Genomic DNA, 72,089 nt, shown 5'->3' on the forward strand with positions numbered 1-72,089 from the left:
GATTGCCTTACAGGAGGAAGGATAGCAGAACAGGTGAGAAGGAAAATGGGGAGTGGAAAGATTCAAACAAGGGGGAAGAGGGGTTGGAGAGACGAGGGTGTTGAAGGATAATTAGCCAAATAAAAGGTGTATGAAAAAGCCACAAAGAAATATACTCTTTCATAACTCAAATTTTAAAAATCCAAAAATGAAAGGAATCAGCCAGTGTGGTTAGATATTGCTGCTCCTAGAAGCAGTGGGTTACTAAGGAAATTTTCCAGTCCCAGGTGTGGGACACCTCCACAGGAGTTAGTCAGGAAGGCTCCATGGTCTGAAAGACAACTATTTTGTCAGTTTTCTTGGTTACCCACTAGAACTAGAGGAGAAGACCCTCTACTGCTGAAGACACCACATACCCTGGTTGTCAGATATAGAGAAAGCAAGCTAGAACTGAGCTGGGAAAACTTCCTGCTAGCTAGTTTTCAAATGCTAGAAGGTGTTCCATGGATTGTTAATGGACCTGTGAACCCTATGGACCAAAAAAACCAACTTGCCAATTAAAATTGGCTCACCTGTACTATAGTGGCACAGATGTTATGAAGGTAACCAACTTTCCTATGACTGAATCCAAGTCCTGCTCCTCAGGAGGGAACCCATGTCTATCTGGTACTGTAATCCTTGTTAATGACCAATATCCAGGTATGGCATAGGCCCAAGTGGGGAACTTACCATTGCTGTTTAAATAAACTGACAGAGCATCAAACTGCCTTCTAAATCTCCATGTATATACTCATATTCAAAAGCTATTCTCAGCCTTTGAGAAGTCTCTCTTTTGCAGTGAATAGCAGTGTATCCAGAGACTCATGGCTGCCCAAGATAGTGAGAATACGTGATGGTTGAGGACTTAGCTCCAAGTGAGATATTACAAAATCCCCTCTAAGACTCAGAGAACATTGCACAAGAGGGGGCAGAAAGCTTGTATCCAGAAGGTATATAAAAGTCACCAAAATGGCATCTTCTCAACTCATACAACCCTTACAATCATTAAGTTACAACAATTTCAGCTACTTACACCGTGGCTTTCCCTGTCAACAATCAGTCATGGAAAGGGAGAGTCTTACAGGCCCCTTACTGATGAATAGTTAACTATTGATAGATTCTAGGAGAAGGGGAGCCCTTGTCATCCATAAGCTAAGCCCTTGCTTAGCCCACTAGCTCCAAAACATAGCACCAAACCCATGCTCACATAGACAATCCTGGTTTTACTCAGTGGGTCAAAAACTAAATTAATAAATATGATCATGAGAAAAAGATTTGTAGGGAAGGTGGACTAAACGGGGCTAGCAGAGAGGTAGGAGAAGATGGGGTGAGGGTGTTCAGTATGCAAGAAGTATGTGTGTAAAATTGTCAAAGAACAAATTTAGCTTTTAGAAAATCCAAACCTGGACAACAGATCCAAAGCCTTCTTCTTTAACTGGTCCCTGTCCCAGCCAGTATCCACTCCGTGTCCAGAGTCTTGCCATCCTGACTCTGGACTAATTGTTCCTAGCTTGTGGTCCTCCATCCTTCATGCTTCTGTGAGCTGCCTTCTCCTCCACTGTGTCTTGCTCATGCTCAGGGCTCACTACCCTCAAGCCTCCTTTCACGGTCCCCACTACCAGGGTGATCATGTCCCTTTCCCGTGCTGTGTTGGGCTCTGCATATTCCTGATTCTGTGATTTTACTGTTCATCCAAATGTCCATCTTCTCCTCTGGATTGTGAAGACATTGAGAACAAGACTGGGGTCCTTGTCTTCATGTCTCCTTACATAACACAGTATCTGACGTACAGAGGGAAGTCAAACATTTCTGTAAAGATAGTGTCGTGGCTGGTGGCGAATTCTAGTCACTAAGATGCTAATAATGACAGGGAGAATATCTGAGAGGGGAAGTACCATGGTGACTTTGATTTGGAGAAACAGAGTTCAGAACATCTGTGGACCATAGAGAGTAGTAGTAGTGTGTGTGTGTGTGTGTGTGTGTGTGTGTGTGTGTGTGTGTGTGTGTATACATGTATATATATATATATATATATATATATATATATATATATTAGCAATTTAGCATCATCTGTCATATTAGCCAGGCATGGTGATGTATGCCTTTAATTGTGAGGCAGAGGCAGGTGGATCTCTGTGAGTTCAATGAGTTTGAGGCCAACTTGGTCTACACAGTGAGTGAGTTCCAGGACAGAGCTACATAACAGAGAAAACCTGTCTCATAAAAGGAATATGCATCATATATATAATAACATAAGAGTAGTAATAGGCCTTAGAAACCCTAGCACTCAATGGGCCACAATGAAAGAGGCAATATAGTATCTAGCAGAGGAGAAAGTATGGTGATGGTCATCTATAATCCCAGTACTTGGGAGGTGGGACAGGAGGACAGTTCTGGAGGACCAGCCTCAGTTACATAGCAAGCTTGAGGTAAGCCTGGTTTACATGAAACTCTACCTCAAAACAAAGAAAAAGGAAGAAAATTAAAAGCTCCACTACAGAAGCCAAAAAAAGGGGAGAGCCCATTGTGCATGTTAAGTTTTCATGGGCTTTGAAAAGAAAGAAAGAAAGAAAGAAAGAAAGAAAGAAAGAAAGAAAGAAAGAAAGAAAGAAAGAAAGAAAGAAAGAAAGAAAGAAAGAAAAAGAAAGGAAGGAAGGAAGGAAGGAAGGAAGGAAGGAAGGAAGAAAGGAAGGAAGGAAGGGAGGGAGGGGAAAGGGAGAGAAGGAGGGAGGGAGGGAGAGAGAGACAGAGAGAGAGAGAGAGAAAGGAAAATAAGCTTCAAGAACCTTTGGCAAAAATGCCTTTGGCCTCCCAACTACTTTGGCAGGAAAACAAGCTTTCAACAGCCTGTTGAATTAAATGGATTCTGTCCTAAGGTTCTAAGGAGAAATGTTTTGGGGTGTGCAGAGGACATAACAAATTGGTAGATCTGTTCAGTGACTTCACCCATGTCCCCAACCTAGTGCTAACTGTACTGCCCAGAGTCCATTTCCCATCATTCAAACTCCCTGTGTATTTGAACGGAAATATAATCCATGTGTTCATGATTCATTCGCTCTTTATGTAACCAAATGTTGGGCTGTAGCTGTTTGATGTCCAGGAGGCCATCTGAACACTCTTTGCAGCCAGAGTCATAGACTGCCAAGGAAATTAGGAGGAGAGAAATCTTGGCCGGCCTCATCCAAAATCAGAGGCAGTCAGTCAGCAGGGAGACAAAAAATCCACTCTCCCAGCCACGTTCTCACCCACAGATTCCAGACACTGGATGCTAAATGAGCCACATCAACAAACAGGCGATGCCTGGAACCCAATGTCATTTATCTAAGTCATCCATCACGTACATTATGTCCAATTTTGATACTATAAAGAAATCTTTCTTGGTAAATTTTGCTTATCACAGCCTAAGGATAAACCTGCTAACACAGAACAGGATCAAAGGGGAGAAACAAGATGTTATGATACATTTTAGAAAAGCATTATGCTGTTTTTCTCCCTGGAGGGCTGAGTGGACTTGTCTTTCCCACAAAGCATTCCAAAGCATGGCGCACTAGCAATAAGCCAATCCAACAGAATATTATAAGGCCATTAAAATTATCCTAGCATGATGTGTGGTGCTGGCACACGCCTTTAGTTCTAGCACTTGGGAGGCAGAGCCAGGTGTATTTCTGTGAGTTTGAGGGCAGCCTGGTCTATAGAGTGAGTTCCAGGACAGCCAAGGCTACACAGAGAAACCCTGTTTCAAAAAAAAAAACAAAACAAAACAAAATAAAAATAAAAACAAAAATAAATAAATAAATGAAATTAGCTTCTCAGATTATTTTACAGAATGCTGCAAAATATTCATAAGTATGAAACTGTATTACTTAATATAAATAATTATATATAATAAGTAGAAGCTGATTTTTTAAATATGACATAGATGTGATGTTTATTATATTAGTCAGTCCTGCCAAAGAGGTGACTTAGGAAACCAGGCTGTCTCCACCTCATGTTTCCACCTTCTCAATGTAATTCCTCAGCAGAAAGAAAGTGTGGAGAAGTATACCAAGGCATAGCTGTTGGTGAGAAGCCCATGTTACAGTAAATATCCTACCACTCGGGCTCATGCAAGCAGCTGTAGTTAAACTCAGTGGGTCAGTGAGTGGGAAGGGGATGTGGGAGAAATGGAGAATGGTATAGATAAACAAATTATAGACATGTGAGATTGCCAAAAAATAAGGAAAACATAAATGAAAGATTTCTATAAAATGTTTATCAGTTCTGTGATTGTGGCCCTATAGACCTAAATACTACTTAAACATCCCATCACCCCTCAGCACTGGGACACTGGGAATAAAATTCCAAGATGTGGGGTTGGAGAGGTGACTTCAAAGTGAAGGGCCTTGTTGCTCATGCAGAGGACTCATGTTCAGTTCCCATCACCCATGTTGGGCAGTTCATATCTGTAACTCCAGCTCTAAGATCCAACTCCCTCTTTTTGCCTCCAAGAACACTGCACTTACATGCACAAACTTGCACTCAGACACACACACACACAAACACACACACATTAATTTTTTAATTAATTGAAAAATTCAGTGTAAGTTTTTCTATCATAAACCATATTCACCCAACAATCACAAATTAACCCCACGTTCAGTGGTTTAACACAAGACACTGAATGTTCACATAAAGTCTGACATGAGTGTGGCAGTGGCTAGCTAGGGCCTGTGAACACAATGAGGCACTGAAAACTAGCAAAGCTTAGCCCATTTTCCTGTTTTCTACAGTGGCCATTTATTACTTTTTAATCAGAACACTACATGTACTGAAGCCAACAGGTTTCTCAGTAGCTTTGGGAGCATGATCCTTAAACTTGACCCTCTGCAATCTATATTCTCTGAGTGGATGGATCTCCAGGATCGTGTGTGTGTGTGTGTGTGTGTGTGTGTGTGTGTGTGTGTGTGTACATCTCTTGCTCGAGTGGTCTCCATTCTCTGGAATTATCTGTTCCACCAACACTCCAGGTTCCTCCAGACCCTGTCTTCACACTCCTTTTTGTTCTCTGTGACATTTGGACATGGTGACTTATTTTAAGACATGCTGACATGCCTCCTCCTTTGCATTTTTTTTTTCATTCTTTCCCTAGACTGCCTGAGTCTCACACCTCTGGCAGAAGACAAAGAGGCAACAGAGAGTCCAGTGAAGCAGGGAAGTGACAGAAACCACTCACCTTCTGGCGTACACAGAAGTTGGGCATCTTTGGTCCTATTGCTAGGTTACTGCGAGAAAGGGATTTCCCCGCTTATCTTCTTAGACCACTTTTCCCTGGGTTGTCAAAAGATAGGCCCAGCAAGTCAGTTTCATGATGCAATCAATAAACTAAAGAAAACACCTTTGCTTTCACAGGCAGAGAGAGCGGAGCCGAGCTCTGTTCCCACGGGGTAATGGGCAGGATGAGGAATTGGTGTAAGAAGAAAACAACCATTGTAATCCAGCGATCTTGATGTCCAAGCTGGATTCACCTCTCTGACACAGTCTCAGTGGGATCCTGCCTATGTAGGCTGGCAACAACCCAGGTAAAGCAAACCCAAGCTCCAGCAAGATTAGAAACAGCCTCCAAGAGTTCCCCAAAGTGAGCTGCTCTCCATTCCCAAGACCGGGAAGTTACAGCTTGTCTAAGAAAAAGGTTTGACTGACAGCTTCCTAGAGGAGCTCCCTGCTACAAGGACAAAGTGGCCTGTCCTTGAAGGCATCCCCAACACCACCGAAGACCAAAGTGAAGCTAGGCCAAACAGGGAACTGTAAGAAAGTATTAACAATACCTTGTGGGGATGCTCCCTGGAAGACAAGGCCCTCAGACTAAGCCTCCATGGACGGATCCTCTGGTTGAACCAGAGCTGGGAGAGGAGGGAAGGGATTCTGGGATCATGTAATTTGGTGACTGTACATGATGGCCTCCTTGGGACCACTTGGAAGGAGATGACAGAAGACAATCCTTGCTGCTGTTAATTGGGTTTACATAAATCAGCAATTAGAGGCAGGCCAGGGTTTCAGAACACCGGTGGTGGCTGACTATGCCCCTGTGCCACCCCCATGAAGAGTGAGGTACACCCCTCGGCCTCAAACCACATGAAAGGAGCTTCCTCGAAGCACAAAGCGGCAAAGCTGGCATACCCTCCCAGTTCTTGTTGCTCGTGTGAGCAGACCCAGGACTGGTGCTCACTCCCACCTGGAAAGACTAAAGAGAGAAAGAAAGAAGGGACTATTGAGTTGCCACTTTGATGGCAAAAAAGGAAAAAAAGGAAGGAAGGAAGGAAGGAAGCAAGAAAGTGGATGCATTGGGAATTTGGGGCTCAAAAAATCCTTAACTATTTCCTGTAGACCAAATATGCAAGACCTACTGTGGGCTCATTTTGAGCGTAGGTAGTGGCTGATCTTGGGAAGGTAGGAGAGCTGGGTGGGCAGAGCTCAGCAGCACAGGGCTTCAAGAAGAAGAGCAAATGGCTGGACGTGATGCTCAGTCACTTTTGACTTCGAAGTGTAACAGGCTTTCTTTTGGGACACCAATCAGCTCCCAAATAACGACATGGAGACTTAATATTAGTTATGAATGCTCAGCCTTAGCTTATGCTTGTCCCATTACCTCTTATAATTCAGTTTAACTTGTTTCTCTTCATGTATGTTCTGCCTTGGTTTTTTTTTAATCTTTCTTTCATTCTATATGACCTACCCTGTGTCTGGCTGCCTGGTGGCTACCTGGCTAGCTGGCTCTGGGCACCTCTCTCTCTCTCTGTCTCTCTCTCTCTCTCTCTTACCTACATTCCTCCTCCTACTTATTCTCTCTGCCTGCCAGCCCTGCCTATTCCTTTACTGCCTAGCTATTGGAGTCTCAGTTTTTTATTAGACCAATCAGGTGCCTTAGGCAGGCAAGGCAGCACATCTTTATATAGTTAAACAAATGCAGCATAAAGAAATGTAGCACATCTTTACCTAGTTAAAGTAAAATTCCACAACAGTAAACCCTAAGCCAAGTCTGTAAGAGAAGGAGATGATTCCAAGTAACTCACCCAAACACTCAAAATAGTCAGCTTGGCCATTTGCCAAGACCAGAGAATACAGAAGCTGGTCTTCTGTGAAATACCAAGATCAGAGAACTTAACCAGGTAGTCTGATCTCTTCTCCTTCCTTTAAGCTCCAACACTAAAGCATCAGAAACTGCAGTGGGTGAGATGCACGAGCAGATATAGCAAGGACTGAGACCAAAGCTCGAACTCAACACCCAGTTTAAAATCTGATTACTACATGGGAAAAAATTGAGACAGCATCTTATATATCCCAGATAGAATTCCATGCCATGATCCTCCTGCCCCAGCTGCCTGGGAGCTGCAATTCCAGGGCAAACATACTTTAATTGCTAGAGTGAGTCTATGTTGAAGTGTTTAGGAGCATAAAGTAGTAAAAGGTCACTTTACTGAGGGGATAACCATCTTAGGAATCCATTCCTTGCATGCTCCACCATGAGCCAAATAAGAAGAGAGACAGGAGAGTAAAAAGACATGGTAGCCAACAAAAGAGAGAATTAGAGAGGGAGGGAGGACTGTCCATGTCCTGCAGATCCCCATTGTGTCTTCCTCCTGAAAGCTCCCGAGACCCCACCTTCCCTGTGGACTGTCTCTTCATGCAGCCGTGTAGCACAGCATACAAAGCAGGAAGCTGGCATCCCGAGCAGTGACACTTGGAGAAGCAGACTCTCCGCAGCAGGCTGGCACATCCTGCCTCTCGGGTTTCATGGTAAGCTAGTCCCAGCTGCCCCCGGTCTCCTTCTTAGTAAGGTACCTTTTATTAACTCCTTTATTCCTTGCTTCAGGCCATCTACCACCTAAAGGGTCAAGGCCACTTCCTCCTTTTTTCATGTCCCAGCAGGCCTCTAATGTCCCTTATCTGTGTCCATTACTGGCAGCTACTCTCTTCTGCTGAGGTGCATAACCTATAGCATGGCCCTTCCAGAGGAAGCCAGCCAGGGTCGTATGGTAGGATGCAGAACCCAGAGGTCTCTTCTGCCACTCTCTCATTCTGCCATGAAAGAGACCGGATCTGAACTCCTTCCTCCCCATCCCGCCATCCCCCCAAGCAAGCCAGGCAAGCTATGGACCCTGGCAGCTCAGCAAGGGCGGTACCGCTTCCCGCCCGTCTGTGTAAAAGTACATTCAGGAAACATGGCAGGTGTTTAGCAGATGTTCAGCCTTATCCCTTCAGCCAACAACAATCCACCATGGAGACCATGCAAGGAGGGAGGGAGGAGGAGGTTGCCCAGCAGCGAGGATAGGCACAGGAGGTACCATCTCTGTCCCTCGAGGGTGGGAAGAAGGAAAGACATCTGTGTGTGACTCTGTGTGCTGAGAGCTTACAGTATAGTACACACAGTGTCAGGATTCTGGAGTGGAGCCCTGTGTAGGTCAGTCTGGTACATCAGTTACCCAGGCAGAATACACACCCCAGCACCCAGGAAGCCTGCCAAAGCTGCAGGCACCTGAGTGGCCTAAAACCCAGCCCAAGCTCTGCTGTCAGGTGCACAAGGCATCTTGAATGACCTCCCCACAACAGCTAACTATTTCCCCAGTGTTTATTGGGACAGATCTCTAGTCAACCTCTCTGGCTGTTCAGAATTAGTGTACAGGCTGCCTCTAAACATTATCCATCTAAGCTGGAGTAATGGGACAGAGAAACTGAGTTTCCAGATAAACTCAAACAGCATGTATATTCTCTCTTTTTTTTTTAAGGATTAGTTAAAATATTAATATATTTAATTACAAGGAGGCTATGAATGTAGTTCACCTCACAGCAGACAAGAGGCCCAAGATTCAATCCCCAAGCCACAAAACAGGGGCGGGGGGAGCTCAATTGAAGAATATTTTATATAAGATGCACAATGTGACAGTTTGGGAGACACCACTCAGGTTGAACATTAGAATGTTTCTAGAACACTCTTTTAGAAAGCTCATCTTTTAAAAATATATTTATGCTTTAACAATTTCATACATATATCCTGCTTTAGTCTCTCATTTATTAAGACATACAAGTGGCTAATAAATATTTAAAGTGATGCTCAATATCTCTGGCAATCAGAAAAATGAAAATCAAAACATTAAAATCCTATCTCACCCTGGCTAGGAACAGCTATTTAGTTATGAACAGCAGTGCTGAAGTGTAAGCCAAATAGACCCCTTTCTCCACAACTTGCTATTTGGTCATGGTGTTTCATCGTAGCAACAGGAACCCTAACTAAAACAACATTTTTATGGGACTCCTAACAATGAGAACAGAGGGGTGTCTGACTCTTTTGTCTGCACTAGGGACCATTCTCCTCCTACTGGATTGCCACGTTCAGCTTTGATATGACAGTTTGTGCCCAGTCTTGTTAGGCCATGTTCAGTGGATATCCATGGGAGGCCTACTTTTTTTTTTTTTTTTTTTTTTTTTGGTTTTTCGAGACAGGGTTTCTCTGTGTAGCTTTGTGCCCTCCCTGGATCTCGCTCTGTAGCCCAGGCTGGCCTCGAACTCACAGAGATCCACCTGACTCTGCCTCCCAAGTGCTGGGATTAAAGGCGTGCGCCACCACCAACCGGCTTGTGGCCTACTTTTTTTAATGGAAACAGAAGAGGAGTTGATCTGGGGGAGAGGAGAGGAAAGTGGGGGGAGGGACTGGGAGGAGAGGAGGGAGGGGAAATTGCAGTCCGGATGTAATATATGAGAGAAGAATAAAAGTTAAAATAAAAAAATTTTTAAAGATTTTGAAAAAAACAATAGAACTCCCATATGATCGAGACTGTACTACTTCTGAGTACGGACATGAAGGAATCACAGTCAGCCTGTAACGGGGACACCCGAACACCACTCATCACATTAGTCATCAACCCAGGTGCACTTGAACACATGAATGACAAAGGCAGAGGAGAATATTTTAAATCCAATGGTAGTCCTGATGACGTAATCATTCCAGGCCAGCCTCTGCTATACAGCAAGACTGACTCAAAGAGAAGATATAGAATAAAAGCACTGGAAGGGAGGAGGGAGGAGGAGGGGCAGGGAGAAAGGGAGGAAGGGAGGAGGGAGGAGGGAAGGGGGCTGGAGAGAAGATCCAGTGGTTAAGAGCACTGGCTGCTCTTCCAGAGGACTCGGATTTGATTCCCAGCAGCTCAAAACCACTTGACACCCTTTTCCGGCCTCTGTGGTCAAGAAACACACATGTGATACACAGACACGCATGCCAGCAAAATGCCCATACACATAAAACTAAAATTAAAAAAAAAGAAAAGAGAAAGAAAGTACCATCTATATACACAATGGAGTATTGCTAGTAAGAAACCAGCTGGGGTGTCTGCTACCTGTCAGCAGCACTCGGGAAACTGAGGCATGAGCTTGAGGCCAGCCTAAGCTACAGCAGAAGATCCTGCTGCAAAAAACCAAGAGAATGAAACTGTTCCATTTATTGGAAGATACACAGAACTGGAGATCATTATGTTAATAGAAATCTGGGAAACACAAAAGACGGTGTTTTGTTTTGTTTTGTTTTGTTTCCCTTATGTGTGTGTGTAGGGGGGGGGTGACCTCAAAGTTGAGAGACTAGAACTGAAAAGAGCTGAGGGGCAGAGAGGAGAGGAGAAGGGAACACACTGGAAGGTAGGAATGGGAATGTGGACACCCTTTAATGAGGTAAATGCCTGTATAGAAATGTCATGGTGAAACTCATTAATTTGGGCAGTTAACCAGTTAACGTATGTTAATAATTAAGAGGAAGAAAAAGAAGAAAGTCCATCCTTTCATTATAATTCAAGGAATTGCATGATTAATTAAAATTAAATATTGTCAGCATTATTTTCTAAATTTTTCCATTAATGTTTTTAACATCAGCCACACACCCAAGTGTTTTGAATTATGCAAGCAGCCATTAGCAGGCTGAGACTCACCAAGTTGCATGATGCCTCGTGGAGGCTGAAATGGGCCACTAACAAAAATCCACAAGATTATTTGGCGTTCACAGTGAGCAGGTCTGCTGAGCTGCAGAATGTACAGGAGGAATTAAATGTTTGGATTTATTCTTTAACAAGTCAAAATTCGGCTCTGTACTGTGGTTTGTTTTTTTTTCTTTTTTTTTTTCCATTTAGAAAATAACTATTGGGGCTTTATTATGAGATGTCTCAAAAAAAAAAAAAAAAAAAAAAAAAAAGCTATCACAGTGCCATTCAAAAAAATGACAAGTTACAGTTAAATGCTGAAAAGCCAAGAGCTTTCATTGCAACATTCCCAAATCAAAGACATTTTCAAATATATAAAACACAATATATATATATATATATATATCAAAAAATATACATATAAACAAATTGATGTCACCCATGCTCTGTAGCTATGCCAATCCTTTCCAAATCATTCCAGTGGTGATTATGAACCTCAGAAGTGGTCTGGGCAGGGGTGTGCATGTCTTTAATCCCAGCTCTCAGGAGGCAGAGGCAGGCGGATCTCTACAACGAGGCCAACCTAGTCTACAGAGTGAGTCCCAGGACAACCAAGGCTACACAGAGAAAACCTGTTTAATTAATTAAAATTAAAAATTAGAAAAATAAAAATGAGCCTTGGAAGCGTGCATAGAGATTGTTCCTCATCTAACTGGAAGCTTGTATCCTAGCTCAAAGCATCTCTGTCCTCACGCCCCGAGCCCCTGGGACCCACCCTTCTCTTCTCTGCTTCTTCTTTAAGACTCCACATGTGACAGTCATTGAACCTGTCCTTCTGCAGTCCTCTCATTTTACTTAGCACCGTGTTCTAGGTTCATCTATCTTGTCACAAGTACTTCAGGTCCCACCATGTAGCCCTGATATGATGGCTGCTCAGGTCGCTGCCCTTCTCTGTGGCCACTTCATCGTTACTCTCTGCTGCCCCAGAGTGGACTTTAAACTGAAATTGTCTTTCAGCCTCCCTCCCAATGCCTCCTTCTCTCTGGTTCTTCCCATCCAGCTCTGATGATGCTCCAGCTCCCTTCAAACAGCTCAGCGTGGACAGTGTCACCTCTACATGAGTGATCATGGGAGACCAACCATAGCATCCCTTTGAGCTCCCATTCCAAATGACCACCACCCTCACAGTTTCACTGTGCAGACTGGGCACAGCTATGCACATTAAGCATTCAACATCCTACTTCATCCTCTGTCAGTAGTAGGGCACACTTGCAGCAGGTCTCAGTGTGTAACTTGAATGCACATCTAGAGTCACACCCTAGAATACACCTCATCACTTCCGAGTTTCAATATTAGTAGTCATTACTGGTCATGTGACTCAGACTTCACTAACCTGTCTTGTGGACTTCCTGTCCTGCAAATTTCAGATAACGCTGCTACCTATCTCATAGGATGTGAGGATGACCTTGATTGCCCTGGGAGAAAGCAGGCTACAAAAGGCCTAGCTAGTATACAGCAAGTGATCAATAAATGTTTGATAGTGATGGTGATGGCAATGACAACAGTGCTCTACTCAGAGGACAGAGTACTCCATTCCTTGCCTTCAGGGAGATTACAGTTCAGCATAGTAGACAAAGAAACACCATTTTTGACCCACAGCGGATGTTGGTGATGGAAAAAACAAAACCCCAATTCACATGCAGCACCCAGCAAGTCTAGTCTCCTCACGTTCTGAGCTTCCATTTACTACATAATGAGAAGACAGCAATGAGCGGCAATGGTGTGAGCCAAGCAATGTGCTGAACAGGGGCAACAGATGTCCAAAGGATGTGTGCATGCATGCAGCTCCTCTAGGGAGCTCAGAGGGAAGTAGAAGAGAAACAAATGCTAAAACTTAGATTTTGGGGGGCTGGAGAGGTGGTTCAGCAGACAAGAGCACCTTCGGCTCTTGCAGAGGATGCGGGTTCCGTCTCAGTACCACCGAGGTAGTGACCATCTGTAACTCACTTCCAAAGGATTTGATGCCCTGTTCTGGCCTCTGAGAGCACTGTACACATGGGGTGTACCTACACACACACACACACACACACACACACAGCAAAACACTCTAAAATAAAAATCAATAAAATATTTAAAAATTAGCATCAGAAGGCAGCAATGCAAGATAAGCAGAGATGGGTCCAAGACCAGAGAGCCCTGAGAGCTGGTGGTGATGGATGACAGGCAGATGCAGCAGAGGCAGAATGCCTATCGTGCATAACCTTTCCCAGTGAGATGATGATGGAGATAGGCGACATTGTCAACTATGAGTGAATAAAAGTTCAAAGAGGTGGCCTGACCTGCCAGAGCTACACCTCTAGAGGGGACCAGTGCCCTCACTGGCCCACCGATCTCCTCCTTCCTCTCTAAAATATGTCCACACTTACTCTTTTGAACAGCTCTGGGATGAGCTGGCTCTCAGGGGAAAGCAGAAGCTTGGTGAGAACAGGACCCACAGGGGCAGGTTTGGCTCTGGAGCTGCACATCATGAGGAATCCTGGGCCTGGAGCTCGGGTTGGTGAGTAGGGACAGCTCTGAGAGCCAGATGAATGTCTATCAAATATCCCAAGCTGAGCTTTACCTTGCAGCTTCATTACACAGCCTCCCGAATCCGCTTAGAGCAGCTTTTACACATGTATATGTGTCACATACCACATTTTTATAATTTAAAACTTTTAAAAGAAAATTTATGTTTTCTTCTTAACAGGGTGTTTTTTATGATTCTCTCCCTCTTAAAACATTCGTTTTTGAAGCTGCCAAATCCCACATTACTGAACATTAAGACTAATTAATTGAAACCTTTCTTGGGATTGACTTGTTAATGTTACTAACGTTGACATCTTGTGGCCACCGTAGGTAACTGCATGCCAGATCAGGAGCGATGCCTATCTGCCAAACTGCAAACCACTCCTGACCACGGCCCCCCACCCCAACCTACCCACCCCCCCACATACACCCGGTTCTACTGTTCCAAGTATTAGCAATTATGAGGCTGATCAGGTCCTACCTCCTAGTAACTACATCTCAAAGGACCCGCCTCTGTCTTCCCTGAAGCTTTGTGAATCCCTTCCCTGACTGACTCTTTCCCCTTGTGGATACTGCCAAGTGAAGCCATTGGCCCCTGCAGGCTCTGACTCCCCGTGGCTCTGTCCTTTGCATGCCAGTCCAGTGGTGACACACACTGCTGTTGTCCTTAGAATGTGGTTTTGAAGAACTTCTTTGATCCTTGAGTGTTTGTTTGGATTGAGTTTTTGTTTTCCTTTTGTTTTGTTTTGTTTTATAACTTAGTTCAAACCTTCAGTTTTCAAGCAGGATGTGTGTTGTTTTCCTTTTCATTTGTAAGAGTTTATCTGTCGACCAATTGTCTGTTTTACACAGGGCCTCCCCTTAGGACTAGGATCTAGTGACTCAGTCAGGCTCTCCATGGGGCAATAACTGAATTTATATTGCATCATCATCAAATATGTAAGTAGAGCTAAATGGTTATTTCTTTGAAAAAAATCTCTAGATGATTAATTTACTAGTAAAAAAATATTTCTAATTTTGCCTTTGATGGAAGAATAAAATTAAAAGACAGTCTGCAGAAACTCGCCCATTGGATCTGCAGTCCCCACTTAGGCCTTCAGTATCGTTCACACAGTTGTGATCCAGAGTCACAAATGACCTCCACCAGTTGACCTTCCCTTCCTCTCCCTCCTCCTCTTCCTACGCCAGTCCTCCCTCCATCTGAGGGGAGACATGGAGATGAGCTTGCAGAGTGGTCCTTACCCAAACTTCACCCGATGGCCTAGCACTGCATCTGACCTGTGCAATCATTTCTTCCTGCAGCCCTCAGGGGAAGGTCTTAGAGCTGGAAAACGACCAAGCCTCATCTCTGGGCTTGTCTCTCGTCCCTACTGCAGGAAGCTAAGGTTCCACTCAATCCTGAACTTGGATTTGCTACCAGTGAACAAGGACTAGAGGACTACCAGCCTAGCAGATGATGACACTGTATCTTCAGGGAAGCAGCCTCTACCTTGGGTCTAATATCTCCAGGCAACCACCGCACCTTCTCTGAACATTTACCCTTCCTCCAATCTTGGTTCTTAGCAATGGTGGACTCCTCTTCCTCCTCCTCCTTCTCCTCCTCCTCCTCTTCCCTTCTTCCTCCTGTTTGTCTTTATTCACCAAGTTGTGAAGCCATGTCTTTCTCCAATGCCTCTCTAGTCCATGTCTTATCTCCACTCTTCCAAACACTGCCTTAATTTAAAACTCCATTGTCTCATTCTCTCTGATTCCTCCACAGCAATCTTTCTAAAGAGAAATGATACACTTACCTCTTCCACCTCTTTCAAAAATTGACTGTCACCTTCAAGATAAAACTCATGTTCCACTGCTATAAAGACAATATTCAGCCTTAAAGCTGCTGTTGCAAACAGCATGCAGTAGCATAGCATAGCCCAGAGCATACAAAAGTTTAGCATAGCTCAGAGCAGGCCCATCCTAGTCTCCTCACAGTGTCTATTATTGTGGAATATTACTTTAAGATGTGCCACATTCATTTATGCCATGGAATATTTATTTAATGATGCAAGATGCATTGCATTATTTTTTTTTCCAGAGCTGAGGACTGAACCCAGGGCCTTGCGTTTGCTAGGCAAGCGCTCTACCACTGAGCTAAATCCCCAACCCCACATTGCATTATTTTATGTTACATTTGTTAGACTCTGTGAAGCTGTGTTGCTTTGCCTGTCTAAAACACCTGATCAGTCTAATAAAGAGCTGAGCAGCCAATAGCTAGGCAGGAAAGGAATAGGTGGGGCTGCCAGGCAGAGAGAATTTAAAAAGGGAGATAAAGAGAAAAGAAGGACTTCCTCCCTCCTTCAATAAATGGCATTCAGCATTCAGAAGAAGGAGGAGGAGGAGGAGGAGGAAGAGGAGGAGGAGGAGAAGGAGGAGAAAAAGAAGAAGAAGAAGAAGAAGAAGAAGAAGAAGAAGAAGAAGAAGAAGAAGAAGTAGAAGAAGGGATCAAGATCATGTTGGGGAAATCCACAGAGACAGCTGACCGGTGTTAGTTGGAGCTCACTGACTATGAACTGACAGCTTGGGAACCTGCATGAGACTGAACTCCCGCTGAATGTGGGTGACAGTTGTGTGGCTTGATTTGTTTGTGGGGTCCCTGGCAGCAGGACCAGGACTTATCTCAGGTGCATGAACTGGCTTTTTGGAGCCCATTCCCTGTGATGGGATACCTTGCTCAACCTTGATACAATAGGGAGGGGCTAGGCTCTCCTTCAACTTGGTATGCCAAACTTTGTTGACCACCATAGGAGGTCTTACCCACTCTGAGGAGTGGATGGGGGTAGAGTGGGAGGGAGGTGAGGAGGCAGGAGAAGGGGAAGGAGGGGGAACTGGGGTTGGTATGTAAAATGAAAATAAATGATAAATAAATAAATATATTTTTTAAAATAAATAAATAAATTTCCTTGGAGAGAGAGAGAGAGAGAGAGAGAGAGAGAGAGAGAGAGAAGGGGAGCAAAGAAAAAGGAGAAAGAGAGGACGATGTCAGGGGCCAGCCACCTAGCCACACTACCAGCCACAGAGTAAGAAGGAAAGAAAGGTATATAGAATAGAGAAAGGTAAAAGCCCAGAGGCAAAAGGTAGACAGGATAATTTAAGAAAAGCTGGCTACAAACAAGCCAAGCTGTGGCCAGGCATTCATAAGTAAGTCTCTGTGTATTTATTTGGGAGCTGGGTGGTGGTCTCCTAAACAGCAAAGAGTTAAAAAAAAAATAAAAAATAAAAAAAGCAACTACAGTGTGTGATGTCTGTGGTTGTCCCAAGAGGAAGACTGCTGCTGTCATGTAATACGTGAAGTCAGAAATGATGACAAAAAAAAGGGCACAAGACAGCACGCTGACAAAGAATTACCTCAACCACGATAATCAGGAATGCTATATTAAGAACCCTTGATCCATGGGCTGAAGAGATGGATCAGCAGTTAAGAGCACTGGCTGCTCTTCCAGAGGTCCTGAGTTCAGTTCCCAGCAACCACATGGTGGCTCACAACCATCTATAATAGGATATGATGCCCTCTTCTGGAGTGCAGGAATACATCCAGAGCATTCATACATAAAATATAAATAAATTAAATTTTAAAAAAAAAACCCTTGATCTGGAGTCTAAAAGGAAAGTCTTGGAACTGTGTGGACTTGCCATGAATAATAAATGTCTCATATGTAACACCAGAGAGTGGTGATAGTTAAATCATAAAAAGCATAAATGTCCTTTATAATGTTCTGAGATGTTCAACAGACAATACTGAGGTATTGGTGACATGAGTAACAAGCTCAGTTCTAAAGTGCTCCTGTCCTTTTAGGGACTGCATCCTATGTATGAGAGGCACAGGGTTCATTTGTATCCTCCACCCCCCAGTTCTGAGTGTCAAACCTAAGGATTTCTGTATGCTAGCCAACTGCTCTATTACTGAGCTGTACTTCTAAGCCCTGGGTTTTCTCTTACACAACACACACACACACACACACACACACACACACACACACACACACACACGACCTCATGGTAGGTATTGACATAACCTGGAGACAGGGATTAAGATACCCTTGTAATGGGAGTGAGAATGGGCCAGAATTGGTTGCTATGTTGGCAGATGGTTTTAGCTGTAACAGAATGTCTTTCCCAGATAAGCAAGTGGACCAACTCTACCTGCCTGGCTTTGCCCTTGGAGATCCACAAGCACATGTCACCCTCCCCTCCCAAGACAGTGACTAACTTAAAATAAACTAGCAAGTTTTTTTTTTAATACAGATTCTGTAGGCTGTGGAGATGGCTCAGAGTTAAAAAGTACTTTCTGCTCGTCCAGAGATTCAGTTCTCAACATTCACATGATCTTTAACTCCAGTACCACAGGATCTGATGCCCTCTTCTGTCTTTCATGGGTAATGAATCCTGGGTGCACAGACATATAGGCAGTCAAAACACCCATACACATAAAATTTAAAAAAAAAATTTTTTTTTAAACTTGCAGTGTGGAAATTGAGACTCCACCCAAAGTAAACCAAATGAGGCTCTCTGAAGATGTGCCCAAGCATGTACATTTTAAAGCCTTACCTCAGAGGCTCTGGTTTGGAAATGTGAAGTATAGCCTGGGCATTGGTATTGCCAAAGGTCTTCAGGTGCTGGAGTACATAGTCAGGCTGGCACCTGCTGACAAAAGCCTTCTCTGGCCACCCCAAGAAACTGTTAATTTCTTGTCTAGGTCTTTGTTTATAGGGCTCCTTTCAAAGCCCATGGCCCATCTGAGAGTCACTGGGGAAACTCAATGTCCAGGCTGAACCTGGCTTGGAGTCAAGATGTCTATTTAGGGTCCTGACATTAGTGACTGTGACTGTTCCCCAAGGTGACTTCAACACAGAGACAGGATATTCCGCCTTTGGTGCAATGCCTGCTTCTTGAAGTGTTCTCCAGATCAAGTTAATCTACATAAAACCTACTGTTAACCTACTTTATACAACTCAATGAATTTCGCTGGGGGCAGCCTTACACCTACAAAGGTGGGGGAGCCATTTTTCCTATTATAATATCTTACATATATCAAAGGAAGAATGAGTAGTTGAACAAATCAATGGAAATATACATTCATTCTGTCCAAACTTTTCCTTTTTAATTTTTTTTAATTATGTATATTAGTATGTCAGAGAGGGGTTGTGCATGTGAGAGCAATGCCTGAGCAGGCCAGAAGAGGGCACCAGTTCTCCTGGAGCTGGAGTTACAGGCAGTTGTCAGCCACCTGAAACGGATGCTGAGAACCCAACTCAGATCCTCTGGAAGAGCAGTATGCACATTTAGTCACTAAGCCATCTCCCCAGCCCCATTGTTGGGACCTTTATTATCACATGGATGACATCATGATTGATTTGGTTTCAAAGATTCACTAGAGGGAAAGGGATTTTTGCAGTAACAAAGTCATTGTCAGAACATAGATTCCCCACTTGAATAGAGGATCTGGCATCCCAGGTTGAAGGCTGAAACAAAAGTAGGATTTTTTTTTTTCAGAGCACAGTGGTGCATGGCTGTAATCCCAGCACTCGGGATGCAAAGGTAGGGAGATTTTCATTCCAAGGCAAAGCTACAGCTCAGAACTATACATTATGCCACATAAAAGAAAATTGGGGAAGCAACACCAAAACATCCATAAACTTGTGACTATTTTTTATTACATAAACACAGCTTTGGACAGGAGCATTGACCTTGCAAGGCCTGCTAAGCAAGGGACTCTGTGGAGGCACTGAGTTCTTCACAATTAGGATATCAACAGAAGCCGACCTCACTTCAAATACTATTATTTTCAAACTCTATTTACCCCTGACAGGTAGGCCCCCATCACTAGTTCAATAATTTTAATACGGTATTTCTATTAATACAGTTAATAGAGTTCTGCACCCTACTGAAAAAAGCTGCTTGGGGCACAATCAAGATTGCTCATTTCTTCTAAAACCTATAATTGATGAGAGCAGGGCCTGAGAGGCCACTTGTCTGCCTGATGTATCACTACGTATTGATGCCCATGACCTGCTCCACGGCACGGGTGTCATCCGAGGGAGGTGTGGGGAGGTTCAGCACGGTGGTCGACCTGTTCCTGGGATTCCCGGTAACCAGCATCCAGTGGTTCTTGGGTTTTTCAACTCTGTGTGAATCCAGATGCGTGTGAGCTGCAACCTCAACTTCCTTCCCAAAATAGGTCCTGGAGCAAAAAAGAATGGATTCCAGTTAGACACTGAGTGACAGTGCTCATGAACATTTGCTCATCCATCCTAGAAAATTCCTCTTGGATCAGTCCACTCTACAAAGCCCAATAGAGCCCCTAAATTGTGGTGCATTTGCAGCAATATTTCACCCCTGTTTGCAGAGGTTTAGTACATAGGTTCCTTTTATAGCCAGCATCCTCCCATTGGGGAGGACTTTACTGAATAACATCAAAGTTCTACACAAAGAAGAATTTCAGCATCATAATTCATAATTACAATGTTTAAAAGTATCAGTTATAATTCCAATCAATAGATAATGTATGGACTGTGTAGGTATCTCTAACAAAGTATTTCTCAATATAATACATTAAGTTTCTTTAGTGTTAAAAATAAGTATTTGCAAAATGAAGTCTGTTGGATTTTAAATTTAGGCCAATCAAGATTCTAGGTGATAAACAGAGGGACCACTCTTGAATTTAAACTAAATTTTGTCTTTTGACTGTCTTAATCAATTTAATAACCTCTTTCTGAATTATAAAATAAAATATGTCACTTGACAAAATAAGATTTTTGATATACCAACTGAGTGGTTATCTTTGTATCATAGAGCAGAAATATTCAAATAATGTTGAGCATTAACAAGTATTTTTACATATTTGATTGTTTAGTATGCTTAAGAGTAGATGAAATCAACAATAAATGAAAACAAAAATTGGTCTTTCCTTTTAAATAACTTTTTATAAACCTTGGCAATAAAAATAAGTCAAATGTCTTTGTTCTTAATTCAGCACCTAAAAATCTTTACTTCGCATGACTAGACATAGACTTTTAGTCAAATATTTCTGCTTTTACATGTATGACCTGAGCCAACTATGGCATTCTTCTGTACCTAGCAGTATGATACCTTAGGAAGAGATGCCGATGGGCCGCCAGGGCTCGGTTTGTGTGGCGATGATAGATGATAATTTTCTCATTTGCCTTCATGAGATAGGAAAAGAGGGTACTATTAGCATTCTGTCTGATTTCCTAGAAGTAAAAATCTAGAAAAGATTAACATACTCATTTCAGTGTAATACATATATAACCTACAAGGTTGAGGGACCATGATGGGTTTGATAAAATGCGTGATGGTAGACAGCTACCATGGTAGAATAATTAGTCAAAGTCATGTTGAAGAAGATTTGACAACGTGAAATATGGCTAATGATGTTAAATACACATGTGTGTGCATGTGTGTCTGTATTCAGCAGTTCCTATTTGTGTGTGTGTGTGTGTTATACATACATGTTTGTGTGAGTATGCCTTGCACATGTGTGCTGACACATGTGGAGTCCAGAAGTGACAACGGCTATCTCTCCATTGTATTCCACCTTATTCTTTGAGGAAGGATCTCTCAGTGACCCTGTTCCGATACTTGGAAGGACAGAGAGTTTTGGGCCAGCCTGGCCTACAGAGTGAGGAAAGAAAGAAGAGGGAGGGAGAAGAGGTGATTGGTGATGGTGCTCTGCATGCTGTGAATGTCTTGTTCCCTTGGTTGATAAATAAAATGCTGATTGGCCAGTAGCCAGGCAGGAAGTATAATATAAGCAGGATAAGCAGAGAGGAGAATTCTGGGAACAGGAAGGCTGAGTCAGGAGGTGCCAGCCAGACACAAAGGAAGCAAGATGTGAAGGCAGAACTGAGAAAAGGTACCAAGCCACATGGCTAAACATAAATAAGAATTATGGGTTAATTTAAGTGTAAGAGCTAGTAAATAGTTAGCCTGAGCTAATGGCTGGGCAGTTTTAATTAATATAAGCCTCTGTGCGTTTACTTGGGTCCATGTGGCTGCAGGGCTGTGGGAGCCAGGCAGGACCAGAAAACTTCAGCTACAGAGAGAAGAGAAAGGGAGTGAGAAGTGAAGGGAGGAAATAAAAGAGAGCAGAAGAGAAGAAAATGGAACAGGTGGGGGTACATAGAAAAAAGAGAGGACAGGACGAGGGAGAGAAGGAAGGGAGGGAGAGAAAAGAGGGAAGGGAGGGAGGGAGGGCAGGAGAAAGGGAGAGAAGGAAGAAGGAAGGTGGAGATGGGGAGGGAGGGAGGCTTCTACAGATCAGGTTAGGAAGCCATATTGCATGCTGGGATCTCATACAGAGCTGGCAGCCTGTGTTAAGAGGTTCCAGGGATTCTGGGTCTTGTACTGCTCTGGGGGTGATTCTAACCTGTAGCCAGGGTTGAGAGACAGGAATTCCAAGTGCTTCCTCGGAACAAACCAGTGCTGCCCACATTTAAGTTACAATGAAAGAACAAGAGAAAATCTTCTTGCTACTGGAGCTACAGTGAGCCTCCACTTGACCGACAGGTGTGAGTCACAGACCTTCCTTTCACAGGCCCCAGACCCCAATGTCCCACATGCCAAGCTCACCTTGACTGGGAAGCCTTCATATTCTAGGCGCAGCTGGGGATCAAGGAAGATAGCCTGCCAGCAGTTCAGATGAGAGACCTCATCTGTCAGAATCACCTCCTGGAGCCAGGACTTCTTAGAAGACTTCAGAAGGGTCCTGTGGTCACTTGATAAATACAGCTGCAAATGGCACATGATCTAAGTCACGGCTACCAAGAAATCTGGGGAATGGGTGACCAATGCACAGCAAGCAGGCACAAAAGCCATCTAGAACCCTGTTCTTACCCCATCCTATGAGAAAACAACTCTCCCCGTCCTTAGGAATATATTGTCAGAATAGTGTTTTCCCCCTCTTTTCCTTCCTCCCTCCTTCCCTGTGCCCCTCTTCTCTTTCCTGTGATTGTTTGAATGAGAATGGCCCCCACACTCGTATGCTTGAATACTTGGTCCCCAGTTGGTGAGACTGTTTGGGAAGGATTAGGAGGTGTGGTCTTATTGGGAGAGGTGTGTCGCTGGAGGTGGCTTTTAGGATTTCAAAGCCCGCTCCATTCTCAGTTAGCTATCTTTCTGCTTCCTGCTTAAAGATCAGATATGTGCTCTCAGCTACTGTTCCAGCACCATCTCTGCCTGCCTGATGTCATTCTCCCTGCCATGATGGTCATGGACTCTTAACAATCTGGAACTGTGAACTTCTAAAGTAAGTGCTTTCTTTTCTGTTGCCTTGGTCATGGTGTTTTGTCTCAGCAATAGAAAAATAAGACATTTTCCATACTCCATTTCCTGTTCCCCTTCTCTTTCAAAACATGGGACCTGGGTCTGTATCTTACGTACTATAAATAACATTGCTGAAACTGGGCACCAAAGATGAGGTCCTCTTCAGTCTGGAGCCATCACAGCTGGCACTTGCTCATGACTCTACAGTGACCCTGACCATCTGGAATCCATGTTCCCATTGGGAATGGATATCAGCTGCATGGATACACTTTCTCAAGAGCTGTCCCATCCTGCTAAAGTCCAGAATGTTCTCTCTTTGTTAGCTCTTTGCTTGTTTGCCTTCATCTTGAACATGAATGTGGTTTCTCTGTCTTTTAACAAGGTTTTAGTGTGTTTAAAAATTTTTAGATTTATTTTATCTATGCATATGAGTGTTTTGTCAGTGTGTATGCATATGTGCTGTGTGCATTTCTGGTGCCTGCCGAGGTCAGAAGAGGGCTTCAGATCCTCTGGGACTGGTTGTGAGCCACCGTGTGCATGCTGAGAAATGAACCCAGGTCTCCTACAAAAGGAACAAGTGCTCTTAACCATTGAGCCACCTTTTTGGCCCTTTGTGAGTACTTTTTATCCATTAAGTGGTGCTTGAGGTACAACAAGGAAGGCATAAGTGAGTTATAACCCTCTGTACATTTTCTACTCAGCAAAAGAGGTGATGGGCTGTGGATAAGAGCTACCCTCTGGATGTTGACTGGCCCCCCACAGGGCTGATGATTCCCAAGGTGGCATTATTGGGATACAAGGCCTAGTGAAAGCATCTCCTATGCCTAGAGGTGTTCCGCAGAAGCCAGGTCAAACCAATGAGGCCTGGACCACGGCTGGCATGGAGAATGTAAAGAGGGCTAGTGTGTACTTCGGAGAGAGAGAGCATGAGCTGGACCTGGGTGGAAAGGAGCTTTGCTGCCGTGACATTCAAAAGCAGACAAGAAGGAATAACAACATCAAGACCAGTGTTCCAGCTGTGTGAAGCGAGTCATAAAACCTGATCAGGAGCTAAAAGCCTTCCTGAAAGAAGTTGAGAGATGCCTTACAAAAAGCACTCAGTGTTACAGTGCCAACCAAACACAAAGTGACTTTTCCCTGCACAGGCAGAGGAATTGGAAAAGATAATTATTGCATTTAACCCAAAGATTAATTCCTAATGTATTCCAGACAAAGAGAGGTAATGGGAAGAAACAAAGATCTGTCAAAGTGTATTATGGCGCTGTATAATTACAACACTACAGTCCTGGAGTAAAAATAGATGACTCCAGTGGATCAAAATAGAACCTTCAGGAAGAGTTTATGGTGGGTGCATAGGATAATTTAATATATGCTTAGGGAAGCACAGTGTGTCAGGAAAAAGTATTAGTTGAGAGCTAACGTGAGATGGACAGTCATTTGGGAAACTCGGGTGTAAAACCCCTTGCCAAAATAAATCCCAAGTGTATTAAAGAATAAATTTAAACAAATGTCGAACTGCAAACGTCTAGAAACTAATACTTGCTTTTCTTCTTATTGGATCTCTAACAGATTAAACCTTAAAAGCAATGGAGGGACTAAGGAGCTGACTCACTGAACCAAAGCTGTTCCCCCACAAGCTGCTGGCCTGCGTTTGCATCCATGGGGCCCACGTGAAACAGCTAGATGCAGTAGTGTGTACATCTGCAACCCTGGCAGTCCTGCGGTAAGACAGGAAGCAGAGAGGAGAGAATTGCCTGCAATCCCGTGGGCCAGCTAGCCTGGAATCCGCAGTGTGAGACAAACAAGACATTGTCTCAAACAAGGTGGAAGGTGAAAACTGACTCCTAAATGGTGTCCTATACACACACACACACACACACACACAAAGAAATAACTTCAAAGAAAAGCTGATAGATGTATCTCAAAAGTACAATTAAAATGACTACAATTTAAAATACAACAAATATGCAAAATCCAATCACCCATGGAAAGGGCAGAGATGTAAGCCTGAATCAGTCAGGAGCAAAGAACACATGGCTCCCAGGGCAAAGGAGGAGGACAGCAAAGAGGAAGAAAAATGAGGATGGGGGAGGGGAGGCAAAAGTACAGGGACAGAAAGGAAACAGGTGCTACAACGTTTACATACCCTTTTCCATAAGATCAGCAAAGATTTAAATTAGGATGTTTGTCACGCTTCAGAGCTGTTTGTACTTACTGTTGCAGAGAGTACAAATTGGCATAATTAATTAAGAAAGAACTGGTAACATGTTATCTTTTTTTTTTTTTTTAAGACAGGGTTTCTCTGTGTAGCCCTGGCTGTCCTGGAACTCACTTTGTAGACCAGCTGGCCTGGAACTCATAGAGATCTGCCTGCCTCTGCCTCCTGAGTGCTGGGACTAAAGCCGTGTGCCACACCACTGCCCGGCACATGTTATCTTTAAAAGAGAGAAAGAAAGGAAGGAAGGAGGGAGGAAAGGAGGGAGGGAGGGAGGGAGGAAGGAAGGAAGAAAAACAGGATATCACTCTGTAACATAGGCTGGCCTAGAATTTGTGGCAATCCTCCTGCTTCAGCACCCAAAGTGCTAAAAATATAGGGTGTAGTACTTCTAATAATTGTATTTGCATTCTTGATAGCAGTAAATCTGTGCCAAAAAAAATTCTATTTGGAAGAGAGACTCACTAACTAGGGTTTGAGGGGGGTTAACTTTAAGCATTTACACATATATATACATGGAACTTTATATGTGATAGAAAATTGAATAACAAATTCAATTAATTAGGTATGGTGGCACACACCTGTAATCACAGTACTCAGGAAGCTGAGGCAAGATCACTAGTTCAAGGCCAGCCTAAGCTGAATAATAAGAGCAACAGAAGAGGGAATAAAAAGAGACTGCCTAAACATAGAATAAAGCCCACACAACAATATATTAGGCATTCCTTAAATGTGATTGTTAATAAGAGCTTTGAAAACTCTGGAGTAGAAAGAACCTTGGTGTTCATTACATCACAGCCGAGTTTTGTGTTTTCAAGAAGGCACATAGAAAAGCACAAATAGAAAAAGCCAGATGCTGGTGTGCTCATCTCTGGGTACTACACCCCTGCCTCGATGACTGAGTGTTTGTTTCACTTTTGCATCTAAACTCAGGCTGCAGATTGACACCTATGCATAGCATAGTTTGGCACCATTGGTTTGGCTTAGTAGTACCAAAAAATGATGATATAATGTTATACCAGATAATACTGGAATCTCCCGTTGGTATCATTTTTCTCGAGGCTGGTATCAAATCCTGGTGAGACACAGCTTGCAGGGGGAAGGGCTTATTTGGGCTCCCGGTTTCAGGAGTTAGTCTATCGTGGTGGAGAAGACTTTGCAACAGGAACAGCTTATGGCTGTGTCTGTGCCTACAGACCAAGGAGCAGAGAGACTGAGCCAGAACCAGAAAGAGCTGTAAGGCCTTTCCCCCACTGCAAATCACTTCCTCCAGCTGGTCCCCAACTCCCAAAAGAGCTCTTCCAGTTGGGAACTCAGTGTTCAAACACAGGAGCCTATGGGGGGACATTTCACATCCAAACCATAGCGATGCAGACAGTCCTAGCCCTGTCATCCAGTAGCTGAACTTCTATGTTCCCAATATTCTTATGTCAGAGACCCATTTAAAAAAAAATGGAGTTAATATGTGTGAAGCAATTATGGCATTGCCTGGCATAGTGCTCAGATTTTATGAGCCACTGACTCAAACGGTTAATTTACACAAATCCCTGTTACACCACTTGCATGTGAAATTCAAGCATGAGTTTCTCTGGTTCTGCTATGTGTTTTGCTTTGTTGAGAGAGCTCTCATTCTGTAGCCCAGGGGAGTCTCAAACTTAAGGCAATGCTCCAGCTTCAACCTCTCAAGTGCTGGGTTTATAGGTGTGTGCCACCACATCTGGGCTATTATACTTCATTATCTCCAAAGTAAAAGGATCTCAGAGGCTCAAGCTTCCTGGCTTCTGCAAACTCATGTTGTCCTTATTACTTCTTAGATTAAAACATATTTGCTAATCAAAAATTTAAAATGCCAGAGTTGGACACAATGGTCCATGCCTATAGTCCTAGATATTTGATAGGACACTGAGACAGGAGGATCACTTTGAGTCCAGGAGTTCAAGATTAGTCTGGGAAATGTATATCTTGCTGGTATTGGTGGCATATGACAAGTGTTAGTTATCCCAATTATTTAATTTATTATTTAAAGTGTATCAACTTTTGCCTTTTGACAGCTGCATTGCGAAGACTTTCCTGTCTTCACTCCTTAGCTTTTAAGGACATGGATGCTCTTTGTTTGTTTTGTTACTTATGGTTAAGAGAAATAACCAGGTACAAAATGCCCACTGGAACCCATAGACTGAACCCACAGTGACAGCAGAAATGGAGTCCACCATCTGCACAGTCCCTTCTGGAGGTAGCTGTTAGCTGTCTTGGTAAACAAGAATGATAGATGACCGTAGGCATGCACAAGAAGACTCACCGTCTTGCATTCCAGTCCTGCTGGTATCCCGAGGCAGAAGCTCTGCCCGTATCTAAGGACTTGGTCCACAGCATCGCTGCTTGTGCTGTCCCTGGAGGGTTGGAGCACCAGGAGAGAGTGAGGACTCTGCCTTATCATCATTCCTGTGCTTTTCTTGACAGCTTATATCACATACTGTTCTAAATAAAATAACCAAAGTTCCTCTCTGGTCTGTTTTATTTGCCAGGCAAAGACCTCAGTCATCCGAGATGATGTCAATCTGAGACACTGATAAGAATCACGTGCTGGAGCCCATCATCAATTCGTGCAACATTAACTGAAATATTCTTGAGCACCAACTAAATGACTTTTTTTTTCTTTGTCATGTATTAATCTATTCATGTCTTTGAGAAATGTGTGGTTATGTTTTTTGGTGTTTTGAGACAGTCTCACACTGAAGCCCCAAGCTGGCCTTAGACCCACCATGTAACCCAAACTGACATGGAACTTGGAGGAATCTTCCTGCCTCTGTCTCCTGGGAGTGCTGGGATTACAGCTATAAACCACCATGACCCCCTGTAAAAGTTCTTTTGTTTTAGCATCAACATCCAAACAGTATGAGCATACTATCCCCTACTGTACCCCACAGGTCAAACCCAGAGCCTCCCCACTCTGCAGCCCTTGACCGGAGTAGACTAAGCGTGTCATGTCAACACAGGCCAAGAACTTCTGGTCACGTGCGCTGACGTTTTCAGACAGAGCCAAGGTTCTACCTCTGCAGACATTGAATACAATTCCCCCCATAATCTTCCAGGGACAGAAATGGTCATCAACTTTAAGTTATTCTACCGCAAACCATCTGGACTCAAGAAAAATTCAGTGAAGGCTGCGGAAGGCAGGCTCTATCTTGTCACAAAGTCTCCAGTAGAGGGAAAGTGGTGGTTTTAGTTGTTATTGTGTGTCTCTAAGGGTCTCATGGATCCTTTCCAAAACCTCAGGTCAATTGTTGGCAGATGATTGAGTTTAAAAGAGTAGAAACACCTCCCGTAGCCTTTTGTGAAATGGCATATTTGTGTTGTGAAGCTAATGTAACATCCAGAACAACACCAGCACTCTGCTGAGCACAAAGCATCCTGTAAACACTCTTGGGAAAAGCCTTCTTTGCTTCCAGGCACAATGTAAGTTCAATTCTCAGGATCTGACCATTGTGAAGCAAATGTTTTGAGTTGAACACAAATCGCTAATTAACCTGTTGTCTTAGGCAAATAGGCATGTAAAGGGCCCTCAACAATAGTTCTCAGATAAACAAGCAAGGTGTGACAAGGTGTGACCTCAGAAAATGTTCATATAACCTTTGCCTGCAGCCATGACTGCCTGATCCCAGTGTGTGTGTCCGTGTCCATGTCCGTGTATGTCCATCTGTCTGTGTTTGTCTGTGTGTGCACAGTGGTATTCCTCAGGTGCTGTTCACCTTAAAAAAAAAAAAAAAAAAAAAAACTGTCTCATTTGGCCTGAAATTCACCAGGTAAGCTAGGCTGGCTGGCTACTAGCAACTCTCAGAGACCTGCATGTCTCTTCCTTCCCAGTGCTGGGATAGCAAGAGTGTGCCACCACACTAGTCTTTTTTTTTTTTTTTTTTTTTTTTTCTTTTTTGAGTTGAGGATCAAACCCAGGGCCTTGCGCTTGCTAGGCAAGCGCTCTACCACTGAGCTAAATCCCCAACCCCACACTAGTCTTTTTTCAATGAGTTTTCTAGGAATCTCTCTCAGGTCCTCGCACGTATGAGGTAAACACTTACTAGTTTCTCCTCATCTCAGAGATTTGTAAGCTACAAATCCAAGCAGATTCTGCAATGCTGACACTGAGTGTCTCTACCTCAGAATGGTGAAGGTGTTCCTGCCCATTGGGGTGATGGTCTGCACAGCACTCACACCACAGGGCACTTCCAGTTCATCACATATCTGGGCTTTAACTTCATCTGGGCTCATGCACAGGCTCAGGTCTCCTTCCTGAAATAAGCCAGCTTCCTCCCCCTGGGGGTGGTCAGGATTCACAAGGATCACTTTATCGCCATAGTGGGCAAATCCATCTTCGGTTACCGAAAGCTCCATCTACAATTTGAGCAGGAATTTTCCAATAAGCCAATCAGTTCCTCAGCTGCTGAGACCAAGGCCCTCCTGAGTGTACCTCCTTTCCTTCTTAGACTGGCACCATTTCAACAAGGCCTTCCCTCTCTCCCTCCCTTCCTCCCTGCTTCCCATCCTCAGTGTCCTTCCCTTCCACTTTATCAAGAAAGTTCCCAATGACCCTAAGCAAGGTCAAGGGAAGCTGCTGGAGTTGACACAGGTTATTTCCATTCTCAATTCATTCAACACTTGTTAAAGATTTTTGAGCAGCAACTGAAAGGCACTTTACTTGGGCAAGCATTAATCCATCCCTTTACAGGCAAACATAACTGAGTAAACATATTTAAGGGCATATTTCCCTTATGTTTCTAAAATCTTGGAGGATTTTAAACATTGTACTTTTCAGATATATTTTTTTAAGTTTCCAAAATGGTTAGTTGTTTATAGAGGTTTTTCTTGCTTAACTCACACTGAATTTGACAGCAGTTTCAACCTGGCGTGCGAATTAGATATTACCGGTCTCAAGATGTTCTTTTTCAGCCTTCTGTTCCTCTGTATAAGAAGTTCTCCCTTCTCCCTCTTGTCTAGGAAATCTCTCATGCGCTCCTGGGGGAGACAGAGTAAAGGGGAGTCCAGGGCAGAGCTGTTGCAGAGCCCGTGTAATGGTAGCTTTTCCCTCAGAAGCATCTCAAGTTCAAAGACAAAAGGAAATGTGATCGTGACAGGGATGGCAGAATGTCTTCCACGTGTCACGGTGGAATGCTTAGAGAAAATTGAGAGGGAAATGCACGAGGAAAAGGAGGCAGCCCCAATGCTTACTTAATCCATCCAGAAACAATCAAGAATGGTACTTGGAATCAGCCAGGCGGTGGTGGCACACGCCTTTAATCCCAGCACTCAGTAAGCAGAGCCAGGTGGATCTCTGTGAGTTGGGGGTCAGCCTGGTCTACAGAGCAAGATCTAGGACAGGCACCAAAAATGACCCAGAGAAACCCTGTCTCAAAAAACAAACAAACAACAACAACAACCACAAAAGAATGGTATTTGGAGGCCAGCAATCTCCACTGGGGTCCTCCTGACTATGAGGTGAGCATATGAAAAAGCCCAGCCCTCTCCACACACTCATAACCCCAGAACCTTCCCAACACCTAGAGGTGTCACAAAGCTGGTGAAAGCAGAGAACCCTGGAGGAGGCAAGCTCTGGGTTTGCTCTGGGTTCAGGAACCATGAAATGCGGACACTCAGTGAGGCTGGGTGCGCAGAGACAGCGGATGAGCTACCTCGGGTTCGTCAAAGTGCACGGGGGACATGGTGAGGCTGGGTAAGAGGGTAAGTGCTCAGAGCAGCAGCGAGGGAGCGTGCAGGACAGAATCTGCGATTCTGGGAACCCGGCAGCAACCTGCGCACCTCCTCCAGATAGACATCTTCATTCCAGTTGCCCATCCGGACTCCAGGGCCGTACAAGTTCTGCGCCGCCATCGTCGCTGCTCAGTCAGAAAGCCAGCTTCCCAGGACACTAGCGTTAGCGTGTCTTGTTGCCATGACGACCAGGCAGTTCCCGGTTGGTCAAGGTCCTTTTGGCTAGCCAATAAGTGACAGCACACTAAGTGGCTGGTTCCGCCTTAGGCTGCTAAGCACCCTCCACTTCAAGCTACCTCTCCCATCACTGGCACCATGGCAAAGCAGATCGAGAAGCCCCCGGGGAAGACACTGTTCCAAGTGCTCTCTGGGGGGAAAAGGTCTTGAAACATTTTTATGTCGTGTTTCTTGGAATGGGTCTCCAAGTCAGCGTCCGGATATATATCCCAGGCTGGTCTTGAACTCATTATGTAGCACAGTCCAGTCTTGAGCTGGAGATCTTCCTGACTCTGCCTCCTGGTGCTAGGATAGCAGGTGTGCACACTAAACTGGCATCAAATGCTTTTTGCTTTTTAAATTGGGATCTACGCGGAAGCACTCTGAAAGTGGAGTGCCCCTAGCTTTCCTGTGGAAGTGTGGCTCAGCTCCAGCCTATTTTCCTAACCTCTGTCAGTAGCAACTTCACAAAACAGCTTCTCGTCACTATACCACAGGAAAACTAAAACAAAAAAGGGGGAGACATTAGTCAAACTTCACAGCTTCCGAAGGAAGAGATCACTGTGTTAGCATATTTGTATGTGTACATTTCTGAGGTAGTCCATGTTTTCACAGATTTTATAGCAACCCTCCCCTCCCAGTGTCCAAATGCAATGGCAAGCCTGTGATTCGCAGGAACTCTTGGGAAAACCAAAGTTTGCTATAGCCAACATTTCTTCAAGAGAATATTGTCTTATGAGTAAGGGGGAATAAGCAGTTAGGTAGAACCACCTGGTGCTGGCTGCTGACGGAATGCATCCATTAATTCCCCAATGTCCAGAGCCTCCCAAGGCAGCAAGAAATGGAAGGTGGAGGGAGGCCAAACCCAGCCTCAACAGGGAAGCCGACCCTGAAAACAATTTGCTTCAGGAGATTGTAATACACTCAAGCCACTGAAGAAATGATGAGGGGACTGGAGGGCTTACAGATGAGTCATTGTTGCCCCATGGGTTGTAAGGATGACTAGTGGGCAAACTTGGGGAAAGCGGGTTCCTTGTGGACCTGGAAGGACCTGAACTTGGAAGCTGCAGCACAGGACACAAAAAGGAACACTCTGCTCTCTGTGGCTCCACTGAACTGTCCCCCATGGCCGCATTCTAAGGCATTTCCAAAGACGCTACGCCAGTCATTTCATTAGATCAGACGCGTGTCGCTTGGGGTATGTGATGAACTGGAAAGAGACTCAGTGAAGTTAGCAGTATACCACCGTTCAAACTGCCCAAGGCAACCTTGTAGCACATAGTGAACAACAGACATCCTGTGTACCTGTTCACACAGGAGCGTAATCGTCTGAAAGCAGGCTGTTGCCTGGTGATGCCGCACAGGCCCATCAAAGCCCAGAGCCCTGCTCACATGTTTCCGGTGCTGCTGCTGTAGAAGAAAAACCCGTGTGCTGCCTGCTGAATAAAAGCGTAGCACACACAATTGTGGATAGCACAGAAGGACCATAGTGACACTAAATGACTGACTGTTATTGGCTGATTGCTTACCCCTGTTTTAGAAGGTATGCCTCCTGCTCGTTACAGGGTACTGTGAAGCAGTGTGTAGGGTTATCCTGTCAGCCGTATCCTGCAGCTACATCTCCAGACTGTTTAAATTGCTCTTGTACTGTTCTGGTCACTGTCACACAAAACATTCAAAGCCAGCACTGATCTTGGAGAGGAGCTGATGTGCAATGATTGACCTGGAGACAAAGTTCCAAGTGATTTTTTTTTCTAAAACCACAAAAACAATAATGGCTATTCCTCCCCAGTCAATCATGTCCAGATTCAGTACAGCTAGTATTGAAAAGCATGAGAAACATTGGGGATCGGCATTCACTAAAGGCAACAACACTAACAGAAATTTGAGGAGAGCCAATAGCAGATATGGAGGAAGTTTAAGATCCTGGCTTGACCAACCAGCACTGATGTTTGCACAGTGAGGCAATTACTTAATAATACAGACCTCAGCAGTGTATACACAGCTTCAGCCAGGTATGCTGGCACACGCCTAATACAGACCTCAGCAGTGTATACACAGCTTCAGCCAGGTATGCTGGCACACGCCTAATACAGACCTCAGCAGTGTATACACAGCTGCAGCCAGGTATGCTGGTACACGCCTAATACAGACCTCAGCAGTGTATACACAGCTGCAGCCAGGTATACTGGCACATGCCTTTAACCCCAGCACTCACCATGTGGAGGCAGAAGGATCAGGCATTCAAGGTCATCCTCAAGCACAAAGTAGGTTTGAGGCCAGCCTGACCTATGTAAAATTATCTCAAAAAGGCATGGGGGTTGCTAGGATGGCTCAGCAGTTAAGGGTAAGTATCACTCTGCCAGAGGACCCAAATATGGGTCATCCATGTTGAACAACTCTCATCAGCCTGTAACTCCAGTACCAGGGAACCTGATGCCTCTGACCTCCCCCAGGCACTGTACTCAGATGTACACACCTACACACATAGCCACATATACTCCTAGTTTAAAAAAAAAAAAAAAAAAAAAAGATTTTTAAATCCCTGTTGGGAAGTATAGGCAGTCAGATCTCTGTGAGTCAGAAGCCAGCCAGATCTACTTAGCAAATTAGGGCTATACAGTGAGACCTGTCTCAACACACACATGCACGCATGCATGCATGCACGCACACACGCATGCACAGGACAGCTATACTGCATCCCAAAGCAAAGACTCTATATGCAGATTTCTGACACTAAAGTCAATGTTGTTCCCATTCAGGGTTTCCATGCTCCCCACGAAATTGGGTTCTAAACAAGGAGACACTGAGGGCGTCGGGGCTGGACACCTCTCTCATAGACAACAGTCCATGAAATAAGGACTGAAACAGCAGGACTTTTACTGCCTTTCAGAAGAGTGGGACCTGAGTCCTATCTCTGGCGCCGGAAGGAGATGAGACATCCTAAGCTGCCTACAAGGTCACTAATGGACAGCATTTTAAAACCGACTCTGGGAGCCTCGAATCACAAGATTACTGTGCACCAGGACGCTGTCCCATAAAGAACAAAAACCTATCACTGCTCCCACTTCCTGTGGGAGTCACCCAGAGGGGTCTGCCAATCACTTGACAAGACAAAGTCTCTCAAGCCCTTTTTGAGGTCATAAAATAGTTAGTTTAAATATAATTACACACAAAAAAAATGTCATTTACATTCCCTTTAACACCCTCAAAACCAAGACAAACTTATATTTACTCACTCACTGATGCCCCTGTGTGGCTTGACTAAATCTGACTTTCTAAACCTACTCCCCCACACACCCTCTACTTAACAACTGTAATTTTGACATAAAGCAGTCATATACTTTAAAAAAAAACTTGGCTATTTTTTTTTTTTTTTTGTGTGTTGTGTGTGTGTGTGTGTGTGTGTGATTTGATGAGGCATAGGGAACTTTGATTGGAGTCTTTTATTGCTTACTTCTATGACATCTGGTAGAAAAAAAGGAAAAGCTGGAGAGAAACACTTGAAAAGAGTCATGTTCAGTAAAGAGAAGAAAGTTCAGACACTGGGAAAGCGAACCAGGAGACATGTGTTAAAGACAGATTATAGAAGTCCTCAGTAGGTGGATGGAAGGCAGGCAGGGCAGCCCAGGGTCACACTGAGAAAGCCAGATAGAACAGCTTTCCCATTAGCTGCAGCAGCACAGTTGTCTCTGGGCCTCAGAACTGTCCTCGCTGGTAGAAATGGGAGGCTATCATACTGCCAACACCCTGGAAGGCACGAGCAAAATAATCTGCAATGTGTTCATAAATACAAAGGAGAAAGAACTTGGCTGTCAACTTGAGATGGGAAGTAAGGACGGCTCTTGGTCACAGAGTTTCTCAGAGTCTTGGGTTCAAGGCAAGCCCTGAGAATCTACAACAAAGCTTCAGGGGTGCAACACAGCCCAAGTTCATTTCAACACAGAATCTCTTTCCTCAGGGTCATCTTGTAAAATCAACATTTTAAGAAGCACTGACTATATCTGAAAAAAAAAAATTTTTTTTTGAGACAAAGCCTGGAGTAGCCCAGACTAGCCTTGTGGTGTAGACAGGATGACCTTAAATTTCTGATCCTTCTGCCTTTACTTCATAAGTTCTGGGATTCTAGGCACACACCACCACATGGGGTTTGTGTGGTGCTGGGGATTGGATACAGGGCTATATGTATGCTAGGAAGCACTCCACCTATTGAGCTAAATCCCCAGTCCACAGATTTTCTTTTGAGACTTGCAACTCTTTGTGGAGCCCAAAACTGGAACTTAGAATCCTCCTACATGAACTTCCTAAGCCCTGGGGTGACAGGTGTGCCCCCACCACACCAAGCCCAGTAGCATGAAACAAATTAAAGAGGAAAACTGCTTCCTGCCAGACAGATGCCATCATGAACACTATTGCTAACTGGTGTCACTAAAATGCTAGGCAGGATGAGTTCACAGGGACAGTGCACACAGATGTGCATGGGGTTTATGTCAGCACAAGCTACTCCATCAAATCTAAGGTGAAAGGTCTAGTACACAAGAGTCACGTGCTTGCCCTACTGGAGTCAAAATAGAGGCTTAGAAGTTGTGCTGAACTTGGTGCTGGGTCCTAGGTATCCATCCATGGGATGACCCACAACTGTTAAATAAGTAAGGAGTTTACATTGTGTTGGAAGAGAGAGGAGGGAGTTCACAGCATCAGAGGTTTGGTCTATGTCACTTGGCCCCATGACTGTTGGTCTGTGTTGAGGCAGAGCATCATGGCAAAAGAGGAAGATGTGGTGAGACAGAGCTCTTTGTCTTATGAAAGACAGGAAGCAGAGATGAGGAAGGGCCCCAGACAAGGTATGTCTACCCTAGGGACATCCTGCATCCCCTAACTAGGCCCCCTAACTTCTACAACTAAGTTCCAAAATAACAACAACAACAGCTTTCAACACATGAGCCTGTTAGGGGATAGTTTATATTCAAATTATAACACCAACGCAAGTGATTTTGAGGCTCAAAGGACATGGTAATATAAAAAGAAATAAGATTTGGGCACAAAGAAGCAGGAATAGCAAAAAAAAAAAAAAAAAAAAATGCTTTCAGGCAAAGAAACAGAGTAAAGAGAGACCAGGAATTCATGCAGGGCAGAATAAATAAATAGAAAGGGAGCAGAAAGGAAAGGGTTAAAAGGCCTTGGCAAGGCCTATGGGTACTCTTCTACAGGCAGTGTGAAATTTCTCAGAAGAAACTAATAAAGAGCAGAGTCCGGCAGTGCAAGTCTACTGTGGCTCCAGGCTGGTGTATACGGATTTCAGGCAGGCAGCCCAGGAAGCCTGTTAGGAGACACCCCGGAAGAAGGGATGCCATGACAGCGGGAATGGAGGAGTAAAAGCGTATGAGAAAAGAATCAAGTTACCCTCACCAGATGTCGGAACCCAGGTATGCAATGAGGGAATCCAAATGCGTGTGCATTTATCTGAGACTCACTTGGGCTTTGCCTGGGGAAACAGATCAAAATAAGAAGAGACTCCTGGTCCCTGTTTTTGTGGAGAGTCAGAAGAAGGAACCCCCTTCTGCACAGTGATGGCAGGCTGGGGATGTCAGGTGGGTACAGGGAAGACATCTCTAAATGGAAGTTGACTCCCCACTGAAGAATCCTCTGAGCCCGGCGGCGGTGGTGGCGCAGGCCTTTAATCCCAGCACTCGGGAGGCAGAGCCAGGTGGATCTCTGTGAGTTCGAGGCCAGCCTGGGCTACAGAGTGAGTTCCAGGACAGGCTCCAAAGCTACACAGAAAAACCCTGTCTTGAAAAAAAACAAAAACAAAAACAAAAACAAAAGAATCCCCTGATACAGAAGGCAAGGCACCAGAAATGGTCCTACTCTAACAAGTGACATAATTTTCTTTAATGTTTCCTCCAACCAGGACATCTATTCCCACCCTCAACCAAGAACACACACTGCTGACTCAGCAGACAAGAGTCTTCCAGGTTTTTTATGTCTCCATCTGGATTTCTCTTCTGTTTTCATTCAACTCCTCCAGGCAAGAACACCACATGAACACCATATATCTCTCCTGAGCCAGGCATGACCCCTCCTCCAGAGCCTAGCATTCACCCCACGAACAGTTCCCTGGACTCTTTCAACCAGAACTTGGCTGTCTAGTGCCTAGCCTTTGATCCCCTCAACAGTGCAAACCATCAGATGCCCCACTCCAGAACACCCTGAAGTCTTGACCCCAGAAGAAATGTCCTGCTTTCCAGCTCCGTACCTTTCTCATTGTGAGCAGAGAAGAGTGGTCCCTGGTGTTAGGATTCTGTACATGTGCAGCTTGGGTCTAACACCTTACATCATCAGCAGACGCTGACGCAATCCCCGCTTTAAAAAGTCGGATGCGGACTCCCACCCTCTTCTCTCTGTTTCCTCTCTGCTCTGCTCCCCGCTTCCCTCCCCAGCCAGGCCTGGCTCCTCCTTCGATCCCCTATTGCTTTCTAATAAAGCTCTGTATAACTGGTAGTCGTGGCCGTGGCAGTGACTTTTCTGCCGACCAACCAGAGCCGTTCATCCTTTCACCTGGGAAAAGGAAGCCTTTTCTTTTTCTCAACACTCTGGTGGCTTTAGAAATCCAAGGGCAGCTCGGGGCTGGGTTTGGAAGCCAGGGCCAGAAGAAGCCAAATGGCCTTGCCGGGAAAGCAGGAAAAACAAAAACAAAAAAACCAGAAAACATGTTTTCCACATAGGAGGTAGACTCTGCAGAAGCAGCTGACCCCCAGAGCAGGGGAACGGAGAGAGGGCAGAAGTCTGCCGGAGACCCACGGATGTCCTCAGAGGACTCCGGCTTTCAGCCAGCATGAAGGTGGACCTTCAGGCCCTGTCTCCTGGGATCCCAAACCAGAGAGGCCCTGGAGCTACAGAGGGAATGTATCTTCTAAATCACTGAAAATTTATTTCAAACTTCATCCCTCCCACCCCCTTTTCAAGCAGAGGCAAGGCAAACCTAAATTGCACATGACAAGCAGATTTTTTTTAAAAGGAGTGGTGTTATGCTTTGACTCAAATGATGAGCTGGGACAGAAACTTCCACCTTGTCAGAGTGAAGGGTCATCAGGGCCTGCAGTACAGTATGACTACATAGGCCAGTCTGAACCTCTGGAGCCCACAGAATGGGAAGGAGCTATACAAAGCCACATGCCTCTCCCAATGGAGGGTGGGGCTAGGGTGACTTGCATCCAACTCGGGGTTTTCTCCCTCAGCAAACTCCAGCTTCATCCATACTCCTTTGTCGGCCACCATCCCATTCATCCCATTTCTCTGATCAAAAAGAAATCTACTCTTTATGGCTCCACAGAAATGTAAGTATTTTGCACATGGATAGTCAAATTCAGAATTCAGGACAGCTGTTTGGCTCCATTTCTCTCCCATCCTCTATTATTATCATCAGCATCATTATTTATTGTTGTTGTTGTTATTATTATTATTATTATTATATTATTATTATTATTATTATTATTATTATTATTATTATTTAGAAACAGTATTCCTACATGTTCTGCATGCATGGCTTCACTTGTGTGCTTACAGAGCAGTGCAATTATTATTATTATTATTATTATTATTATTATTATTATTATTATTTAGAAACAGTATTCCTACATGTTCTGCATGCAATGGTTTCACTTGTATGCTTACAGAGCAGTGCAGCAAATTCCCAGAGCTCTATGGTACTGGGTTAACAAGCCTGTGACACTCCTCCACTGTTGGTGGGAATGCAAACTTGTACAGCCACTCTGGAAATCAGTATGGCAATTTCTCAGAAAATTGGGAATACGTCTTCCTCAAGACCCAGCTATACCACTCTTGGGCATATATAAAATGAATGCTCATTCTTTTTGTTTTTGTTTTTGTTTTTTGTTTTTGTTTTTTGAGACAGGGTTTCTCTGTGTAGCTTTGTGCTTTTCCTGGAACTCACTCTGTAATGCAGGCTGGCCTCGAACTCACAGAGATTTGCCTGCCTCTGCCTCCTCAGTGCTGGGATTAAAGGTGTGTGCCACCACCGCCCAGCCCTACAGGAATGCTCATTCTTATCATAAGGACACATGCTCAACTATCATATCATATCAGCATTATTTATAATAGCAAGAACCTGGAAACAACCTAGATGCCCTTCAACTGAAGAATAGATAAAGAAAATGTGGCACATATACACAATGGAGTACTACTCAGCAGTAAAAAACAATGATATCATGAAATTTGCAGGCAAATGGATAGAACTAGAAAATATCATCTTGAGTGAGGTAACCCAGACTCAGAAGGACAAACATGGTATGTACTCACTCATAAGTGGATACTAGATATGAGGGAAGTGATGGCCAGACTTCAACCCACAACTCCAGAGAGACTAGCTAACAGGGAAAGACCCTAGGAGGGACACATGGATGACCCTGAGAGGAAGTGGAGGAGATCTACATGAGCAGACTGGGTATGTAGGGAGTGGCAGAGGGTGAGGAGTGGGGGATGAGAACATAGGGAAATGGGAGGGTCAAGCTGGAACAGGGACAAAGTGGGAGGGCAGGGAGGAAAATACCATGGTAGATGAGGACATCATAGGAAAAGGAAGAGGCAGGGTGCTGGGGAGGCTCTCAGGAATCCACAAGGTTGACCCCACCTTGATCTGCTGGCAATGGTCTAGAGGGTGCATGGACTGGTCTACTCTGATGACCAGTCTAGCGAATAACCTAGCTGTCATCATAGAGCCTTTATCCAGTGACTGATGGAAGCAGATACAGAGATCCACTGCCAGGCACCAGGCTGAGCTCCAGGAATCCAATCGATGAGAGAGAAGAGGGATTCTGCAGGCAAGGGACATCGAGATCATGATGGGAGGATGTGCAGAGATGACCGGCCACACTAGTGGAAGCCCATGAACTGTGGACTGGTGGCTGTGGAGCCCCCATGGGACTGGACTAGGCCCTTTGGATATAGAAGATGGTTGTTTGGCTCGAACTGTTTGAGGGGCACCCAGGTAGGGGGATCGGGACCTGTCCCTGATGCATGGGCAGGCTTCTGGAATCCGGTGCCTGTGGTGTGACGCCTTGCACAGTCTTGGTGCACTGGGGAGGGCCTTGGACCTGTCTAGGCTCAGTGTGCTGGGCTCTGCTGACTCCCTATGGGAGACCTCGATTTGGGGGATGTGGGGATGCGGGGTGGCTTGAGAGAGAGGGCTGAGGGGTGGAAGGAGGGAGGAGGGGTATCTGTGGGTGGTATGTGGAGTGAGTAGAAAATTTCTTAATAAAGAAAAATGAAAAAAGAAAAAAGGGTATGACAGACTCAGCTCCCCACACAGCCTGCTTTTCCTCTTCCCTTAGCTTAATAGGACAAGTTATGGTTTACTTTTATTTCACAGACAAATGAAGGCAAGCACAGAGAAGCTCTGGGAAACACCCAAGGCAGCATGGGAGCCAGAACTGAAACCCATCTCAAGAGTGAAGGAGGGGAGGGGGGCCAGGAAATTACAGCCCTCTGTTTGCATAGCAGTCACAGACATCAGGCACATCTGTGTGCGGGTTTTCAGTCTGGCACTGCGCCAGTACTAGAGATCTGAAACAACTCTACATCACACGGGTAGTTTTGTGACTTAAATCACAAACTCTGAGTCAGGCATCCTCTAGTCAAGGGGCAGAACTTACCACTTACCTGCTTTGTGACCTTGGGAAAAGTCACTCCCTGTGACTCAGTTTCCTCAAGTGTAAAATGAGATATTCTAAAACTTTGGTGTTATGGTTATTGTGATCTGTGTCAGGAGGTGTGTGCACGTTGGCACAGCAGCTGTTTCTGCTTGCCGTTAGAAGACATCGCATCAGAGCAAGCACAGGTACCAGGTTCTCAAGGCTCACCAGGTACCTCACCTGGCAGCTGCTTGCAGCTGCTTGCAGCTGCTTGCAGCTGCTTGCAGCTTCTAAATGTCCATGTTGGATGCTCCTTGATGCGGTCTCATCCAGAAGTCAGCTGAGCGGAACCAGATCTTTTCTGATTCTTCTTTGGAAGTAAATTCGAGTTCATAATTTTCATAATTGGGCAATTGTGCCCTCTTGTGGCAAGTCCTAGGTATAGTGTGTTAGCACTACAGAAAACACCAGTGTGCTCAGGACTAAGGCTAGCCTTAGGACTCTGTTCTAGAGATCCCAGTTGGGGAGGCTCATAAGGCCCCTCCCTTCCCTGAGGCTCTATAGGCAGTTAGCGGTTGCTAAGGAAGCTCAATAGGCTTCTCCCATCCCTAAAGATCTATAAGCAGTAGATGATTGCTGGGAGATGTTTTCTTCAGTGATGTAGCCACTTTTGAGGTGCCTGTGTTCCTGTAAATAAACCTGCATGACCGTTCCTATAAGGAACCTTGGTGAAACTCCTCTGGGTCATCTTATCCCCAGAAAAGAATAGGAAAGTAGATCAGGGACAAGTTGGAAAGAGGAAAGGGGTTAGCAAGATAGGAGAAGGACAGAGGAAGATAATGGGGAATGAATGATTACAGTATAATATACGCATGGATGAAAAGGCCACCGTGAAACTCATTATAATGTTTAGTGCATAATTAATGTCTGCTAATAATTTTTAAAGGAGACTCCAATTTACAGGCCTCTATTTCCAAAGATGCTCCTGAAATTAATGGTGCATCTTACCTTCCCAGGAGGAACACTAAGATGAAAAGTCAACTGGGTATCAAAGACGTACAAAGGACTAGAAATGTAACACAGTTGATAGATGGCTTGCCTAGCGTGCATGGAGTCCTATGTACGATCCCAGCACCACAGAAAACTGGCTGTGGTGGTTGACTCTTGTAATCCCAGTAGAGGGGAGGTGGAAGCAGAAAACCAGAAACCCAACGTCACCCTGGGCTACTCGGTGAGTTATTTAGTGAGGTCAAGACCTAGTCTCAAAAAATCAAACCAAAACCCAAAAAAAAAAAAAAAAAAAAAAAAAAAACCTACACATCCACTAAGTGACTATTTAATTACCGTTGCTTCTGCTTCCTCTCCTGTAAATAATATTTCATGCCATGTTCTAAGAGCCAAGTGTGGGAGGCTGCCTTCAACCTTACTGTTTCCTCTGTTAGATTTTACTTATTCAGTACCCTGCTTCCTGGAACTTATTCTCATCCATCAAAGCCATCTTCAAAGGCCAGCTCCCTCCACATCTCTAAACTGGATTCAGCCCGTTGCCCCACCCTCATTGCCTGGCACTTTGTACTTTCTCTGAAAAATCCCTGCCCTGGGCAGTGTTGTCCGGGCAATGTGCAAGGGACCCATGTGAGCCCCATTTACACAGTCTGTCCCATTGACACTGTTCATGGAGCTGTGCCTGGTCCACTGCAAGTGTTTCAAAGTACCTGTTACACCTAGAATTACTCAGCACCCCCTCCTTTGCAGGTCTCTCGGGACATCTGCAGGATAAGGAATACTCCCTTTCCATAACTCCAGTCACAACTTTTGTTCACGGAAGGAAGATGTGCAGCTATCCACCCACCAAACATGGGACTGGTTCCTGCATGGGCTTGGTCTTTTGCCTGTTCTGGCCTCTGAGGCCCTGTCTAGCTGAGCCCAGGTAAAACCTTCAAATACCTGTCCTGAGTCATGAGTGGTGGTAATGAATGGATCGCCATTTCCCCAGTACTGTTTCCTGATTGACAGGATTCTTTCTTCTCCTCAAAATCAAGGCTCAGGATGAGTCTGGGGGTCAGGCAGGTCCCAGATGAATTACTGTCCTTCAGCTTCTGCAAACCAGCTTTCCAGTGTGATGGTTAATCTCCACTGTCAATGTGATCCAATTAAGGAACTCATACAGAGTTAGTGAGTGTGTCTCCAAGGATATTTTGAAAAAGGCTAAATGAGGGAAGAACTGCCCAGCGTGTAAGCAGTGCCATCCCATGGACTAGGGTCCTGAAGTGAATAAAAGTAAAATAAGTACCTGACTCCCAGCTCTCTACTTCCTGACTGCCTAGATGAGGGGAAGCATCCCAGTACTAGTGTTATGCCCAGATCTCAGGGATCCCCAAAAGACCACCACAGAGACTGAATCCCATATGTAAAAGCAAAGAGCCTTTATTTTCAAGCTCTGAACTTGGTCCCTCTGTCTGTCCAAGGCAGCAGAGAAAGTAGAGAGCCCTGAGCCTAGGCGGGGTAGAGTTTTTGTCATAGAAGTGGTTGGGGTGAGGGCATTTCCAGGGTTCAGGACGCTGATTGGCTGACATTTGTCTAGGGGTATCTGTAAAACATAAATAGGTGTGTGCTAGACTCTGGGACATCTGGCCACCTTATCTAACCTTATCTAATGGTTGCAATGTTTGGGGTGTCAGATATTTCCCCTTAGATGTAGGCCCTCCCTGGGTGGGGTCAGCTTATGGCTTTTCCTGGGTCTGGGTATTGCCTGCCAATAAGCCTGTCACAGAATCTGTGGCTGGGCCTCTAAGCCTGTCATGGCAGCTGTGTGGTCAAGCTGTTTGGGGGCCCCTCTACAGCTTAGCACCACAGTGGAGAGCCCACTCCTGCCATCATGGCTTCCTTGACAACTAAGCCTTCTAATCATAAGTCAAAATAGGCCCTTCTTCCCTCCTTTTGTTTCTTGTTTGGCTACAACAATGAGACAAGTAATTAATACACCCAGTGACCATTTTGTTCTTAGCTCTAGTCTTGGCTTTTGAACACCTATGATGATGTCCCAGACTGCAGAGCAGGCTCTCTGCCCTGGCCCACGGACAGGCACACTCTGTCCAGCTGCCTGATCTGTCCAGCTGCCTGAGGGTGGAGTGTTGACTCAGTTTATTTGACAGATTGATCCCTTCCCTTCCTGTAGGCTGGGTGTGTTTGGGTAGGATGGACAGACTTAGTATGCTGTAATCACTCCTGTCTAAAAAGGATGTTGAGCCCCAGAGGAGTCAGGCCACTGTGACCTATGAAGAGCCCACCCTACATGCCTTGGTCAAAACACATCAATTGCAAGAGTTGTTACCTTTGCAAACATTCCCGATGGTGATGGTCATAGACCTCTCCACGACCACAGTGCTAGAACACATAGCCCCAAAGGCACTGTTCTCCCACCCTCCTACATATCTGATTCCCAGGCAAGGGCATCCCTTATATAGCCTGCAGATGATGATGTCTTCTATCAATGGAGTATCCAAGGCAAGCCTGTTAGCTTCTCTGGAAGTCCTCTTTGTATAAATACCAAGTTCATTGAATAGATATCTATGAACTGTGTGTGAGGAAATCTTTAGGGCCTTGAAGAACTGATGGTCAGACTCAAAAACTTCTCTGGAGACTACAGCCCTGAATGGGTGTGATAAGACCCCTTCAGCCTGCTCCATCTCTCAACCACTGTACCCAGCAGAATGCTGTGTTGAAGAGAGGTCAAATAAGGAGCAAACATTCACTTTGGATCCCCAACTGTGTTTGAGGCATTTCTCAATGGAGAACAACTATAGAGGTACAAAATTTAAGCCCAGCTTGATGTAATGTCAGACTCCTATAGTATGAATCTTAAAAGTTCTTATTAATAAAAACAAAACCAGAGCCAGGTATTGGGGTGAATGCTGGAAGATCAGAGAAGCAGAACAAGCCACAGCTTCCTCACCTCGCCAACTCCTCAGCTGATCCAGTTTCCTCAGACTGGAAGCCTGTGAGTCCTCATCCACATGAATCTCAGCTGAACTGTTTCTCAAAAGCCTGAAAGCTTAACCAACCCTAGTTCTTGATTTTTCACGCCTTATATACCTTTCTGCTTCCTGCCTTCACTTCCTGGGATTAAAGGTGTGTGTCACCATGCCTGGCTGTTTCCAGTGTGGCTTTGGACTCACAAAGATCCAGATGGATCTCTACCTTCAGAATGCTAGGATTCAAGATGTGAGTGCCACCATTTTCTGGCCTCTGTATCTAGTGGCTGTTCTGTTCTCTGACCCCAGGTAAGTTTATTAGGGTGCACAATATTTTGGGGAACACAATGTCACCACAGACTTCTGTAATGCCAGGATGTTGGAGGCTGAGGCAGGAGGACAGGGAATTTGAGGCCAGCCTAAGCTACATAGTAAGACCCTTGACAAAAGAGAGGTAGAGAAAGGAATAGCAATGGAACCTGTGTTTGGTTACATAAAGGTACGTTCACATGTATGGACTAAATGACGGTCAAATCCACATCCCCTGGTTCTGTCAATGTGACCATATTGCAGACTCTGTAAGTTCACACAAGGTCACACTAGAAAGGCCCCTCACCGAGTGACTGGAGTCTTTATCAGAAGAGGGAAATTTGGACACAGACACATGGAGAAAATGTCATGAGAAGATTGGAGTGATGGATCTATTAGCCACAGTGCCCTGAGGAGTGCCAGTAGCCACTAAATGCAGAGACTTGGAGGCTTGGAGCAGATTCTTCCTCCTGCCTCTAGGGCAAGCTAGCACTTCCCAAAGCTGGCTTTCAGACTCTCCTTCCAGAACTTTAAGAAATCTCAGCTGTTTTAAGTCCCCCGTTTACAGCAGCATTTCACAGCACCTATAGGACATCAGCATACCATGTGAATAGTAGACTAGAAAAGATGACGTGCTTGTGTGAGATTTTCTACAAATGGATACCCTGTAGAGTGACATCCCAAAGAACTCCAAACTGGTGTTGGTGATAGCCTTTAAAAATTGCTATTTGAAGCCGGGAGGTAGTGGCGCAGGCCTTTAATCCCAGCACTTGGGAGGCAGAGCCAGGCAGATCTCGGTGAGTTCGAGGCCAGCCTGGTCTACAGAGTGAGTTCCAGGAAAGGCACAAAGCTACACAGAGAAACCCTGTCTGGAAAAAAAAAAAATTGCTATTTGAGACCATTTCTGTATCTTTTTTTTTTCTTTTTTTAATGTTGCTTTATTTTTTAATATTTTTTCAAGGTAATAAGCTTATTTTCATAAGAGAAGTAAATGAATAAGCTTATGTGCTTGTTAGCTACTGTAACAAAATACCACTGACTAAGAAACATTAACAACAGAAATTTATCACTCAAAGTTCTGGAGTCTGACAGTGTGATGTAAAGGGGCTCTCAGGGGCCATTCCTTAGGGGTTCTCTCTGGCTTGTAGATGGCTGACTTGCATACTCTTACTGGGCAGAGGGGACATTCTGGTGTCTCTTTATCTACTTTGAAGAACACTAATGAGGGTTCCATCTTCATGATCTTATCGAAACCTGATTATTTCCCAAAATCCTTCCACATATGGAGGGAGAGGAGGCTGACAGGTCCAGTCCTGGGCAACCTGTTCCTCTGATATGATGCAAAGAAGGGAGACACAGTAAAGAACCTTTAGTTCCTTATATGGGTATTCTATGAGCAGAGAAAACTGAAAAAGAAGGCCAGTGTGCCTTTGAAAAGACATAGCTTTGGGGTTGGTTAGGACTGGGGGTCTTGGTCCACTTTCCAGCAGCTACATGATGGTTCACAACCATCCATAAGTCCAGTTCCAGGGGATCTTCTGGTCTTCATGTGCACCAAGCGTGCACGTATATACATACAAGCAAAATGCACAAGAAATAAAAAGAATAAATCTAATTTTAAAATGTTCAAAGCACTGAAATTCCACACTGGGCTTGAAGGTACATGCCCTTAAACCCAGCTCTCAGAGACAAAAGCTGGCAGATCTCAATTAACTAGAGTCCAACCTCATCTGCATAGCAAGTTCCAGGCCACCAGTCAGGGCTACATAGTGAGACCCTGTCAGGTGAGGAGAGGACAAAAAAACTAACAATTCCCCATTACACAACTCTGAGTCCATGTCCAAATCATTATGACTTTAGGTGGCTGGACTCTCTAAAATCCCAATGGTCTTCCTAAAAGCTGAATAACACATTTTCCTCTTCAGACTGTCAGTGCAGACAAATGAGGTGCTGGGCAAATCTAGCAAAGGCATGGACTATGCATGCTCACTAAGTGGACGCTTTAGGCTTTGTTACCTTTTTATGCCTGGGAAGATGGGTCAGTCTTACAAGGTTGGGGATCTAAGTTCAGATCTACAGATCCATCCAGCAACGGTGATGCAGGCCTATGAGGACAATGATGGCTCCCATGGGGTGGAGACAGATTCATGCTTGGAAGTTGGGAGGCTCATTAGCCTGACTTCCTTGGCAAAATCTGGGCCAATGAGAAACCTTATCTTAAAAAAAAAAAAAAACCAAACAGATGGAGAGCATCTGAGAGCCAACAACTGAGATTGTCTTCTGACCTCCACACATGAACCTGCATATGCACAACCATACTCAGAAGTGCACAGACATGTACGTGAACACACACGCACAGGCACATACTCACATAGAAAATACACTACATATTTGTAGTTCTCACAAAGATCAGATAATAACAATTCCATGCAGGTGTGAGGAGTCCCATGGGTCACCTGAGTCTGCCTTGTCAGTTCTGCCCTAAACTAGGAAAAAAGTTCCCTTGCATCTGTCCTGTGAGCTCCGTGGCGGCACTGAAGATGATTGAGTAAGAAACAGAGCAGCCAAGATGCCTGTCCCCATCCTTCTACTGTTCGATACTGTCCTTCCAGCTCCTCTGGTGGGGCCATGAATCCCCCTGTTTCACTCACTTGTGCTGCCTGGTCTTCATGGCTGGTCTTAAGTTCTCCTGGAATTCAACTCTGAGATCCTGTCTTAAAGCCGACGACTCCTTACCAGCTGGTACTCTCGGGTGTGGTAAACTGATTCTTCTTCACATAATGTTACCAAACTTCAAGATTAGAAAATATAAGGCTTAGGTCCAAGGCATTTAGAACAAATTCTTCCATGTATTTTTCCTCAGGTTGTGAGCTCTGGGGACCATCCTTCTAGAACCTTCCACTTACCATCAGAGGAGAGCTTTGTTCTATGCCTGGATGTTTTACATCCTTGGCACAGCCCAAGTTCCACTCATAGGAAAAAATGTCTTCCTTGTAGCTCCTGGCTTCCTCTCTTATCTCCCTCCACTATTCCAGTCAGGGCGATCTGACCTCATCTCCTGTCCCCATTGTTCCTCACTCCATGTGACTCATGCACCAACTGCCATGCACATCAGTTGGGAGCAGAGCTAAACCCTAGTCCCTGGCCTAGTGATGACGAGAAGTCCAAAATGTCCAGAAGAGTCTGGACTCCGACGTCCTACCAAGCCTATGAAACAGCACACTCACATTTCTCTGACTTTCGTAACTTGTTCTCATCACAGAACACATATCAACGCACTGTCACGAAATATGGAGGAATAGCAGGCTGTGGTGGCACACACCTTAGACCCAGCACTTGGGAGGCAGAGGCAGGAGGATCTCTGTGAGTTTGAGGCTAGCCTGGTTCACAGAATTCTAGGACAGCCAGAGCTACATAGAGAGACTTGGTCTCAAACAAACAAACAAACAAACAAACACGTGGAAATGCTGACAGCCCAACTCTGCCTGTGTCTCCATGGTTTCTGTTCTTAGAGCTCTGCCCACTGCTTAGCCAGTTGCAGCAGGAAGAACTGAGGGTCTTAGGGTGGTTGCTTTGGGAGGGAATCCACAGCAGCTGAGCAGGGATGGGGGATATAGTGTATGAGGCCCACTAGAGGCCAGAAACTATTTCTGAAAAGACAAAGTTTATCTCCATCATATCAGCATCCCCTCCAACTTGTAACAAACAATGGGGCCACTTTGATGTGCAATGGTCTTGAACTCCATCTCAGCTCAATTGAATCTTCTACTCAAAGGTCCTGAATCCTTGCTGTCTTCAAAGCAGCTACCAGCATTTCCGCTGCTGTCCGTTCATTGCTTCCGTCTCAGCCAGCAAAACCTGTATTAGCTTTTTATAAGACAGTCCTCACTGCCTTGCTCCACCCACCACGGATTTCTGGTTTCCACCCAGCTTCCTTCCTGTACCTGGGGGACAAAGAATTGTAGAAGGAATATAGAATGAAAGCTCCCACCAATGGTTTTCTGATACAGACATATTAGGATGAAAGGGTGGATTAACGAACCTACTTTTAAAGAGTAACAGCTTGTTTAGAAATGTTTTACATTGCTATGGATTTTAGTTTATTGATACAAGTTTAAACTTAATTTTGTTATACTGTATATATATATATATATATATATATATATATATTTATATATATATACATGTATTTCTACTCTCGTTTGAGGTATTATGTTTATGTAACTCATTTAGATTGTAATGGATAATTAAGAAATACAGATTAATTATTAGTCTTCTATGATAGTCAAACTTGTAGCATGTTAGTTAAGTTTTCTAGGTATACATAGATATATTTCAGATAGATAGGTAATCTTCAAACACTTCAAAGACCTACAGAATATGTCATTTAAAATGTTTTAAAAAATTGGACTTTCTGGACAATGAGACATGTCGGCTCCTGGCAGCACCAATTTACTTCAGAGAGGAGGATGGGCATCGAAGACACTCTATATTGAGTTTATCTTCTTGCAAAAATAGTCATTTGGGCAAGAAAGCTGTTCTTGCCTGGACTGCTTGATCAACTGGACATGCAGAACCCATAAGAAGATGACCACTGATCTTTGCTTGACAAAATGGTCCTTCAGGTTCCTGCTTCACAGAGGAAACTGCCAGACATTCTACAGGACAGAGAAAAATGACTGAGAGACTCTAGACCTCTGGGCTGAAGACAGATGCCCCAACTCTACAAAGGAACATTAGGTGACTGTCCAGGCTGCCGGCTGTCTCTGTCTACTCTTGCAAGACTCCCGAAAGTTCTTGCATCCTTCTCCCGGTTCTCAGGTAATAGTATATCCTTCTGAGCTCTTTGATATAGTTGAAGACTAGATAGTTATACTTTTCCTTAGTTATGATAAAGTTAGATATGAATGAAGCCTTAGACTTACAAATATAGGATAGATAGGATACCTTCTTTAATTTTGCCAAATACAAATAGACTAGATATTATAGCTATAATTCTTGCTTGATAATTGCTTTGTTATTGTTATATGTAATTTTACTATGTGAAAGCTAAAACCTTCCTTTTTAAAAAAAGAAAAGGGGAAGTGCCGTGGATATCACTCTGTATAAATAAAATGCTGATTGGCTAGTAGCCAGGCAGGAAGTATAGGTGGGACAGGCAGAGAAGAGAATTCTGGGAAGTGGAAGGCTGAGGCAGGAAGATGCTGCCAGTCACCACCATGAGTTCCAACACGTAAGATACTGGTAAGCCACAAGCCATGTGGCAAGGTTATAGATTTATAGAAATGGGTTAATTTAAGATGTAAGAACTAGATAGCAAGAAGCTTGAGCCATTAGGCCAAATAGTTTAAATAATATAAGAGTCTGTGTGTTTATTTTATAAGTGGGCTGCGGAGGCTTGCCGGGACCTGGAGAGAAGCTCTCCAGCTACAGATGCCTCTTTTAGCATTTGATTAAACATGCAAACCTTCATTTTCCACATTGGCATTTACTACTTTCTCATTTAGAACAACATCTAATGTTCAGTACTTCACTAAGAACCTACCTACTTTACTGGAGGAAGGGAATTTGAAAACCCGCTCCATCACTCGCTAGCTAGGTGCACATGTTCTTCTCCTCTCCATCCCTCTGTTTTCCTATCTGAAAATAGAGATGGTAAGGGTGTGTACTTTGCTCACTCCAACTGTTAAGTGCCTGATAGCCTTCTTCACCATAATGTACTTCCCTAGGACTTAATCCTTTAGCTACCATCCTTCTGTGGGGTTGACACTCTTAAGCTTTCGAATTCCTAAGTGCCTGAACCTAGCACGCTTTAACTAACCTTCCTTTATCTGCTCCCCTCCCACTCTGACCACTTAAGGATGTTCTGTGCTTGTAAAATTTCCACACTTACTCGACACTAAAGACAGAATTTTTCCCTACCAAATCATTATCCAGTTTAATGAGCTCACACCAACTTTATTTCTGGCCCTACCCCCGTCTTACCATTTAAATCCTGGGTCTTCAGATATCTGTAAACTATGCCAGTGTCCCTTGTGTCTTCCTACCAAGGACACAAGCCTGCCATCTTCTGCAGTGGTCAAAAAAAAAATCTATCAAATTATTGTGACCCAATTTCAGACTGAGTTTTTATAGTACAGCATGGGTCACCTTCCTCTCAGCTTTCTGTGAGAGATCTTGTGTGGGAACTGGCCTAGAAAACCTGAACTTGGCCTCCTCTCAACACCTTCTCTGACCCAGTTCTAACCCAGCAACTCAGGGAGATCACAGCCAGTCTTCCTGATCCTTTCCCTGTGTGAGAATATTCCAGGTCCCTTACTACTTGTACTGAATAAACCTGGGCTTCTTGGCACATTTCTCCAGCCATGTGGCGCAGTCATTTGTTGGCTCAGTTCAGGAGCATGGTGAGACTCAGTAGCAATGGGATGCCAGTCTTGCCCCAGTATTCCAGATGGTGCTTGCCACCCCCAAGTGTGCCTGCAGAGCTACAGAACCTTTGCCAAGGAAGGGAGCCTTGGCGTGGCCTGCAACAACAGGGTGAGGTCAGTTGGTGAGGCGCAAGTCCAGTCATTGTCTCCATGCTGAGCTTCGGAGGGTGCCATTGCTCATTAATCAGCACCACACAGTATCCCTGCCAGAAGAACTAAGGACAAGCAGAGGCACGGTCCGAGATCTGGGGACAGCTCCAGAGGGACCTGTCAGAAAACCAGTAGGTCCTGGCTCTTCCATTTTGGCTAACAAGTCCCCAACCTCACCTCTGAGGCCACCCAGATGTCACACCATCACCACCAGTGTTATTTAAAAATTTGAAGTGGAGTATTTGGTAGAACAGGAACTAGTTCTGCCTTTAAACCAGCTCTGTTGCAGCTCTTCCTTACTGTTACTGATTTGGGCTACCAACGCAGCCTGGGCTCACCACAGAAGGAAGTCTGGATGGATCAAAAGTTCCATGGGGGAAAATTAGCATGATCTGACACAAAACAAAGCCCCAGGATCTAAGAATTTCCCAAGCTACTTCCTCCAGTACATTAAGCTGGTGACAAGTCACTGACCAGATAGTTTGAACTGGTCAACTAGCCCTCGGTTTGGGGAAGTGGAAAAGGGAACTGGCATTGGGAAGGAAGGACAACCAATTGGGAAGCTAAGGAATGTACAAAGGCCAGTTTAAAGCCTTGAAATAAATACCTGGCCATATTCAACATTTTTTATTTATTTACTTATTTTTGGTCGGAGCTGAGGACAAATCCAGGGCCTTGCGCTTGCTAGGCAAGCACTCTACCACTGAGCTAAATTCCCAACCCCTCAACATTTTTACTAAAAGCCCAGGCTGGGAAGGTTGGGTCAATAATGTACCTGCTACTCAAATATGAGGACAATTTCTTTTTTCTTTTTCTTTCTTTTTTTAGAGATTTATTCATGTGTTATGTATACAACATTCTGCCTCCATATATGCGTGCATGCCAGGAGAGGGCACCAGATCTCATTATAGATGGCTCTGAGCCATCATGTGGTTCCTGGGAATTGAACTCGGGACCTCTGGAAGAAGAGCCAGTGTTTTCAATCTCTGAGCCATCTCTCCAGCCCAATGAGGACAATTTCTAAAAGCGGAGATGTTTGACCCAGAATTCTTTTTTTTTTTTTTCTTTTGGTTTTTCAAGACAGGGTTCTCTGTGTAGCTTTGAGCCTTTCCTGGAACTCACTCTGAAGTCCAGGCTGGCCTCGAACTCACAGAGATCCACCTGGTTCATTAAAGGTATGCGCCACCACCGCCAGACTTGACCCAAAATTCTGTACTTACATCAAGGAATGGACCAAAATTCCCCTTGGCTCTCAGTTTTACAAGGGACCTGTGTACCTCCCATTCCTGCAGAGTGTTCCTGGAGGGGCACAGGCCAGTGTGGGAAGCCTGACAGGAAGATGGCTCCTTTGACACTCAAGGACAGCTCAGCCCTTGGGGCTGGTTCTCCAGAAGGATCCTCTCCTCTCCCCTCTGGCAAGCTTCTCTCTTCGGAATAAAGGATGGGGCAGGGCTCCTCTCCCGTGTCTGCTGTTGTAGATAAGTCCTTGATGACTCCCATTCGGGGAGATACATTTCCTATTTATGAGGAAGCCTCGCACCCCAGAGGGTGGTGCTGGTCTCCCACCCTTGGCAACAGTGGGAAGTGACTACGCCCACCCTTCCCCAGCCCGGGGGGATTCCAACGGTTGAAAGTTCTGAGCTGGAAAGATAAACATCTCTGCTTATCCCTCACTCCGTCATTGCTCCCCTTGGAAAACAGAAAAGGAACCGGGAAGGGAATGCGGCTGCACGGAAATCCATCTGTGGGGTTGTTAGGGAAACAGCCTGAAATGGCTCTGGAGAGGAGGGGACCCCTCCCTTCCTCCTCTCTGACACCCTCATCCACCCATTCAGCAAAGGAAAGAAAATAGAAATCCCAAACTTTGCTTCCCATTTCCGGAAGGAAGCTTCTGTACTTGGCGTTGCAGAACCCTTCACTGTATCCCCAGTCTCAAACATCCAAGTCACAAAATGAGTATAAGATTGCCAGGGGAAGCCTGGTTTTCTGTTACCTTACCATCTCTGTAGCCTGCTTACCCTTTCCAAATAATGAGAATCATCCCGATAGCCCTGCCTGTCTCCCAGCTTTGTTCAAGAGAAGACCTTCGCCTCTGGCAAACACTTCTTGTATTGTGCCTGCCTAAGGAACTCAATTCCTAATGCTCTTCCCGAATACAGAGGGCAAATTCTTGGTTCCTCTACAAGCCCTCGTTTGAACTGTTCTCTGTCTGAGAACCTCTGTTCTTGAGATCCTTTTCATCCTTCTCAGCAGATCCTGAAGTCTCTCTCTAAGAAGCTGTTCCTATTCTGACATGTCTTTGCAGAATCAACCTCTTCTCTACTGTACTGGACTCCTCAGCCCCTTTCTGTGTTGTCAGATTATTGTTGTTGTTGTTGTTGTTGTTGTTGTTGTTGTTGTAGGGGTAGGTGTTTTGCTTGCTTGTCTGTCTGTGCACCACGTGTGTACCTGGTGCCTGTGGAGGCCAAAATATGATTATACTGGGACTCGAGTTACAGATGTTTGTGACCCACTACATGGGAGCTGGGAACTGAATCCTGGTCCTGTGGAAGAACAGCCAGGGCTCTTAACTGTTAAACCAAATGTTCTCAGCCTGTGGATCTCCACCCCTTTGGGGTCGGTCGACATTTTGAAAACACAGATATTTACACCATGATTCACAACAGTAGCAAAATTACAGTTGTGAAGAAGTAATGAAAATAATTTTAGCTGGGCGGTGGTGGCGCACACCTTTAATCCCAGCACTCGGGAGGCAGAGCCAGGTGGATCTCCATGAGTTGGAGGCTAGCCTGGGCTACAGAATTCCAAGAAAGTCTCAAAGCTACACAGAGAAACCCTGTCTCAAAAAAAACAAAAAACGAAAACAATTGTATGGTTGGGGTCACCACAACATGAGGAAGTGTATTAAAGGGTCACAGCATTAGGAAGATTGAAAACCACTGTACTAACCATCTTACCCACCCCTGTTGTCTGTTTTTTAGTGCTATCTTGCATTCAAGTTCTTTAGAAGCCACCCTGAACCCTCAACAGACCAACCATGAGTAATTCATGGACAGAATCATTTCCTCATGGACAGAATCATTTCCTCACCTACATGCCCAGTGCCTGGCACTTATCCTGGGCCAAGGTTGTAGTAGCGATGATGGAGATAAGGAGGAATAGTAATAGTTGGGTGTGGTAATGCACACCTTAAGCTCAACACTGGGAAGGCAGAGGCAGGAGGGTCACTGTGAATTTGAGGCCAGCCTGGTATACATAGTGAGTCCTAGAGTTCCAGGACAGCCAGAAGTACATAATGAGACCTTGTCTCAAAAAAAAAGAAAAAGAAGGAAAAGAAGGAAAAGAAGAAGAAAGTGGAGGAAGAGACAGCAATTGTTCACCATTTCAAGCATACATGTTTATATGCATAGATTTGTTTGGAAAAAAAATCATACCTCACTATTTCCCAAAAGAGTTTAAGAAAACACCAAAAGCCCAACATATCTAGAAGAATAAGCTAGAGTGAAAACAGAACCGTGTGTCTCAAGGCACCTGAGATGACTTGTTTACTACAGTTGAGTGCTGGATTTATCTCTGGCTTTCCTGGATGAAAGGAAAATGTGCTGGCGCATACACTTTTCATTGTACAACAGCTTTGGAATCGAACTGAAAAGAGAAATTTTTCCTGGCACTGTCTTCAAGGAGAAATTCATCAAGTGGGTCTTTACATAACAAACATGAGGTAATGCAAGAGCGGCATCTCCAGGGAGGCTTTACCAGAGGGAAGCAAGAGTCTTCAGATGGACAGTCCTTTGTGAGTGTGTACCTGCTCGTGTGTGTGTGTGTGTGTGTGTGTGTGTGTGTGTGTCCATCCATGGGTCAATGGGTCACTTTGGGAATGTGCATTCCAAGGCACATATGGAGAGCAGAGGACAATGTTGCTTGTTGGTCTTCACTTTCCCCACTGTCTGAGACATGTATCTTGGTCACCATTGCTTTCCAGGATTCCCCTATGTCTGCTTCCCATCTCACTGTAAGGGCACTGGGATTGTAGATAGGCACTACCTGACTGTGGATTGCAGTTCAAATCTTCATGCTTGCATGGCAAGTGTTTTCCCTACTAAGCCGTCCCTTCCCGGCCCTCACTATGTTCCACCTTACTTTTTAAGACAGGGTCTCTCACTGAGCCTGGAACTCACCCCTTCAGCTAGCCTGTGTGGCCATCTTGGGAATCCTCCTGTCTCTGTTTTCTCAGTGCTAAGATTACAAACACGTGTCACCCTACCCAACTTTACATAGATGCTGGGGGGTCCAGATAGTTCCTCACACTTATACCACAAGTACTCTGCCCACTGAGCCATCTTCTCAGTCCTCAATTGTTTTTTAATTCATCCAAATAAACAAGCCGCCTCCTCCTCCTCAGTATCTGCTGTGTATCCACGACCATCTTTGACAGATGCTACAGAAGGCATCTGCCCCAGCGAGCAGGGCAGGGGTGTCCCTCTCACAGCAGACCCGGCACAGAGAGCCGAAGCGGTGCAGGTCCAATGGGAAATGGCAGCTCAGACGCCACCTGCCATACCTGTGGTCAAGTAGAAAGGAAAGGCCCAAGCCACGTGCTCGTTGAGTCCACCCACTGCTCCAAGCCTGTGGATGGCTGGTCACTTAGGTGGAACCTCAGGAAGGGACGTCCCCTCCAGGAAATAAGACCCTGCTCCTAAAGCTGAATCTAAGGCCAACCAGACTAGAAAGTCTTGCAAGGGGCCAGAGAAATGACTTCAGGCAGCTCAGTCACCTGTAACTCTAGCTCCAAGGGATCCAATATATTTCTGACCTCTATGGACAGGGACACACACACACACACACACACACACACACACACACACACACATTCATATACACACAGAGACATATACACCCATACACAGTTTTTAAAGAAAATCTTTTGTAAGCATGTTCAACTAAACAATCCCAGAATCCCCCAGGCTTCCTGCCTGCCTCTGAAAGGCTCTCCTCCATTTCACCTCATCTTGCCTGCACTCACTCTGTATGTGGCGTCCATAAAGAAATGAGGTGTGCACAGGGAAGGAAATCGCTCAAGGCCACGGTTAATCTGCAGCCAAGTTAAGTTTCAAGCCCAGCCCAGCCCTGCTCCCAGCTTGTCCACAAAAACAGGCCACTCTACTCTGTGCTCAACTAAAGGCGAGGTCCTAATCTAGCCCTATTTGGGGGAGGTTTGCTTTCTGTTTCAAAGGAAGGACTGCTGTCTCAGTGGAGCTCAGCGGGTTCTAAATTCTCTTTTACGGCTTTTCCCTTCTCCCCACTCCTCCCACCCCCTTTCTTTCACTTTCTCTGTCTCTTTGTCTGAAGAGTCAGGGTCTCCAAGAAACTCAGCTCTGTTTCTGCTTCCTTTCTCCAGGCCCCCAGCTCATCTGGTCCTCATGTAACTATAATTACCGGCACATTTGTACCGTGCAGGGTGGAGGGAGATGCATTAGTTCACGGAGGGGCTGGGAGAGGAATGGCCTTGATCTGTGCTGCAGTCTGGTTCTAATTTTAGCAGCCACAGAGCAGTGGGCTTCCTGGAGGAATCACATGGCGGGGTTCTCCCCCGCAGGGCTGACACCAGACATGTGGAAGAGATTCAGATCACAGAATTGCCAAAGCAGGTTACACCTCCAGGTCATCAGGCCCCGGCTGTGTCTCAGAAAGTAGGGACACGCTGTCTGAGCTTAGCAAGTGCCTTGTAAAACGTGCTTAGTTTATGCACAAAAGAGGGGGAAATGAAACCACCCACCAGGAAAGAATGGCAGAGCCCGCTCAATAATCCAGGTCCTCTTCCTCCTGCCTCATGTGGTCCTGATGATGTCATTCTCTAAATGCTGTAGGTGGGCAACACTGAGGATAATCTCTAATGGGTGCTGGGGTGAGTCCTGATTATTACCAAGTGTTTTAAGTAACTTTTCCTAACTCTCTATTTTTTAATGAGGTAAAATTGCCATACAGAGGAAGTACAGATCTCAGCTATGTAACAATGGATTTGACAAATAGCACACCCTCACCAAAGAGAACATTTGGATCACCCCAGAGTATACCCTGCCTTCCAGTTAGTCTTCAGACTTCCTCACAGGCAACCTCCGTTCTAAGCTTTTTCCAGTATAATTAGTGTTGCCAGCTCTTCAAGGAAATGGACTTACCACGGTCTCTGGGTGACAGACTGAATGCTAACTCTGAGCCCCTTGCATGTCCTTCTTCACAGGTTCACTTGGATCTCTGGTGCTGGGCTGCAGGTATAAGCATAGCTCAGTGATGGGTTTCCATCCCCTAAGCCCATGACATGGGAAATTTCAAAGAAGCCTTCAGGATCAAGGCTTTAAGGGTGTGGGATAGTTTTTGTTTTTGTTTGTTTGTTTTTTTTGTTTTTCTGGGAAACGCTGTTTAAAGTTTGGCTTTGCAAATCAAACTTTCACCCAACCTGTAAGCAAGTTAATAGTGTGCTTTGAGATCATTTACAACTACATACTCATTCAGCTTACATACTGTGTCCTCAACCTCTTCAGAATCAACTGACCTCTAAGAAAAACACTGTAATCCATCTTACCACACCCTGGACCTCCGATGTCATCAACTCCTATGGGCTTGGGCTCGGCTTAAGGCCTAATTTCAATTGTACCATGTTCCCTATTTCTCCTTTGTGACCCATTCATGCCTCTGACTCAGAACAATGTATGTGTGCATGTGAGATGTGATGACCAATGCCCTTCACTGGAGGCAGCAAGGCGTTGAAAGCAACCCACAAAAATATGTTGGAAACACCATGTGGGTAGAGAGGGATTAAGTGCTGTTTTCTGTGCTGTTCTGAGTCAGTAAGTTCAGAAAAATAGTTTTCTCTCTCATGAGCCCCCTATAGGAGACTGACTAACACGAGTTCCTCCCTTTTCCCAGTTATTACCCTGTTTGCCATGCTGTTCAGCATAGGAAGAAGGTGGCCTTGCTCAGGAAGACATCTTAGATAAAACTCTCTTAGATATACTCCATTTAGATTAGAACAGGGGAGACCAAAACCCTTCTGGATAAACCAAGCTCACTCTCAGGGAGATTTCACTAAGAATCGTTTTTTTGTTTTTGTTTTGTTTTGTTTTTTTTTTCTTTTGTACAGCATCACCATATATGGACAAGTTAGGAACCGCCCATGAGTCTTGTTGCCTGCCGCAGGAGAGGGTCTTTCTGAGAGAGGGCTCTTTATCCCATCCTTCTGATCCCAGAACAGCAGCTCCAGTGCTGCCAGATAGTAACAACTCTTCCTCCTATGGAATTTTTTTTCCCAATTTTTTTTTCATTAAAATGAAGAATTTTTTTTTATGGTTCCTCAGCCTAGTGAAGTTTTTAACAACTGGTCAACAGCATAGTACCTACCTCAGTGAGAATGTTATTTGTGTACACTTAGATCTATTATCTGGTGGGCAGCCATTTCTCTGTAGCCGTCTGGTAAACTTTGGTGTCCATCATTGGTTTGTAATGATTGCTTCGTAGAGCTTCCATGTGAGTCATAACTCTGATCCTGTTTGGAGTCTTGTCATTGTCTTCAGTCTCTGGAATGGGCGTCCTGCCATGACCTCACAGAATTAGTCAAAGGCTTCTAAAGGACTCATTATTTCAAAATCTCTCATCTTTGTCTCAGTAAAGAATACTACAGGAAACAGTTGGGCAGAGGCATGGACTTCACCCAGGAATGAACAGAGACAAGTCTCCCAGAGCACTGCCCCACCACCTTCTCATAACCAGGGTGCCGTCCTGATTCTGACCCCTCTATATGTTCCCTTCAGGGCTCCATGACAGAGACCTTCCCTGTCCTCAACTTTATCTCAAGATGGGGGAAGAAAAGGAGAGGAAAAGCCCTTATCTTCATCATGTTCCTCCAGCTCCTGTCCTTCCCTGCTGACATTGACACTCTTCCTTAGACTCCTTGAATGCACGCTCATGGTTGTCTCGAGTCAAGGAGAGGGACGGCTCCTCCCCTTCGATTCTGATGCCTTTACTAGGGCTCTGGACCTACCTCACAAGAGCAAGAGATGTTTTTCTTCACGAGTAGATTTGTTGATTCATGTATCTGCTCTGCACCCAAAAGCCAAGTGCGTAATCAGCCCTGAGGTAGAAAACACTGACCAGGAGCCTTGGGCTGCATGAGGCAAGAGCTCACACTCCCTACTGTCCCCCAGAGTTGCAGCCCCAAGGATATCTGAACCCTTGGCCAGCTGGCATGAACATGCTATGACCCAGCAGTGCAGGAGAACACAGAACACTACAGTCACTGTGGGTTCCAAGTAGTGGAGTCAGAGCCAGCAGAGTCATAACAAACCTGCTGATCCAACTCATGCTTTAAAAAAAAAAAAAAAAAAAAAAAACCTCAGGAAAGTGACATCCTGGGTCAAAAGCAATCACACCATAACATTCGCTCTAGGTTGGTTGGTGTGTGACTCCAACCAAGAAGCCATCACTTTAGCATGCTGGGATGATTCCCGACGTGCTCAGATAACTTGGAAGACGTGGATGGAAACGTCTAGGAGATGAGAGAAACGAATAATAACTCCCAGGCGTTGTGGGAGTGGGGAGTAAAGAGGCAGCTGAGTATGAAGACTCCTCATTCTCTGCTTCCTGGTCAGCTCAGATGTGGGGCTTCCCACCCACCCCTGCTCTCTTGAACCATGATGTAACTTAATCTCCCAAACCATGATCCAAAATGTATCTGTCTTGTTTCATTTTTATTATTTATTTATTCTGGTTTTTCGAGACAAGTTTGTTCATGTAGCCCTGGCTATCCTGGAACTCACTATGTAGATCATCAGGCTGGCCTTGAACTTACAGGTATCTGACTGCCTCTGCCTTTTGAGTGCTGGAATTAAAGGTGTGCACCATCACCCAGCCAAAATGTATCCCTCTTAAGGGGTTCGTTGGGAAGGAGATTAGCATGAGTAGAAAGGGAATACCAGAGAGTGGCAGGGGGTGAATATCATCTAAGTATATACTACACATGTCTGAAAATGCCATAATAAAACACATGGTTATATTAAATGTGAGGATACAACTTAACAAAAAGTAAACATATGTAATATAAAGACATACCTTTACATATATGTGTGTATGCACATACATGCATCCTTCTTCCCTTGTGGCTCGTGCCAGACATGTGGTCAAGACAGTGAGAATATGTAGCTAACATCACACAGGACCATGGGGTTCTGATTGAGGAAACTGGCAAGTGTTTCCTGAGAATAATTCATCTTTGTAAGTTGTCTTGGTTAGGGTTTCTATTGCTATGAAGAGACACCATGACCACAGCAACCCTTACAAAGGAAAACATTTCACTGAGGTGGCAGCTTACAGTTTCAGAGGTTTATTCCATGATCATCATGATGGGACATGGCGGCATGCAGTCAGACACGGTGCTGGAGAAGGAGCTATGTCTTGATTCCACAGGCAACAGGAAATGGTCTGAGACACTGGGCATATCTTGAGCATAAGAGACCTTAAAGCCCACCTCCACAGTGACACATTTCCTCCAACAAGGACATACCTCCTAATAGTGCCAGTCCCTGTGGGGGCATTTTCTTTCAAACCACCACATAAGTCAATGCTGCTTTGATTATAAATGTAAACCAATTGTTTTCCTGATTTGGCGAGATCTCTCAAATTTTATTTTATGGATAGATGTAGAAAACAATACAAGCCAAGTATCTTTCAAAACTTATATACTCCCTGGGCTGGCCACTGTGGGACATGGCCGTGGGGTCCAGGCCCCTAGCCCATGCCATAATAATGACATGGCACAGATAAGCCAGACAATGAGTGACAGAGCTCCTGAAAGCCAGGCACATCTGGGAGTGCAGAGCAACAGTGTAACTGCACGGGGGTGACTGGGAGTCATGGAAATGCCTCAACTAACCCAAACTACATGGCTTTCTAGGTCAAGTTCAAGTTTCAGATGTGTTTTGGCCACACCAATTCTAACTTCCATGGGGAAAGTAACAGTGAGGAGGTCAGAATGCAAAGAGGTAATAAAATATGACTAAAAGCTCTTTCTGTGTGAGGTGAGGCAGGGGAGATAGCTCAGCTGCTAAAGTGTTTGCTGTGAAATCATGAGGACCCAAGTTTGGATCCCCAGCACCCATATACAAGCTGGGCAGCACACATCTGTAACCCTACCACCAAGACACAGGTTGAAGAAGACAAACATAGAGGATTCTCACAGCTCTGCTGGCCAGCCAATCTAGCCAAACTGATGAGCTTAGTTTCAGTGAGAGACCCCGTCTCATAGAATAAAGTATAGGGCTCAGGATACAGCTCAGGTGGTAGAGTTTCTGCCTCACATGCACAAGGCCTGGTGTTCAATCCCAGGTACTCTATCAACCAGATATAACAGCACACGCCTACACTCCCAGCACTTGAGAGGTGAGGAGAGGAGAATCAGAAGTTCAAGGTCATCATCCTCCACTACATAGTGAATTTGAGGCTAGCATGTGTTACAATAAGGACTCTGTCTCAAGAAGAAGAAGAAGAAGAAGAAGAAGAAGAAGAAGAAGAAGAAGAAGAAGAAGAAGAAGAAGAAGAAGAAGAAGAAGAAGAAGAAGAAGAAGAAGAAGAAGAAGAAGAAGAAGAAGAAGAAGAAGAAGAAGAAGAAGTCGTCAAATCAATTGATTGAGGGAGACTCACCCACCATTGAACAGCAAGCAACCTTAAGGCTCTTAGTGCACACACACACACACACACACACACACACACACACACACACATACACATATATATTCACCAAAAGATGTACATAAAAATGCACACATTATTATTTGATCAAACTGCATAAAAATATAGGACCGTGTGAACACATGGCTAAGGCCTTTCCCAGGGCCTCAGAAGGGATGCAGAGGGTGGGGGCACCTGTAGCTCAAGCTTCACAGGCTTCCTATGTACATTTCTGGAATCAGCTCACACATCAGAGTGATACAGTGAGAGTCTTTAATTACCATAATTAGAATGAGGTGTTGCGTGGGTCTTTTTTATTATCATTACAATTGAGAAATTACATTGAGGAGAAACAGATTTTTGCATTCCAAATAATTAACTTCCTCTTTCTAGAAATGATTAAGAGGAGGCTGAGTCCCAACCATTACCTCACCCTTCCCTTCAAAATGTATTAACCATGGGCCAAGGGGAGGGAAAGAATCTGAAGGGTTAATGGAATCTTAGCTCTCCGTAGTAGTTAAGTCATTCTGAGGGTTTCCCAGGGCACATCATAAATAATACATATTCTAAGAAAATCATTAAAGGTGACTGGACAAGTTAAAAAGAAAGGAATAATAATATATTACTGTTTGTCAAGTGTTTGGTTATGCTGAGTAAGGGATGATGTAGCTCCAAGCCTGTTAGTCAGGGGAGGTCTGGGGAGAAGTTACAGATGGACAGTGAGGTGGCAGAGGGCAGTTAGAGTCCCCACAGTTCAAAGGGTCAAGCACATTTGCATTTTGTAGAGAAGGATGAGAATAAAAGTGGCCAGGATGGAGCCTCCTTCCTGCTGTACAGATCAAAGGAGATGGGCAGTGGGGACCTCAGCAACAAGGCTCTGGAGTGGTCCATCCAGGGGGAAGTGATGAGAGAAACCCTTCTCCTAGGCTGGAATGGGTGGTTGTGTGAACTTTCCCTGGGGAAATGAATGGACATCTATTCACCAGTAGAGTTAGGACACCAATAAGAGACCAAATAAATGATTCCACTCAAATGTTGCTTGGAGGACCAGGGAACTAAATTTGGGTTACTTGAAGTATCACGGGGATGGTTTACAGGAACACAGCTTGCCGGAAGCTACACCATGGAAGATGTCTCTTTTACTATTTCCAAACTGCTAGCTGCCTATAAACCCTTAGAAAGGGGTGGGAACCCATGACCCGTCATCCCAACAACTGTAAACTGCTTATACATCTTCATGAGCCCCTCTCCTCTCCATGATGGAACATGAATGGGCCCATGATCACAGCAGCTAAGAGTACATGAGGTAATGGCCAAGTCATGCCAAGAGGACAGGGTTCCAGAGTGACTCTTCTATCCCAGAACTTTGAGGTCAGAGGCCCCTTCCAAAAGGCCATCTATATGGTGCCCAAATGATCCTAGAGAGAAGCTACCATCATAGAGTCAACTACCCAGACCAACACGGTGGGAGAGCAGTCACCATTACAAGCAGAAATCATCCTCAACACAGAAAAGTAGAGAGTGGCCCAGAAGGAGGGGAGGAGTGGGTGGGAAGGGAAGCCTAGTCTTTTGTCTTTCAAGTTCCTCCCCAGAAGCCAGGATGAGCCCAGGGGAGGTAAGCCTCAAGTTCATTGTAATGATGAAGTTTATGATTCAAAATTCAGACCCAAGGGAAAAGAATGAGAGACTTGTCATAGAACAAAGACAAAAGGGAGGGAGGGAGGGAGAGAGAGAGAGAGAGAGAGAGAGAGAGAGAGAGAGAGATTACAAAAACTGTCTGCACAGTAAGTTCAGACTGTTCAATAAATTATTCATAAGCGCAAAGGACGGGGACAGATAGGTACGGAGCTGCTGTGTGACAGACCATCCTTCACACAGGCACTCTGTTCTTTCCCACATCCCACAAGTGTATACGTGCTTGGAGCTCTCACTGGGATCTTAGGTCTAATGAATTCCCCAGTCAGTGGGAGAGATTCTCTCCAAACTTCTGTTTTATTAATCAGAACAATCATCATGAAAAATAATGCTTAAGAAAAATAAAATGGATGTTTTTTTTCTTGTGTAATGAATACACCCTCTGAGCATAAAAGCCAATCCAAATATGCAGTGATTTTTCTACTTTTGGGATTCTCTTAGCCATCTAACTTGTCAGAGACACCTTGTCCACTGGAAAAGACAGGAAGCAGTTGTTGGCATAGGGAAAGTAGCCAAAGCTAAACTTTCACCTTCCTGGGTCACCACACAACAAGTGTGGCTTCTTTTCTTAGTGCTTGGGATTAGAGAGCATCAGGCCTAGGCAGTCTTTTAACTCCATAGGGGTTTTTATGTAGAGCTCAGCTCTAGAAATCATCATGGGACTTGGTGTCATTCAACAAGGACTGCCCCGTAGTGTGATAGTTTGAAGGAGATGGTACTCATAGGCTCATATGCATGAGTGCCTAGTCTCCAGTTAGAGGAACTGTTGAGGAAGGATTAGGGGTGTGGCATCATTGGATAGGTATGGCTTTGTTGGACAAGTGTTACTGGGGGATGGGCTTTGAGGTTTTGGAAGCACCCAGTAGAACAACCTAGCTTCCTCTCTGCCTGGGATCAGGATGTATAGTTCTCAGCCTCTTCTCTGGCACCATGCCTGATGCCACCATGCTCCCTACCACAATGGTCATGGACTAACCCTCTAAAACTGTAAGCAAGCCCTCAATTAAATGTTTTCTTCTCTATAAGTTACCTTGGTCATGATGTCTCTTCACACTAATGGGACAGTAACTGAGTCAGGTAGTGACATCATCTTTTCATGTATTTCTCCAACCTCTGCCAATGCTTCTGCCATAGAGCAGAAAACAGAAAATCGAATCCCCAACTTGGCTCAGTCCCCGGCTGCTGATTCGGCCTATTCCATTGCCTGTTCACCGGTCTGGACCTGAGCATTAACCATCTTTCTCCTGACCCATTCCCATCTTCAGACTTGGGTTGACCTTTCACCTCGAAGCTGAACTCTGCAGCTTTGCTCCCAAACCTGACTCCAGCAGCTTCCTCCCTGAAATGGTCTGGTGTGTTGTCTATCAACACAGACTCTTTCTCCACCCACTTCAGAAACCTCTTGAACTCCACTGCAGCCTCTTTGTACTCACTCTAAACATGTAATAGATAAACAGATATAGTTAATTATGTGCTGTGTGCTATGAGAATATTAATAATCAAAATTGGAATAAAGTACTGACATTCACCTTAGCTGGGCTACCAACATAGGCAGAGTTTAGAACAAATTGTTTTCATTGAAATTACTAAACCTTGTGGATTTGTTGTTATCCAATAAATTCTGACAATGAGGAAAGACAAATATGTTCATCTATGTTTCCTGACACGGCATGCTCAAGACACCAAGACTCGCTTCATACTCGTTACATAGTTAAAGACAGGCCCAAACTCCTGATCTTTCTGCTTCTACCACCTGAGTGCTGAGGTTACAGGTATATGCCACAATGCCTAGTTTATGTGGTGCTGGGAATTGAACTCAAATTCCCCCGTGTGCTATTCAGACACTCTTCAAAACAAACTACGTCCCCAGCTCGTGGGCCGTGCTTTTGATAAAGCAAATTAAAGACAATAGGCTTTGCATCTCTCATTGCAAGGTCACTGGTGGATGGAGGGATGAGAATACATCAGGAGCAGGGATCCAGAGTGAGATGATCACAGGAACACAAGTGCCCAGATCCCCCAACCCAAGATCCTCTGAGACACTGAAGACATTGTCAGACTCCCCACTGTGTGGAGCAGAAGCTTCCCCACTGTTTCCTCTATACAGAGGCTACCGGCCCTCTTAATCTCTTAACCACTTCAGTGAACATCTGCTAATCCCCAAATCAAGCCCTGGATTTGTGGGGCTTAAAGTTTTTCTGGTCACTGGATCCTTCCTGACTTCCACTGCAGCAGGATAGGACAGGGGAATAGGTCCGCACCCTTTGCCTAAACTGGAAAGCAACCCTCAGCCAGGGCCTGACAGGCAGCCGTGCAAGAGGATGATGACCATTCCCTAGTCCCCAATGGACAGGCTGGCTCTGTGCTGTGCTGTGTAGACATTGGCATGTTGGATGCACTGCAGTCAATCTTAGAGACAGCTAGCTCAATAAGCACTTTCCATCCTCTCTCATGCCCTCCCTGTCTCACCCCTCCAGCACATGCAGACACCTCCTCATGTGTCTGCAAAGACATTGGCACCAGTGTCCGTATCTCGGGATCTGTTTCTGGTGAAACCCAAGCTTGGAGGAGGCAGTCCACGGAACTGCAAGCCTCACAGCTACAGAAGTGGGAACTGTCAGCTGACCCTTGGGACCTCTTCTTGGCCTCCTTCTCAGTGTCACTGACCTGCATGTTGTTGCTCTGACAATCACCATCTTTTTTTGCACCCAAAGGCATGTGCCTTTCTTCTTGCAAATGACCGTAAGCATCCTTTCTTGTTGACTGATCTGTCTTCTCTGTTCCTGAATATCCACCGAAAGAAGCCAAGAGGAGCCGTGGCATTTCCATTTGTGAAACACGTGATGCCTGGCTAAAGGAACGGAAAACGGGGATCACCCAGCTTGGCTCTGTGCTGTTCCTGGGCACTTGGGAGTTATCACCATGTTCTTCCCTGTCAATATAAAACTCCATCCCATGCGGGAAGCCAGACACGTTGGGGGCACAAGGAAGAGAAGTTGGTAGAACCATATTCAAAACTCTTTCAGTAAAAGGCCTTTGCTGCCTTCTGCCCTAACCTCTTGGTTTTTCTAATCACTTCGGTTCTCTCCACCTCTCTAGAGCAACCTAGGGTGATGTGGGAAAAGCCAATGACATCCTAGGGTTGGCTAGAAGATCAGGTCTAAACCCTGGCCAGTGCCTGGCTGCACCCCACGGGGCCAGCTCGGATTGGCAGGCTGGTTATTCAAGGATGTTCAGTGATCTGGTAGCATTTAACCCTCTCCCCAGTCCTGGGGCCAAACCTCCTCACTCTGCCTTACTTTCTCTTTACTAAGGAAACTGAGATGCCCTCCATGAATTCCAGTCTCAGAAATCCTGCCATTGGCAGTCTCCTCCCCAGCCGGCCAGTGCTGACCCCCGCAGAGTCCTCAGCTGCTCTCCTTCCTGGGCCTTCATTTCTTTTCTTGAAGACTAAGTTCAACCCACAATTCCCTGTCTCTTTAGCTTTCTTGTGCCTCCCACCACCACTGGACACTGACATCAAGCCCTGCAGCTCCTCTTGCCTAGACTTCCTTTATTATACCCTGTGTGGGGACCCACAGAGACTCCATAGTGTGGCCTTATTCTGTCTTGGCTCAAGGTCAGAGAGTCTGAGCTTGTTTTGCCCCGAAAGGCTGCATAATAGGATGCTTTACTATAAGGCATGGTTACAAGATGTTTTGAGAATTAAGGAAGTGTTTACACTTGTCTGTACTTTGTCCTTGAGATGGGGAGGTCTTTTGCCTCTCCCCTTGCTGGTGTATAAAAAGCTCATGAGGCATAAACTCAGGGCAACTGTGATATTGACCCAGAGCTTTCCCCAGGCTATCCTGTGTCTCTGTCTTTTCTTTTATGTATTTCTATTATTTCTTAATCCTCACTCCTCCCTTCAAGGACTGTTCAATAGTCAGTCAATTGACAATCCTGGAGCACAGTAACCAGCCCACTGACTCCCTGGGAAACATCAGTGCTCCTGGAACCAGTGACCATCGCTGCTCCTCCACTGTCAATGATCCTCACTAGAATCAAAGCAGAGGCTGTGCATGTCCAAGCTCCAGCATTTTGTTCCTTACAAGTCCTGAGTCATAGCTCCAAGAGCAAACGTACTTCCTAATCCTCAGTAGCTTCTCCTCCTTCCATTTCCTACCTACAGCTCTCATGAATGTACTTTTGAGGCTCTTCTAGCTCCTCCTGGGAGGGCAGGTCCTGAGATCTATGTGAGTCATTCACTGGGCATGAAGGGTCTTCATACTGTTCACTCTCAGTTACTGAAGAGACAGAGGCTCTAGGGAGCACATGACACAGAAAGCTATGGTGGCTCTGTTCCACACCCACAATCTCCCCTGACATAAAAACCTATCAAAGCCAGGCGATGGTGTCAGCACACCTCTAATCCCAGCAATCGGGAGGCAGGAGCCAGGTGGATCTCTGTGAGTTCAAGGCCAGCATGGTCTACAGAGCAAGATCCAGGACAGGCACCAAAACTACACAGAGAAGCCCTGTCTGGGGGGATCTGGGGGGACACAACACTGTCAAATCCATGACTGTTTACTTCACTGACACAGGCAGTCTTCTAAATGAAAGTAGGAAAACTCGGTTTTCTGTTTTGTTTGGGTCGTTTTAGTTAGAAAAGTAATATATACAGGCTATAATAAATCAAACAGTACAAACACATCACAAGCAGTGTTCATCATTTGCCTCCCAATCATCTGCAATCCCCCTCATCATAACTTCTCACAATAGATAAGAAAGGGTCTGATAGAAGATTTGGTGAATAAAGGATCATGCTTGAAACTCTAATGACCTGAATTTATTCCCTGAGACCAACATGATGGAAAGAAAGAACTTCTGCAAGCTGTCCTCTGACACACATGCATATACATGAACTTGCATGTATACATACACACACACACACACACACACACACACACACACACACACATTTTCTTCCACCACAGGCTCCATTTGGAAGCTCTACCACTGACTCAGCCTCTGTCTATATTAGGCAGAGAGGCCTCCATGTTCTTCTATCCACTCCCATCTGTGTAGAAGGGTCATGCCCCTTGTCAGGGGGCTTATAAATAAGGACATGATATAAAACAGTGATGATGTGTCTAGTGAAGACCAGACACACTGACAGAGCTTAAGGAGTCTACATGACACCACTGAGCAACCCACAGGCAGCAGGCAGCCAGCAAACAGGCCTTTCCGGAAGAACTGAGAACTCACAGATGTCAGCCTAATCCCTGTGCAGTCCCCAGAACTGATGATGAGAGATGTCAGCCCATCCTGGGCCATCTCTAACGACAAGAAGATAACAGGGTGCCTGGACCTGAGTCTGAACAAGAAGAGTAAGAAGAAAGAAGTGCAATTAAGAGTTCCTATCCATAGCCAGGCAGTGGTGGTGCACACCTTTAAACCCGGGAGGCTGAGCCAAGTGGATCTCTGTGAGTTCAAGGCCAGCCTGGGCTACAGAGTGAGTTCCAGGAAAGGCGCAAAGCTACACAGAGAAACCCTGTCTCAAAAAAAAAAAAAAAAAAAAAAAAAGAGTTCCTATCTGTACATTCAAGAGCTCAAATTGCCTTCTTTCCCAACTTGTGGCTCTGAAGTCAAAAGTACACCATGTGTTAAGAAATTGATAAGAGCAAAGTCAATTCTCTCTAGATGAATGGGCTTTAAAATCAGGCTCAATTTCCTCCCCACAGGCAAGAAAACAGCAGAAATAAGAAATAATAGTCCCTTGGGGTTGGGGATTTAGCTCAGTGGTAGAGCACTTGCCTAGCAAGCACAAGGCCCTGGGTTCAGTTCTCAGCTCTGAAAAAGATAAATAAAAAAATAAAATAAAATGAATAATATAAAATGTTTCATTATATATATATATACATATATATATTTTTTAAAAAGAAATAACAGTCCCACAACTACAAATATTGAGAATATCAGATAACTAATATCAAATAAGTATGTCTGAGAAAGAAAAATTGGTACCTAAAAATATGATAAATAAGGGATTATAGACAATGGCTAGGTAGACATGAAAAGACGAAAATGAAATTGAAGTTTAAAAATAAGATACATTAAAAATTTAAATTCACTGGGCACACACCTTTAATTCTAGCACTTAGGCAGAGGCAGGTGAATCTGGTCTACAGAGTGAGTTCTAGGACAGCCAGAGCTACACAGAGAGACCCTGTCTTGAAAAGCAAAACAGAAAACCAAAATTAAACTATGGACAGATTGAATGGTAGAATAAAGACAGCTACATAAAAAATCGTGAATTGGGGCTAAGAAGGGGGAAAGCACATAGAGTACAACACAGAAACAGACAGGCAATATGAAACTGGGAAAGACGTGTGAGAAGCTGTGGAAAGCACAGTGAGAAGAGCTAACACACGTGAGGTGAGAGCTCCAGAAAGAGGAGAGGGAAGAGAGAAACACAAGCATTCCCTGACATAATGCCTAAGAACTTCGCAGAATCTAAGATAAACAATCCTCAGATCCCAGCAGACTTCAGAAATCTCCATCTAAAGAGTTCATAGCTCTAGATCCAAGGTGGTTACCCCAATATCATTCACTGCCAAAATGGTAGACGGAAAAGAAGCTAGACTTTAAATGTGCCCACAGACTCCCATCCTGAGCCTTTGTGTACTTCTCACAGAGAGCAGTAACACCATGAGCTAACTGCAAGCACACACACGGCACTTTCATTACATAGGCTCTTCCCACATCTGCAACCCAGAAGTGAAAGGATACAGTCTGTGAAGCCTGTCTACAAATCCATACCTCTCAAAGCTTCGGTCAGTGTCCAAAACAAAATGCCATCAACAAAACCCAAACCGACAACAATGGAATAGAATAAGGTGGGAAAGACCAATTCCTGGGTCGTGATTTATTTAGTGATTCACTTACAGCACTGCCTGTACCGCCTGTTTGCTAAGCACGACTTCACTTGCTGCCTGGAACAGAATGACCGGGAGGAACAGCTGAAACAATGGATCGTTAACAACCTGACTGATCTGGCTTACTCCATCGCCCCACCGTTTGGTTTTAGAACATAAAGTGAAAACACAAACTGGACCTGATACCCAGGCCTTTCAGGTGTTGTCATGGTTTTGGTCCCACAATGACATCCCCTCTCTTCAGCACTCTTATTGATGTCTGAGTGCTTTTTCCAGAAAGGTTCCTGAAACACAACAGCAACATACAAATCCTGCAGGTGCTCTGGAACTTTGCTCAGCCCTATACTGAGAGACAGACAGAAGCAAAGTCCCAGGCTCTGGCCCACATGTTTCCCCAGGGAAGAATGTGGCCAGGGCACAAATGCAACACTCCTTCACTTCACATGAGTATCCTCTGCCTCCACGTTTCTTTCCCCCAGCTCTCTTCAGTCTTTCCAGGAATTTCTAGTTCCTGGAAACCAGAACTTGGAAGTTAAAACATTGTTTAGGTTGTTTTTATAAAAAAGAGCCGGGCAGCCAGGCAGTTGAAGTTGAGGCAGGTGATCTCTGAGTTCAAGGCTAGCCTGATCTACAGAGTGAGTTCCAGGACAGCTGGGTCTACACAAAGAAACCTTGTCTTGAAAAATCAAGAGAAGGAGGAGAAGGAAGAGGAGGAGGAGCAGGAGCAGGAGCAGGGCTGTGGAACTGATTTGGATTCCACCATTTCCCCCAGGTGGCTTGTGGCTGGTTATTTAGCTTCTCTGAGCTTCAGTTTCCGCAGCTCTAAAATGAGGACAGTCACTGAATCACACAGAATTATCTAGAATGAGAGACAGACAGACAGAGAGAGACAGAGATCAAATGCACCTTAAAGAAAGCTAAACCAAAGGGAGCTTATTGATTATATAGCTGGATAGGCAAAGGGTTAACCAGGACCAGTTTCATCAGGGCATCACAAACCACATCCAGAATCCCTAATCCACTCTTTCTCAGTCTTCATCCATTCACCTTTACTGTCCCTTTCCTCCCAGCTCACCACCTCCATGGCAGTTCTAGGCTCTGTTCTCCAGGCTTGGAAGCACACACCAGAAACCTAACAGTGCACAGAGAACATGTGCTCCCGTTTCTCTGAAATAATGTTGACTGACCCAGCCCTGGGTCACATGCTTAGCCCTAGCG

At 44.8% G+C, this 72,089-nt stretch overlaps 1 protein-coding gene across 2 annotated transcripts; it reads right to left on the reverse strand.

The window, feature by feature from the left end:
* Positions 1–19,207: 19,207 nt before the first annotated feature.
* Positions 19,208–37,336, reverse strand: Cfap161 (cilia and flagella associated protein 161). 2 transcript variants are annotated; one of them, XM_036204168.1, is made up of 9 exons: positions 37,289–37,336; positions 32,562–32,755; positions 30,865–31,534; positions 29,974–30,063; positions 29,207–29,442; positions 27,353–27,443; positions 22,146–22,304; positions 20,646–20,719; positions 19,208–19,737 (listed from the first exon to the last, which is right to left on the reverse strand). In XM_036204168.1, the coding sequence occupies exons 3-9, from the start codon at positions 30,934–30,936 to the stop codon at positions 19,545–19,547; spliced, it is 915 nt and encodes a 304-aa protein (XP_036060061.1). In that variant the 5' UTR covers positions 30,937–31,534; positions 32,562–32,755; positions 37,289–37,336; the 3' UTR covers positions 19,208–19,544. The 2 variants fall into 2 exon arrangements, with proteins under 2 accessions (XP_036060061.1, XP_036060070.1); XM_036204177.1 differs by lacking the exon at positions 22,146–22,304.
* Between the last annotated feature and the right edge of the window lie 34,753 nt (positions 37,337–72,089).

This window comes from Onychomys torridus, chromosome 1 (assembly GCF_903995425.1).
Source record: "Onychomys torridus chromosome 1, mOncTor1.1, whole genome shotgun sequence".
NCBI lineage: Eukaryota > Metazoa > Chordata > Mammalia > Rodentia > Cricetidae > Onychomys > Onychomys torridus.

Coding starts and splice junctions, on each gene's coding strand:
- Cfap161 (XM_036204168.1), bottom strand. CDS start 30,936: ATGGCGGCGCAGAACTTGTACGGCCCTGGAGTCCGGATGGGCAACTGG. Junction 30,064..30,864: donor AAGATGTCTATCTGGAGGAG/GTGCGCAGGTTG, acceptor TGTCTCCCCCAG/GAGCGCATGAGAGATTTCCT. Junction 20,720..22,145: donor ATGAAGGCTTCCCAGTCAAG/GTGAGCTTGGCA, acceptor TATCTCATGAAG/GCAAATGAGAAAATTATCAT.